This window comes from Prionailurus viverrinus, chromosome F2 (assembly GCF_022837055.1).
Source record: "Prionailurus viverrinus isolate Anna chromosome F2, UM_Priviv_1.0, whole genome shotgun sequence".
Classification (NCBI taxonomy): domain Eukaryota; kingdom Metazoa; phylum Chordata; class Mammalia; order Carnivora; family Felidae; genus Prionailurus; species Prionailurus viverrinus.
Window position 1 is genome coordinate 11,092,767 of NC_062578.1, and position 72,089 is coordinate 11,164,855.

General features: G+C 37.9%; 1 long non-coding RNA gene across 1 annotated transcript; it reads right to left on the reverse strand.

Annotated features, from left to right (window-relative positions):
• Nucleotides 1-22,457: 22,457 nt before the first annotated feature.
• LOC125156469 (uncharacterized) lies at nt 22,458-44,011 on the reverse strand. The gene is made up of 3 exons (XR_007148622.1): nt 43,932-44,011; nt 33,647-33,708; nt 22,458-24,678 (listed from the first exon to the last, which is right to left on the reverse strand). It is a non-coding gene; the product is annotated as an uncharacterized LOC125156469 (long non-coding RNA).
• Between the last annotated feature and the right edge of the window lie 28,078 nt (nt 44,012-72,089).

Sequence of the window (72,089 nt, forward strand, 5' to 3'; positions counted from 1 at the left end):
ACAGTTCTGGCAAAATCCCCAGATCAAAGAGAGTCATTCCATGCTCCATGGCTACATGCCAGGTTGCTCTGCTGAGCGATTCCCTAGCTATCTATGGATGGGCCAGATTTCTGGTGCATCAAATGAAAATTTGAAAGGATTTCTTTTAGTCTTGCTTCTTGGGGTGAGCCCCATTTCAGGTCCAAAAAAAGCAGGTATTGAGGGCTGTCCAAATGTAATTTATGTTCAAGAGAGCTGCATTGTGATAAACATCTTTTTCATGCTGGAAATCTAGCTATTAGACTGATCCTTGTATTTGTTCCTCAGAGAACAGTATACAAAAAAGCAATGTATAAAGGCAGATATGGTATCATGAGTGAGTTCAGGTCTGGGAGTTACCTGGAGTAGTCAAGTCCTCTGAAAGTACAGCACTACTTTAAAAAGCGTGAGTTTAATGTAGAATGAGTTAGGGATTCTAAGAATACTAAAAGAGTGCTTTAAACACATTATGTCCTCCCCCCATCAATCGCCCAAAATTATACTCCAAGAAAGTTAAAGACCCAGGATTTCAACCCACTTGTCTAAATTGTAAGATTACTTTTAAGAAACATTTTCTTTGTATCAGGTTGTATCTTTTGAATTAGTTTATAAAATTAATTAATCCTGTGAAATATCAAAATTCCAAATGGGTTCTTAACAAGAAAAATAGTTGATGCAAACAGTTTAAAAGTCAACGTGACAGCTATTGTCATAAGACAAAAAGTAGATAAAAACTCAGTTGCTTCTGAATGCCTAGGAAGATCTGAGGATCGGAATCAAGACCAGAATTTTCTTAGTGATTATAAAATGAGCAAATCCATGTAAAAGATACATGCGGAGTGTCAGCTTAAAAGGCAGTCTTATTAAATTTTGAGTTAGTTCCTGTGTTTTTTAAACTTCAGAGTTTGCGAACCATAAGAGGAGAAAATAGATAGAAGTCTGAACATGAAAACAGTTAGCAAAATGTTCTGGATTTTGCAACCAAAAGAAATGCTCTGAATTAAGCTGTAGGCATAATGAATACAGATATTTGATTCCTGTTACTGAGAAATGTGTACTGGAAACACAGCACCTTCCAAAACTCAGAAAATATTACTGTAACTTTTCTGAGAGTCAAGAATTCAGGACACAGAGAATATTATCTTGACTTGGAGATGTTTGCCAAACCCAAAGAGCAACTGTCTATCAATACTCCGGGGGAAAAAATTATTTGGTAATGTCCTGTGTAGCAACTACTGATTGAATTAGCAAAGCAAAAATGGGATTCCATTTGAGACCTCTATAAACTGTATTTGGAATACATTGTCACTTTATTTCAGCGTACAAAAATAATTTGCTATGTTTAGCTGCTTTGAGGTGACATCAGTTTGGAATCATCTGACCTCTTGGGTTGTATTTTACTTTTCTGTCGTGGAAGTTACAAAGAGAATTTACTGTCTTTTATTATTAAAACTTCAGTTCTGGTTCTGGTCATTGTATTCCCTAATTATGATGGGAGGATGGCTTCTTATCAAGGTAGTTCACTTATGAATAATGTTCTTTGTGTGGCTTCTGTGGCGGACTAGTGAGATTGCTTCTGACATCAGCCAGCAGTAAATTAGCTTCCAATTTGGCTGTGTTCTAGAAGACTGAAAGATTTACTTTGTCAACATCCTTGCATTCAGATGAAAATCATTTCCTGTAGGTTTGATTTGCTTTTTACCTGAGGCACAGCACCCTTTCTAGAGTTCCTTCCTAACCTTCTTCCACTTGTCACTTAAGACAGACTCGACTTTTCTTTACCCCAGGTTGTGAAATTTGTTTTGTTTTGTTTGTTTGTTTGTTTGTTTGTTTAAAATCTATTCAAATGGATACTGGCTACTCGTCTTCTTTTAACGAAAGTTACACTTGGCTTCGGGGGTCTGAGCATGACCAAGTGCACAAGATTTCCACAAAAGTAAATTCTTCTAGAGAATGACGAAGGGCTAAATCAAAAGCATTGGGTTCTAAGTAGATACTAAAAGTTGAAAGATGAACACTATGGTGGTAGAAAGAAAAATAATCATTTCCTTAAGGATACTACAACTCAGGAGAAATAATTTTGGTGAAGTGTGATTTCTGCTGGTTTGAAACTTACTAGGAGATTTTCATGTCAGGACTGCAATTTTTTTTAAAGCATATATGCTAGAATTAAAATTCCCTACGTGGCATATGGATATTTTAGGTCTTATTTTAAATTGAGTTTTTTAACTTCCTACCGATTAACTAGAACACATAACATGTTTATTTGAAGTACATCAGTAATGGAAGGTGAATTTTTTAAGGTGGGAAAATCATTCAGAAGAATTATTACTATCAGTAGCATTTTTGATTTTTACTAGATTAGTTGTTTGTGTAATCAGTTGAAAAATTATGAGTATGAGATGTTACGATAAATTGGTTTCTGTGGTTTTTATCAAGGAGATCATGGCAAACATTGTTAATGAGTCCAGAAGAATTTCAGCTAATGTAAGGGAGGAGAAAGCAGCAACTACTAAAACCTTGACTCATTTTAAATAACACTGAAATTGTGTTGTCTTTGTTTACAGGTACATCCCTTCCATTTCATGCATTCGTGTTCTTCAACAGTTAGCTTGCTTTAAATTTCTCAGGACTTCTCTTTGGTTGCAAATTCAGCACATGGTTATTTAGCGGAACACAATGGCTCAAGGTGAAACAAAGTTATCTATGTGTTTCCCAAAGAATGTCTTAAAAGCCATAATATATACATGGCAAAAAATAATGAATTCAAATGCATTAGAGTGGAGAACATGTTCTCTCAGTTTAAAAGATGGCATTCTGCCAAACTGGATGATTTGTTTTCATTAATGCAGCAGCTAAACAATCTGTCTCAGTGGATTTCCACCCTTGTTTTTGTGTGTGTTCTGTCACCATCGACACTAGCTCCCGGCACAGAGTTAAGAGTTCATTGCCGGGCAGTGCAAGCCAGCAGCAAGCTGGAGGAGAACCAGCTTGACAAGAAGGAATGTAGCTTAGCTCAGGAGTGCTGGACCATGTAGAATCTGCAGTAACAGTTGCAAAAGAAGGCCCTGAGTTGGAAATAAAGTCGAAAGAATAGTGGGGATCCAGGGAGGTCTCATCTGGAAGAGAATTCTGGGATACAGCTCCCACAATGTAGAGTAGATTTAAAGGGAGTATGGGGAGTGGGCCAGAATGGCCAAGGAATCCATCCAGTGGATGGGAAGGTAGGGGGAATGGAGACAGTGCCCGACAGCTGAGAAATGAGCCGGCAAGTGACAAGTCACAGTCAATGAGCTGAAATGTCAAGCATGTTTCTTCCCTGAACTTCACTGAGCAACATTTTCTCATTCTTGGGCAAATAATGAGTAAAAGACAGGTGAATCAAGAATCTCTGGGTATTCAAAGTACTTAGAATAAAGGGTCCATGAGAAATACAAAGGCAAGGGAGGGAAGTTCAGCTCAATGATGTAATAATAAGAAATGCTTTTTTATTATCTATTGGTGTTAGATGGTGTGCTAAGCCATCTACACATCTTCTCATTTAGTCTTTTTTTTTTTGCTTTAGAAATTCCATCATCCCCAGTTTATGATTGAATAAACCCAAATTCTGAGAAGTTAAAGAATTTACTCTTGATCATACAGCTAAGGAGCAGGGTCAAGATTGAACCCAGATTTACTGACTGCTTGCTCTTGCCTAGCCCCTGTGCAATTGAGCAGAGGATATTAAGGTATTTTATATATTGGAAGACTGGCAAAATTGACCAATCGCTCTTGACCTGTTGTTGGTGGTGCACAGAATGGAGGAAAGGAGGGAGTTGGAAAGGGCTATGGCAGGTACAGCAGGAACATGAGGCCATAAACAGAATCTTAGAGGAAGCAGCATGGATAAAATTTGGAGTTCTGGCAGTTTCTCAGAACTGAGGAGACTGAGGATGACTTAAACATGGGAATACGGTAAGGGTTATGCCATTTTTTATTGTGAAGAATGAGCCGAGGTAGTAGGTTTTGAAGTTGTGAGATTAGACTAAGGAAGAATTCCAATGGGCAAGACCTGAATTCAGTCCCAGAAAGAGGCCAGTGACCCTAGTAGTGATGGAACGGACTAGCTGGAATGGGAATCTGAGTTCTCACTGGGTGCTCAGAAAATGTAGGGAGACAAAGAAGTCTGAGAGAGGTTGGAATAGGGGGAGACAGAGACGGACAAACATAATTCTACAATAACTCTTCTAAAAATGTGATACTTATAACCAGATACATAATGATCTCACAGGTTGGAAACATAAAATGAGATAGTATAGATAAAATATAACTTGATAGTGCCCGGAGTATGATATGTGTCTAATAAATAGTAATTCTCTGATCTAGAAGTCAGTACACCTAAGCAAATAGTTGTTTAGTAATAGACTCAGAGTTTATTAGAATCGTAGTTTTGTACTCTAAAGTATATTGTCTTGTTAGAAATTGTTTCACGTATTTGTGTCAATAAAATAATGATAAATAAGAGGGCAGGGACTATGTATTATCTATATAGTTATATGTTGCACTATACCTATCTTTTATGTATAACTCACACACAGAGAACAGTGTTTATCCTGCCCTACCTACACACACACACACACACACACACACACACACACACTTCTTGTTTGGATCAATATACTAATTCTATCTGAGATATTCCCAAGCTTTATTTTAGAGTCTTAAACACGGTCTGTTCAAAACCTTAAAAAGCACGCTTTCATTTCAGTTTGGCTTTTCTCAAAAGTGTCATCTAATTTCCACAAGTACAGCCAGAAAGGTACAATGTACTTAATCCTACACTTAATTTTAAAAGCCTCCATCATGTTTTGAACAAATCTTTTAGAACTAAGGACTATCCTTATTCAGTTTTTGTCTGCGTTCTAAGAGCACAGGAATGGTAATAGTATAGAATCATCGAATTAGGATGTAGACAAGAAATTCTACCAAAATGGACTATTATTTTCCCTTAAGTTGGCTATCATAAGAGAAGGAAAGGATTTTGTGGCTTATTATCAAAATACAGATATTATTTCCTCAAACAACATGAAACTTTTTCTAACACATTTTCCTTCTTTTTAAAGACTTCAGCAGAGGGTAAAATAGTGCCTATAATAAAGTTCTGCGTTTGATAGAACGTTTTAGAGTGTGGCCAGCATTAATGTACCTATAAATCTCTTGGTAAACATAGACACATTCAATTTTTGAAGCTGGATTTTTTTTTTCAACGTTTATTTATTTTGGGGACAGAGAGAGACAGAGCATGAACGGGGGAGGGGCAGAGAGAGAGGGAGACACAGAATCGGAAACAGGCTCCAGGCTCTGAGCCATCAGCCCAGAGCCCGACGCGGGGCTCGAACTCCCGGACCGCGAGATCGTGACCTGGCTGAAGTCGGACGCTTAACCGACTGTGCCACCCAGGTGCCCCATGGATTTTTTATATAAATATAAATATTTTTATACTCTAGAGAAAGTTTGGGTTTCTTAAGAACTGCCTATTTTCTGATTTTCTTTTTCCTCCAGGTTAACTCTGATATCTTAACTTTTCAGGGAAGGCCTTGGTTATCACTGCTTCCTTTCCTACTTGCGTTCATTCCCTTGGGGAACCCTTCTTGACAGTGCTTTCATGACCGATGGAATATAGCTGACTCCAAATTTTACCTAGCTGGGGCCAACGTCTCACTCTGATTACTGGGCCATCTGGCCCATAGGCTGCTTTACGGCCTACCAACTCTTCAGACCCACGGTGTGGTGTTCTCTCATCCCTCGCGTAGACAGCGCCGGAAGAGCTGATCTCATCTTCTTAATTTCCATAGCGAATGTCCTCACATAAGCTAACACCGTCTCCTATCTTAACTACTCCAACACTCAGACAAAATTGGAATGTACCCAGCACATTACTCTTAAAATAGTTTTTGCTTCAATTCTTATTTCTTCATACTATTGAATTGCTCCAGGAGTCCGCCCTTTGGTTGTTACAGGTAACGTATAACTTGCATGTGTTGTATTCGTTGTTCTTGATACATAGATGGTCCCCCCTTGTGTTCCATTGCCCTCGCACTCCCTCTGTGCTCGTGCCTACCATGGTTTATCATAACTGCTGGTCGTGGTAGGTACAATAATGCCCTTGCCCCAAGATGACCGTGTCCTCATTGCCAAAATCTGTGAAAATGTTACTTTACATATCAAAAGGGATTTTGTGGAAGTAAGTTAAAGATCTTCAGATGAAAAGGGTATCCCTGATTATTCAGGTGGGTTCCATATAATCACAAGTGTCCTTACAAGTGGGAGACAAAAGCGTCAGAGTCAGGGAAAGAGATCTGACGATGGAAATGGGGGATGGGGAAAGAGAGAAAGAGCAATTTGAAGATACTAATGCTGTTCGTCTTGCGGATAGAGGAAGGGGCTCTGAGTCAGGAGTGCAGGCACACTGGAGAAGGTGGAAAAAGCAAGGAATGGGTTCTCCTCTTCTGGAGACTCCAAAAGAAACACAGCTTTTGTGGACATCTTGGTTTCAGCCCCATAAGGACCATTTTGGACTTTGAACTCCACAGAATTCAGTTGTGTCAATGTATAGTAATTCATTACAGCAGCTATAGAAAACCAATACATTTGTTCATTGGTCTCTTACTTTTACTAAACTCTAGGCTCCTAGAGGGCAAGGCCATGTAGATCTTATTATTACACCCATAATCCCTAGGAAGAACCTAACATGCTAAAGCATGGAATAAATGTGATGAAGAAGTAAATGTTTAATATTCCAAATGGGAATTAATAATCCCCATGCCTGTGTTGTTATTTTTATTGTGTCTCCTTGCCCATACAATTCCAAACCTCCTCCCTAGCAATACATTCCCAGCACTTCTTTCAATGTCTGGATCAAAAATCTATATCCTCCAGTAAGGTTTACCAGGCAAGCCATTTTCCAATTTGATTATTTTTATTGGCTCTTTTTACACTTTATTTGTTTATTTACAGAGTACATTTCTTCTGGTTGTTTCCTGTTACGTTGATCTCCTCGCGTAGATTATAATTTTTTCAAACCCCTTATTATCTGCTTCGTTAAGCCACCTAGTATGCTTTTCGTTGTAACTCAGATTCCCAATAAAGGTTTGTTTTATTTTTAAGGAATTGTTGAAGAAATGTTGAATTTCATTTTTGCTGTTATTTCTTTGTTGTTTTGACAGAATCTGTCCCTCGTCTTTCAGCGTGGCTCTCACATCTTGGGTTAGGTTCGTGACGTCATCTGGAGCATTTTCCTCTCCTTTTCCTCTCTAAATTTTACACGGTGGGTACACAAACTGCCAGATTCCACTTAAAAATATTTTAACAGCCACATTAGCGAAGTGACAGATTTTTGGTAATTGTTTTGTTAAAATATTTGGTGGCTTTATATTAGATCCCCTTTGTGACTGCGCGGAAACTAGAATTATTTTAGTGTGACTTTAACAATTACTACAGTTCATAAAACACTTGGGGTTGGGGAAAGATACCAGGTAACTAGCCAAGCATAAAGCATCGAGTCTGCTGTAAATATCAAAGGTGAATTTGTCATAAATCACTGGATTTAGAACATAAAATATCCTTGGGCATGAAGTATACATAAACTACCACGTTCTTGTAATACACATACACCATAGCAGTGCAGTAGCAAACTACTTTTAGAAAAGCCGGCCAGATTTCCCCCCCCAGTTATCAAGAACCAAATGTCCATTTTTAACTATTGCGTCAAACCCTATAAGGAGAGAATAACATCCTAAATACAGATTCAGCTTTATGACGATCATATGAAGGAAACCACATATATGGAGTCGCAATTACAGAGTGTCTTCTGGGATATGTGGAATATAGAAGCCCACATTTATGCTGTCCACTGATTTATTATATCATCTTTATCCAATAACCTGAGAAATCAATTGGTAGTTTTGAACAAAAGATAGCAAAAAAAAAAAAAAAAAAAACACCTGGAAATTACTTAGGTTTCAATTAAGAGTTCTATTTTTATTGGAGCGTTGCAATAGGTCCAGGAAGAAATTTGTGAATTTATAGAATATAGTTTTGTTATGTGTGGAAAGACGCCAGTTAAAAAATTAGAAACCATTGTATAAAATCATCAACATTAAACAAAGAGCCAGATAGGATTTGCTTTCAGAGAGAAATTAAATTCTCTACCAAAAAATAGAGTATGAGTTTGCAATTGTCTATAAAGACACTATTTATCAAATACCAAACAGAAAGAACACCTTGTTCAATATTGTTTAACTGCAAAGCATGTTTATAAAATTCCACCAAAAATATTGGGGGGGGGGGTAACTAATATATTATTAGAGCTCTAAAGCTGCAAATCTAATGATTAGACAGTCTCCAGAAATGAATATGAATCAAACACTTGTTGTTTCCTAAGCGTGCGAATGACCTGAGGTGGACATTTGTGTCATAGGAGAATCTGAAAACTTAAAGCATCGAGTCCAAGTAAGTATTTGTTTATTTGTTTGTTTATTACAAGGGCAGAAGTAGAGTTGAAGGTATAAGAACGTGAGACTCCCATTTCATATTAGTGTTCCTTTGGTTTAGCCAGTTGGAAGTATTTTGAGTGCATTCTAACAGAGGAAAAGGGGAAGAAAAAAGCAAAAATTGGGAGATGTAGCCACATGAAGACACAGAAGTGAGTATGTCTTCTGTATGGTGCACACTTGTATCCATTACTTACTAGCTAAAATGACTGAATTGAGGAGTGCCTGGGTGGCTCAGTCGGTTGAGCATTGGACTCTTGATTTCAGCTCAGGGCATGATCCCAGGATCATGGGACCAAGCCTCACATCAGTCTCCATGCTGAGCATGGAGCCTGCTTAAAGATTCTGTCTGTCTCTCCCTCTGCCCCTCTCCTCTGCTCACTCTCTCTCTCTCTCTCTCTCTCTCTCTCAAATAAAAATATAACGATAATGAAATGACTGAATTGAAAGGAAAATACACATACCTCTTCAAGCTCAGCTTTAATGGATTCTCTTTAGATGCAATTAAACAAATAAAAGGATAAAAAAATACATGTGTAGGCTCTCTAATATGGTCATGTAAAAATCAGATAGGTATAATTTAGTTTGGTACCATTATATTTCATCTCTATTGTGGCTTCATGCTTGACCAAGAAAGTTGTTACTTTCTTAAGAAAATTAAAATTTCTTATGTGGATCATTTGTGCCTTGGCATCTAGTGCTTAGGATACCCACTCCTTAGACAGAATATTCTAGAATCAACTTGACTTTCTAGCTCATTAATTGCTATTACGAACACAACTTTGGAAGTACTAAGAGCTATATTTTCTGGATGAAAGATAATCAGGTTTATATAACTTTATTACAGCTCTTTCATAGTGTCGTACAATAGTTTTTAGATATGAATCCACATTGCCACAGAGAAAAGATGGAAAATGAATTTTTGTCTTCTGGCATTAAAGTGGTCTGGTGATAAAATAAATAGAAAAAGAATACTCACATCATTTCAAGCTATTTTATTTAAATGTCTAAATATTCTCACTAAATTTTCCTTAACTTAAAGGAACTGAACATTCAGTCTGCTCATAGGTATAATATAAGTTTGAAAATCATGGGGAACGTAGACATTTAACTTCTTTTTTGGCATTATTATTTGTCACAAATATCTTCATCTTTATTATCCAATATCAATATATGATTGAAGAATATTATGGCTGCCTTTGGCTCAGATTATTTCATTGCCATTTGAAAAGTAAAATGTTTCTCATAATACTTGCTCAGAAATCTCAGCATCCATACATGCCAGCCTCTTTTAAAGCAACTATTCCCATACGTTGTGCAAAGGCCGATAAATAAAATCAATCTTATCCTACCTTTGTTATAACTAAATCTCTTTTTTTGAAGTTGGGACAACAAATGTGAGAATGGACTTTCCTTATTCACCACCGAGCAGTTAAGGTATTTTTCAATCTCTGTTCATGATTTCCCATTTTCTTTATATGAGACTATGGATGTCCATCACAGGAAACAAAAAAAGAAAATGAAGCGATTGAACAGAACAAAATTCTTTCCATTCCCAAAACTGTAATAAGAAATTTCTTGAAGTAGAAGATGGCTTGAAACTAATTACTGAAAGAGTTTCCCGTATTCCCTAGAAAAACCAACACAATGGCGGCAACCGGCAGCCTCCAAAATGTCTCCCAGTGATTCCCATTTCCTAGTATTCAGGCGCTAGTGTGTTCACCTCCTGAGTGAGGGCTGTATCCAGTGAGTCACGTCCCATGGGTAGAATACTCCTCCCCAAGATTAGGTAATAAAAAAAAATATGATTTCTACCTTTCTCTATCTCTGTTTCTCTGCTTCTTTTTGTCTCTCTTTCTCCATACTCAACCTTTCTGTGGGGGAAGCAAGCTGTCATATGATACATCGTCCTATGTGGAGGCTTATTTCTGCAAGAACCAGTGTCTTCAACCAGTAGCCAGTGAGGAACTGAGACCTGCCAATAACCACGTGAATGAGCTGGATTTGGGGTCTTTGGAAGTCCACTGATGTATGAGTGCCTGGTAAGTGGATTCTCCCTAGTCGAACACTGGGATGACTGCATCCCCAGAAACACCTAGGTTGCAGCCTTATAAATGCTCCTGAGTCAGAGGAATTCCTCAAGCTGGACTTGGGTTACTGGCTCATAAAAACTGTGAGACAATAAATGCTTGTTGCTTTAAGCTGCTAAGGAAAGCTAGCTAATATAATGAGTATCGCTAAAACATAGGCTAGTAAAATTATTGAGCATCAGAAAAAACACGCCAAATGACTTAGGGAAATAAAAAATCAAATTGCCATGGATTTTTAACAGCAATACCTTAGGATGATTAAGAAAAGGAAATATGACCAATGAATTTTATATCTAAGACATCAGGGAGTATTTTTCTTATGATCCTTTTCTGAGGAGACTTTTAGTGAATTAATTATCTTCAGACAACCAAAGTGATGAGCAAAGTGCTGACATAAGAATTCATGCTGAAGGTTCACAGTTTACGGCATAAAAATGTGCTGCTCTGATCTGGCTTTTCTAGAAGGGGTTCTTATCCATTCCCATATTGTAATACAGAACCTCTATCCAGATGATGATCTCATGAGGACCTTCACACAGTATGTTGATAGCTTTGCCTTACACAAGTAGATTTGAGTTTGTTACTCAGTTTTCAAAAGTATGAGGTAAAATATAAAGAAAAGCAAGTGAACACAAATTTTAAAAATTGAGATGTGATTTTCTATCCAAAGTGGAAAAATCTTCTGATTTATGGGGTATTGAGAAGAACCCTCAGGAGGATCTTACCTCACTGGTAAGAAATACTATTCCAAACTGAGACTGTTTATTCCTACCCAACAAATCTTTTTTTTTTTTAAATTTTTTTTCAACGTTTATTTATTTTTGGGACAGAGAGAGACAGAGCATGAACGGGGGAGGGGCAGAGAGAGAGGGAGACACAGAATCGGAAACAGGCTCCAGGCTCTGAGCCATCAGCCCAGAGCCCGACGCGGGGCTCGAACTCCTGGACCGCGAGATCGTGACCTGGCTGAAGTCGGACTCTTAACCGACTACGCCACCCAGGCGCCCCTACCCAACAAATCTTAATGTTAAGACTTCATAAGATCAAATTGTTTTCAAGTAACTTAACAGTGTCCCAAAACAAAGCTCGAGGACACTTAACAGGTATACAAAAATGTTCAGCATCCAGTAAGGTAAAAGTCACAAATTTTGTCACTCAATCAAAGATTACCAGGCATGGGGCCCCTGGGTGGCTCAGTCGGTTGAGCGTCCGACTTCGGCTCAGGTCATGATCTCACAGTCTGTGAGTACGAGCCGCATCGGGCTCTGTGCTGACAGCTCAGAGCCTGGAGCCTGCTTCGGATTCTGTGCCTCCCTCTCTCTCTGCCCATACCCTGCTCATGCTCCATCTCTCTCTCTCTCTCTCTCTCTCTCTGTCAAAAATAAATAAATATTAAAAAAATTTTAATGAAAAAAATAAAAAATAAAAAACATAAATAAATAGATAAATAAATAAATAAATAAATATTACCAGGCATGAAGAGAATCGTGGAAAAAAAAAAAAAAACAACCCACACTGAGAAGCCAATCAACTGAAACTGACTCAGGACTGACCTAGGTGTTAGAATTTACAGGTGAGGACATTAAAACAGTTATTGAAATAATTAATTAGAAATCAATTAGAAATTAATTAGAAATTAATTAGAAACATGGAAGACATTTATAAAGCTAGACTTTAAACCTCCAGGGAAGGAAACTACAGTGTATGAGATGGAAATACACTGATCAATATTAAGGTCCAATTAGACACTGCAGAACAAAAAAAAATTAATGAACTTGAAGACATTGGAAAGGATTTCCAAAATGAAGCACAGAGAGAAAAGAAAATTGAGAAAATGAACAGAGCATCAGTGATCTGTTGGATACCTTCAAGCATGCTAATATATGTGTAACTGGAGTCCCTACATTGTTTTTGAAAAAAACAATGGCAAAAATTTCCAAATTTGATGACATCTATAAACCCAACCTTGGAAAAGACTAATGAACCCCTAAGCACAAGACATGAAGAAAATTACACCAAGTTACATCAGGACAAAAATACTCAAAAGAAATGATAAAGAGAAAATCTTACAAGCAGGTGGACAAAAACTGCATTCCACATAAAAAATAAAAATGAGAACAGACTTATTGGACACAATGCAAGTTAAAAGATACTGAAGAAACAACATTAGGGTATTAAAAGAAGAAAGAAAAATATCCACACTGTCAACCTAGAATTCTACACCCAGCAAAAAATACCTTTCAAAAACGAAGGTAAAATAATGAAAGAATTTATCATTGGAAGACCAGCACTATAGAAATTCTGAAGAACTCCCATGACAGAAATAAGATAATATCCGATGGCAATACCGACCAAGACAAAGGAATAGAGAGCATTAAAAATGGTAACTGCCTAACATTATTTGCTTGTCATTTAAAACTCTTTAGGGGCGCCTGGGTGACTCAGGCAGTTGAGCATCTAACTTCAACTCGGGTCGTGGTCTCGCAGTTTGTGGGTTCGGGCTCTGCATCGGGCTCTGTGCTGACAGCTCGGAGCCTGGAGCCTGCTTCGGATTCTGTGTCTCCCTCTCTCTCTGCCCTCGCCCGCTCTCACTTTGTCTCTCTCTCTCTCTCTCAAAAATAAATAATAAGCATTAAACAAATTAAAAATAAACTCTTTAAAGTGAATTGATTCACTTATTGTGAATCCTAAAGCAATCACTAAACTAAAAAGAAAGACTTGTTACTGATAAGCCAACAAAAGAATTAAAATAGAGTCTTCAGTGGTTAACTGTATGTGTCAGTATGGCTAGGCCCTGGAACCTAATATTTGGCTAAATATTATTCTATAGATCTTCCTTTACTCATGATGGGATTACATCATGAAAACCCATCATATACTAAAAATACTGGAAGCCAAAAATGCACTTAATATACCTAACTCACCAAACATTATCGCTTCACCTTGCCTACCTTGAATGTGCTCACAGCATTTATGTTTAGCATATGGTTGGGGAGAATGGTCTAACGCAGTCTGTTTTATAATAAGGTGTTGAATGACCTATGGAATTTATTGACTCTTGTACTGAAAGTGAAAAACAGAATAGTTGTATGGGTACAGAATGGTTGCAGGTGTATCAGTCGTTTACTCTTGGGGGCAATCATGTGACTGGGGTTTTCTACATTCATATGTAAAATCTATGCATTCTTATATATCACTGAATCTATTACATAATTATATTTGCATATCATTATATAATATAGAATATGTAGAATATGTAATTAATTACATATTAATCCCCAAAGAAAGTGCAAAGAAGAAATGAGAAACAAAAAATATGTGGGAAAAACAGAAAGCAAAGTGCAAAATGATACATTAACCATACCATTAACCCACTAATGCAAATAGTTTCAATTCTCCCATTATAAGACAGAATTCTTAGATTAAAAAAAAAAAAGTAAGACTTAATGTTATGCTCCCTACAAGAAACACACTTTAATAATAAATTCACAAATAGGTTAAAAATAAAAGCACGGAAAAGATGTGTGAGGTGCTAAAATTAATTAAAAGAATAATGGAATGACTGTATTTAACAGACAGTGGACTTCAGAGCAAAGAATGTTAGCAAGGATAAAGAAGTTTGTATCATAAAGAAAAATGTGTCATTTGTGTACTGAATCACAGCGATTAAAAATATAGAAGCATGGGGCACCTGGGTGGCTCAGTTGGTTAAGCCTCTGACTTCGGCTCAGGTCATGATCTCACGGTCCAGGGGTTGGAGCTCCGTGTTGGGCTTTGTGCTGACAGCTCAGAGCCTGGAGCCTGCTTCCGATTCTGTGTCTCCCTCTCTCTCTGCCCCTCCCCCACTCACACTCCATCCCTCTTTCTCTCAAAAACAAACATTAAAAATTTTAAATATATATATATATATATATATATATAAACGAACATAAGCATGTATGTATGTAAACAAAAGCTAATAGAAATGTAAACAGAAATAGATAAATTAATAATTATAGCAGAAATATCTCTGGAACTTTCCCAAATATATGGACCCAAGATAACACAGTTCCACACAATACATGCATTGAAGGGAAATATCAAAACATATATGAAATATATTTTGATTTGAATGAAAATGAAAACACAGGATAAATTTAAAGGAGTATTTTTGGGAAGATTTATCACATGAAATGCCTATATAAGAGAAATAAAAGGTCTCAAAACATTGATTTAAACTTCCTTCCACCTTATGCAACTAAGAAAAGAAAAGTAAATTAAACCCAGTACACAGAACAAAGAAATAATAAAAATCACAGCCACGGTCAGTAAGATAGAAAACAGAAAAAGAGCAGAGAAAACCAAAGACATTCAAGGCTGCTTACTCGAGAATATCTATAAAATTGGTAAACTTCTAGTCGGGAGGAAAAGAAAAAAAGAAACAAGACACAACTTATAAACATCAGGAATGAGACAAGGATCATCCCTACAGTTTTTAGAGAGAGTAAAAGGATAGCAAGGAAATACTACAAAGAATTCTATACCAATAAATTCAATCACAGATGAAATGGACAAATGCCTTGAAAGACATAAACTACTGAAGAAGAAATGGGTGAACTGAGTCACGTAGGGAATCCCTTGGGGTAGGTTTCTGGAGAGAGATGTTTCTCCTACAAAGAAAACAGACTTTGGAGGCTCCGTCAGGAAGCAATGCTGACGCAGGGTTCCGTGTGGGGCTGGGGGTGATTTGGGGGTGGGAATGCGGTGGGGATACTGCACTTATGGATTCAAGCACTTGAGACTGTAGGGTGGGAGGGGGTAGCTCAACAAGGCTGAATAGGGAACCCTCCACATGAGACAGAGAATAAGAAAGGAGCAGTCTCTTTCAAGGAAGAGCTCGTGAGGAAGAGTTTCAGAGAACATTTATATAACCAACTTAACCGCAAGACGAACCCAAGTCAACGCAAAACTCTTCTCTGTAACAGAAGTGTAAACGTAAATATAAATCCCTGTGTCTGGGATATTTACAATAATGTAACTAATATTTCTGAGTGGTTATTCTTCACCGGGTGTCTAGTTAAGTGCTCTGGAGGCCTGGGATTTGATCATTCCTTCTGTTTGGAGGTAAGGAAAGGGACGTTTACTTAGCATAAATCAACTGTATGTTAACGAACTCAAATTTAAATTAAAAAAGGAAAGGGAAGGAAAGTTCAGAGTGTCGGTAAATTTTCCTAAATCAGGAAGGGCCTGGATTCTAACAACTCAATCATGAAGATGATGATGGTAACAGTAACAAACAAACGAACAAAAAATCAATTTCAAATGTGCCAGAACTTTGTGTTCATTATCATGGTTAATCTTCACGCGACCTTATGAGAGAAGGTACTATTTTTCATCTTCATGTTACAGATAAGAAAACGGAAATACAGTATTTAAGAAAATTTCCCATATCATAAATATTTGTCTATGATTTTCACTCTAGGGAGACTTGAAGAATGATCTGTTTGAACTAATGTTTTGCACTAGCTTGAGGATAAAGTATTTTTATCGTCAAGAGTGAAGTATTTAAATTATATACGTGTTTGTAGAAATTTTATACAAGTGATTTTCAAACAAATTCCCCAGACATAAAAAAAAAAAATCAATGTGGTCCAATTAAACAGCAAGTTTGTTATTTATTTACATAGTCTTAGACTGAGGATTTCTACTGGAACCATTTGGGAAAGACACAGTACCACATGGACAGAAGGGCTACTTCGTTATTTGGAGTGACTTTGTTTTTTTACAAGAACAAAGAAGAAGACAGTATGCAGCATCTTTGGGAACATACAATATGGGAGGTACTTTAGGTACGTCATCAAGTCCAATAGTAAACTTTCAAGTGGTGCTATCATCCCAATGTTACAAATAAAGAAACTGAAGTTCAGGCAGATGCACTTTCTGACTGAGGTATACAGAAGCAGTGGGTAGAATCAGGATTGCATTCGGGTTGGTCTGACACCATTGTTAGGTTTGAACGACACCATCGTTAGGTTTGAACGAAACCACCGTGCTTTCCAGACGAACGTTTTGCTCCGTAATGTAGGGTTTTCCTTCAAAAGGAATAATCCATTGAAGCAAGTTTAAGAAGGGATGGGTTACTTTAAAAGCAAAGAAAGAAGCGTACCATGGTCACGGAGGGCTTTATAATTCTTAATCAATCATGAAGAAAAGCATTCCTAAGGGCATATGAACACTGAGAGTTTGTCCCACAAAACCCTGAGAGATTGGTTTGAACCAATGGATCAAAATCAAATAAAGAAGCATGAGCAGAGTACTCTTAATGTTTTATACATTTGCTCTATAGTTGAGGTTGTTTGAGTTATTTATTTATGCTTGAATAAATGAAATATATTTATATAACATGAAAATAAAAAAGTAATAAGTAACACTTTATTCATTGCTGAAGGAATATCCTAAATCATGTGGGTATGACTGTGGGATCAGAATTGTGCATGGTTTTTATCCTTAGTTTTTTCCATCCGTGGCCATACATCCAAGCTGCTAAAATTTGGAAAAAGCACGCAGTCACCAAGTAGCAGCAAATTGGAAAAATGAGAGTCTGGGAAAAAGTTGTAAGTCCCACACAGACTTGCCACAATTTCAGTGATGGAAATAGGGCTGTGGTCATATGGCAGAAATCCAGGTGCTGTTAAACATGGGTCAAGATAAGAAAATGGAATGTCTTCAGATTTCAGGGTTATAGAGACAAAATTTGTAACATTTCACTTGTTCATTTTCTATGCGTCCCACAAACCTTCACTTAAGCAGGAAAATTCCATCTATTTATTCTCACATTCATTTTAAAAGTAGCCAGGTGTATTATTCACCTCTTTCAGTTAAAATAGCATAAATACATCTATTTAATTAGTAATTCAATAGTTTCAGATGAAGGCATTTGACACACATTTCCACCAAAGATAACTTAGAGCGTAAGCTCAGGATGATAAAGAAAATATGAAATAAGGAAGGGCCCTTACTTATCTTCTGTGTTTTTTTTTAATTTTTAAAAAATGTTTATTTATTTTTGAGAGAGAGAGACAGAGAGCAAGCGAGGGAGGGGCAGAGAGAGAGAGGGAGACACAGAATCGGAAACAGGTTCCAGGCTCTGCAATGTCAGAGCAGAGCCGACATGGGGCTCGAACTCATGAACCACAGGATCATGAGCTGAGCCAAAGTCGGACACCCAACCGACTGAGCCACCCAGGCGCCCCTCTTATCTTCTGCTTTTGATGCACGGGTCAAATTGTTTTGCTCCTCTACCAGTTAAAAATACAATACAGAAGAAGGGGAAAAAACTGTAAAATGTTCATTAGCAAAAATACTTTGGAAGATAATAAAAATTAATTACTAATTTAAGAAAAACAAATGTAGATTTTAGTAAGCAGTTTTACTTTTGACTAGTGCAAACTAAACATATTCCAAACGTGCAAACTAAACATATTCCAAACATCTTCTGATATTTAAAAAAAATGTATACATCTGTATGCTTGTGGTCAGTTTTCAAGATAACACCTTAAGATGATATTGTAGCATCACCATACATAAGCATTAATGTTATCTGTAATGGCGACTTAAATTGTTTTCCTCTGAGAATTCTTCAAAGAAACTTTATGTATCTTTACTTTTTTTTGCATTTTATTTCAAAAATCTTCACTGAGTTTTATACTTTCTTGGCGACTTCCAACACTTTATTTTTCTCCAGTGATTCTATAACTTCAGAAAGGACACAAGTTCCAATCTCTTACAAAATGGTCTTTGTTGTAAAAAATGTCTTCATTTCCTTCTGCAGAAAAGATACACTAAAAATAAACCTAGCTTTCTTGTTGCCTGGCCATTCTCTTTACTGTCTCTTTTCCTTTCTCCTGGTGATCGGTAGCCAGAGAAGCAGGTTCTTTCACTGTCTTTGAAAATTGTTTTCATTCTTTACAGGGCTGTACTTAGAGCTGACAGTTTTTCCATTTAAATATTAAATATTGCATTTTCAATGCTCAGAAGGTTTTTTTGCAAGCCCAGCCACTTGGCTATATTTGTCAAAGGATTGAACAATAAATTAATTGAAATAAGCTCAGAGTTCAAGGTTCACATTCTTAGCACTAAATTATAGTGGTTACTATTGAACGTGGCAAATACACTAGCTCACTCAGTAGCCATTACAACCCCCTTCTCCCCACCTTCCTCTGTGTTGGGAGCTGGAAAATGTCATACTGAAAGCCCAGCCTCCTTTGGAGGCACCGGGGATACGAAGTGAGTAAAGAAATTGTACACTTGAGAGGCAACCAGAGATTGGCCACTAAAGACAGCATGGTGAATGCCCTGGAGAAGGGTGTGCACAGAGATCCCCGGGGACACACAGGAGCATTTGCCGTGTACCACTCATTTCATGTCCACATGAAATCTCTAGAGGTAAAGCTGATAGGAGCACAGTAACTGATTGCCATGACCAAATACAAACCATGTCATGGCGGCCTGGGTTTAGGAGGAAGTAGAGAAACCGCTCCCATTTCCTATGATTGAACCTTTTATCTGGAGAGGCTGGTTCTAAGATGGGACCAGAACTCACTTTGAAACAAGATACCGAATTCATCACCTTTCTTCGATATTCGGCATTGTATTTCTATTTTTTCGGCTTCCTGGGCTTCCTGAGTCATTTCCTGTCTGATCTCTTGGATTCTAGTCTCTCCTTCTGGCCCCACCGCTATCTCACGTCGTTCCTACTTTTTCTAATGATCTTCTCGAATACCTGAAACGCTGTGCATTGCCTGTGGTAGAATGGATTATTGTTCCCTCTTCATCATTCCTCCGGTTTTCCCTGGAATTCTGTAGTGCCTTCCACTATGGACTTGGACTTGGCCATGTGACTCGTTTTACAAATGGAATGGGGCAGAAGCGAGAGCGTGCCAACAAGTTCCAAGCCAAAGCCTGCGAGGCATCCCACGTGTCCCCTTGAGGTCTTATGTGCCTGTCATCTGCCGGGAGAAATGCATGCCCCTGGTAGCCACTGCACCTTCAGGCCGAGCCCTAGAATGATGACAGGTCGAGCACACCAGATCCTGAGCTGGAAGCCTGGAGTCCAGCCTGACTCAGCCAACCCCCATCAAAGTCAGGGAAACACAGTTTACCCGCAGCCTTGTGTGCGTGAAAGTCAAGGTTTGCTTTTGCAAGGCCCTGAGATTCCGAGGTTGTTCACTACAGGAAAAATTGGTTAATATGTTGCTTGCAGAATAATGTATAAACTCTCAGATTTTGCCCTTCAAGCTCAAGAACCTTTTGCTTCTTGGTCTACCTTCTGGCTACCACATGAGTTGCCGGTTTGTTCACACTATCACAAGGGTGCATTTGCTGTGCTACTGTGGGGCCCAGTTCTTTGTCACACTATATTTCTTTCAAAGCTGAACTCTAACCCTTCCTCCACAAAGGCGTCTCACTGACCGGATATTGATGGTCTGAGCTTCGGGCTACATGTTCTGTCTATGACTCTCGAAGTCTCTACAAGTTATGCTGCATTTCTATTAGTCTCTTCTATTGCCATGGAACTTTCTATGTTAAAACGTGAAAGTGTGAGACGGAAGAGGGTTTCTGACGTGGTAGTGAGCGTGGGCATGGCCTGGTACAGCGTTTACCAGCCATGGGATCCTTTGCCAGTAAGGTATTTTTTTTGAACCTTTATTTATCGGCTTTAAATTGGGGATAGAAATCCCTACTGTGAAAACGGGTTGTAGAGAATAAATGTGATAATTTATATCAAACTTTAAGCACAATGTCAATCGTGTATGGGGAAGAGTATAAACTGCTAGTGAATATTATTATTTTTGTGATTACTGAAAGTCCTTAAAGGAAAGAACCATATTTATAACTGAAGAACCCTGCCACTTACTACAAAGTAAGTGAATATTCCCTACCCTACGAGATTTCTGCTATTCAGAAAGTTAATTTATTGCATGAACTAGGCATCAAAAATGTTTTTGGTGATGATAGTAATAATCTAAATACCTAATTCTGCCCATCCTTAAGTATATCCATCAAGAGTTGGTGGTAGCTTAGACTAGAGTGGCAATTGTAGACATTGTTAAAAGTGGCCAGATTGGATGGATTGGAATCAGTAAAGAAACAAGTCAGGCTTCCAGCCTTTTATGCTTTGCCACTCTATGAAATGATGGTACTATTTACTGGGAAAGAAAATAATGGGGGGGGGGAGGAAGCAATTTGGGGAGGGTTAAAATCAAAATATCCATTGTGACAGCATGAAATGTCTACAAGAAATACAAATAGAGTGTCAAATGTTTGCCATCAAGCATAAATACGGAATTCAGGGGCTGAAAATGATTAAATAGAAAGGGACATATGCAGAGGTGAATTGAGATGAAATACAGATGCAGGGTGGGGGATGATTAGGTAGCGGTAGAGAGGGTAAATTTATTGCTGGAGGAGAGAGAGGGATAATGGCAGGAGCAAAGTGCTTGAATAGATTAGGAGTCCCGTACATAAACGGAGGGATTACATTAGATACGTCCAGGACCTGTATACCCACTGAACTCAGAAGCAAGGCAGATGCAGAAACAATGGCAAATTTGGTATTACTTAGACCTCTTCTAATTACATATGTTTCCTCGGTTAAAAAGAGAAGATAATGACTATATGGAAGAAAGGGTGATGAGTATACACAGAGGGAGGAGATCTCAAGAAAGAGGCATGTGTCACAGGGGAGAGTCAGCTGATTAGGGAACAGTAGGTAAGAATGCAGAGACGTACTAAGGACTCGCTTGAACTCTGTAGTCACAAATTAAGATGAAACCGGGCAGCAGAGTTGTGTATTTTTCCCTAGCAACATTTTGGGAGAAGGAAAGGGGCACAGGAGTCGAGTGTAGTTTGAGGGAGACTGTGCAGCTGGAAGGGTAAAATTACCCTCAGGCAGGAACATGTCAAGGAACCCAAAGACTGGATTGTCAGGTGGGTTTTCTGCGATACGGAAGTCATCCTGAACGATGACTCCAGTAACAGTGGAGACAAAAACAGAGCCCGGTGGTGAAAGACTCAGTGCAGACAGGTTTGCTCCGTATCTTTTCTTTTTTTCCCCACCCTCCACTCTTCCCATTTGGTTTTGGTGAGGAATGGGTTTGGAATTTGCCACCTTTATGTTCTCAAGTCCATTCTTTTTTTTTTTTTTTTAAGTTTATTCACTTTTGAGAAAGAGAGAGACAGAGTGTGAGCGGGGGAGGGGCAGAGAGAGAGGGAGACACAGAATCCGAAGCAGGCTCCAGGGTCCAAGCTGTCAGCACACAGTCGGATGCGGGGCTTGAACTCAGGAACCACAAGATCGTGACCTGAGCCGAAGTCGGATGCTTAACTGACTGAGCCACCCAGGTGCCCCTCAAGTAAACTCTTAAAACTAAAACACTGCCTTATGAATACCTGAGACCAGCACTGGAGTGAGGCATTTCTCTGGTTTTGATTCTTTTTAATGTTTATTTATTTACAGAGTAGAGCACACACCTATGCACACAGGTGAGCAGGTAAGGTGCAGAAAGGGAGACAGAGGATCCCAAGCAGGCTCCATGCTGTCAGTGCAGAACCTGACATGGGGCTCGATCCCACAAACTGTGAGATCACGACCTGAGCTGAAACCAAGAATCTGTCGCTTAACCAACTGAGCCAGCCAGGCGCCCCTCGTTTTGATTTTTTTTAAAGCACTTTTGATATCAGAGTCAATCAAATTAACTATAAAACAATTTAATGGAAACACATCAACTCGCATACTATCAGAGTCATATCGATTTTATTATGAAAGCTTACGGCATCAAAAGGAGATTGCAATCAAACAGGCAAAAAGACAATAAATATTTTATGGAAATTATTTTGTCATGTGTGATCCTCAATATTTATTTTTCATGTGGATGTGCATATGTTGGATGCTCCACCCCAATTAGGACTTGGATTCCAGGATGACACAATTGCATATTGTACCTCTTTATCCTCAAAGATCGAGCACAGACTTTTAAAAAACCTTTTATTTCAAAATAATTTGGCACTTACAGAAAATGTACAAAAAGGCAAAAATATAAACAGAACGCAGAACTCCCATATACCTTTGACTCAAAGTCAACTTGTATCCAAAATATAATTAGCAACTTACTCCTTTTGCTGCATCGTGTATGTGTTTTATTTTCTGAGTCAATTGAAAATAAGTTGCATATGCTTTAAAGGCTTCAATGCTTTAAGTCTGAGAATAGAGAGATTCTGTTAGCTGACCCTAGGAGAATGGTTAATTTGATAGGACATTTCTGTATACTCTACTGTTTGTACCCCAATTTTGCCAGTTGCCCCAACAATGTGCATAATGGTATATTTTTTCCCTCTTTACACACAGTCCACTTTAAGATTAGTTATTGCATTTAGTTACTGTGTTTCTTCAGGGCCCTTTAATCTGGAATATTTCCACTGTGCCTCTTTTTTTTTTTCTTCAACATTAACATTTTTGAAGAATAAACTTGCTTTTCTTTTAAACAAACCATTTTTCGTTTTGATTTTGTCAACGTTGTCTTACGATCATGCCTGGTATGATGCCTAAGTGATGTTGTGCCTGTCTCAGCATTATCACATCTGGAGGCACATGATGTCCATCTGTCTCTCATTGGCGATGTTAATTTTGATCACTCAGCCAATATGTTGTCCAATCTCTGCACCATATTATTACCAATCAGCAATCTGTGGGGAGATTCTTTATGACTATGTAAATATCCTGCTCCTCATATAAATTTCCTCTTACATTGATTATCCCTTGCTAATTCTTGCTTGATCCAATTTTTACTATGATGGATACAAAATCATGATCTTTTAAGTTTACCCTTCCTTCCACATTTAGCTTTTGACTCTCCCTCCTATCAATATTTGTCTATCATCTATCTACCTATCTATCTATCATCATCTATCATCTATCATCCATCCATCATCTATTCATCAATAATCTGGTACTGGTATGAACTGATAGCTTCTTCTTTCTTCCAATGGTTTAACATTCTTTATTGTTCTTAATTATTTTGGTGTTCAAATTTTCCTGTATTTGGGCAGTGGGACCCCCTCACCCTGGCTCCTATGTCTTTGTCATATCCCCCTACCCTTTTTTAAGCACTTCTTTACTTTCTGACATCAAAAGATGTCTCTTGCCCAGCCTTGGGATTACCCATGGATTTGCAGAGCCTAGTTCCTTTTAGTGGGGACCGTATTAGACACCATGGTCTGCATGCTTGATATAACACATGCCTTTGTATATATAAAACATCATTTCTTTTAGTGATAATGATATTAATTACAATTCCTATTTAAATATGTGCTTACATATCAGTTTATTTGAAGATATTCTGCATACACCTTTTCTTTTTTGCATGAGATTAGATACCAATTTTCATATGGTCCAAGTTAGAAAATGTATTTGAAAGAAGTATGACTCCTATGAATCTATTTTGTCCCAAATCATAACCACGAGCTGCCTTGGTGATAATCTCTTTACAAATGGGTCTTTTGTGGCTCAGGCTTTGCTGTCTGCTGTGAGATTTCTTTCAAAGTGAACTCTTTGCTTGGTTTGGCTGATGTGGACACTAAAGCCTGAAGGAGAGGAAAATGGGCTAATTTTTTAAGCTTATTCTCACTTAAGAGGAATGAGTCATCCTGGATCTGAATTACACAGGGCCATAGAAAACAGACAGCCTCTCCTCTTTGCTGCATTGAAATAGCCATCTTAGGGATCTTTTTTCCCTTATTTCTTGGCAAAATCACAAAACACTAGAAGTCTGGCTGGAGTAAGATCTCGTGGGTAGACATTCTGAGGCAGGTTCCAATACAGGTACAGCCGTCCTTTCTCCGGCAGCTGGGGTACAGACAGGACTGGAATATGCTTTCTACAACCATGGATGAATAACATCACACATAAAATACAGGTCGCTTTGTACAAATTCTCTCTTTTGATGAGAAGTGTGTTTATTTTCATTTTCAAGCCGCTTTTCTCAGTGGTGTTATGACCTTGTCTGAAAATAAGGGGAAAAATTCTTGGTGTTATTAATGCTTTCAACAAAATTGTTTGCCTCAAGTTTTATAGAAACTTTCCTTTTTCTTTATCAGTTAAAATAGTCATGTCTCCATTTTCATCAAGATTTTCAAAACCATGATCGAGTTCAAGTATTAAGAGTTTAATGAAAGTTACTTGTATCATATAGTTCCGGAAGTGAAAAGTTTTATTTTTAAATATTACTTTAATAAGCACCTCTGTTGCCTGAATGTTATAGGCACATTCATTATTTACTTTTTTGCATAATTAATAATTGGTTTAGCAGCTACCTTTTATTTTATAGCATCCAAATGGTTAAACTTTAAAAAAAAATTAACACTTGAGTGCTCACGATATAACTTCTTATTTGAAGTGTTTATAAAATCACAACCAGGTAGGAATGACTAAACATAGAGTATACACCAATAAAATATATTATAATGATACAATGTGTATGACAATAAAATGACTGTTGAACACATAGTTTTCTCTAGATTTACTGATGCTTATATATTAAAATTTTTGGTAGAAATCTTCAAATCTTAAAATAGTAAAATTAGAATATAACTTAAGGGTCATTCAGTCCCAACCTCTAATTACTGTCTGATAACTCTCTTTGTTTTTGCAGAAATTTATCATCTAACCTCTGCTTAAGCTGTTTCCACAATGTTGAGGAATATACCGATTTGAAGAGCAGACATTTCTAGACAGAAGTAATTACTAGGAATTCTTACCTGAATTGGTGACATAAAATCATCCTCCCTCAACATTGCATCCATTGATTCAATTTATATTTTCTAAGACACCAATGTTTCTAACCTCTCTGTTTTACAAAAGAAGATCTCAAACTATTTAGGACTAAACATGGGACTATTACTTATTCTTCCCATTCTATGTACATTATTGTAGACAAGGATTGTTCTATTGATACATATTAATCCTAAAGCTTTTTATGTAGTTCAATTAAATAAAAATGTTACTTTTCTATAATTTTCCAGCTGGCTTTTTGGACCCAAGTATAAGATTTTGTATTTAATAATATTTAAATTTTTTTAGTGTTTATTCATTTTTGCGAGAGAGAGACAGAGCGCAAGAAGGGGAGAGGCAGAGAGAGAGAGGGAGACACAGAATCCGAAGCAGGCTCCAGGCTCTGAGCTGTCAGCACAGAGCTCGACATGGGGCTCAAACCCATGAACTGTGAGATCATGACCTGAGCTGAAGTCGGACACATAACTGATTAAGCCACACAGGTCCCCCTGGGTTTTGCATTTAATAATATTTAAATTCCTTCTTATTGGATTTGTTGTATCACTCTGGCTGCTTGAAATATTTACTTTCTCACGTTTATTCATTCAGTGTATTGGCAAATCCATCTTTTACAACAGTTAACAAGTTTCTCAAAGTGAAGATATTTTCAGCTGGTTTCCATGACACTCTTCTGGTTTTTCTCTTTACTCTCTGACTTCTCTTCCTTGGTTATCTGATAAATTTCTTACTCTCTGCCTATGATTCCTCATGATCCCATGATAAGACTTCTTCCATTTCAATGGACACATACCTTTTAAGTGATCCGATCAATTCCCTTAACAAGGGTTCTTAATCTAGAATCCAAAGGGCCTTAGAGGGCTCATAAACATTGCTGTGCATATGTTTGTTTTGCACCATACCATTAATGAGGTTCTTAAAGGCAAGGATGACAAAATAATAATAATAATAATAATAAATCAATATACTATTGAATCTCATATAATTATCTTTTTTTATCCAAGTACAAGTAACCTACAGCATTATTTTAGTTTCAGGTGTACAATATAGTGATTCAACAATTCTACACATTTCTCCGTGCTCATCACAGTAAGTGTTCTCTTAATCCCCTTCATCTGTTTCTCCCATCTCCCCCGCCACCTCCCCTCTAGAAACCACCAGTTTGTTCTCTGTATTTAAGACTCTGGGGTTTTTTGTTTGTCACTTTTTTTCTTTGTTTGTTCATTTGTTTTGTTTCTTAAATACCACATATGAGTAAAATCACATAGTATTTGTCTTTCTCTGACTTAGTTCACTTAGCATCACACCCTCCAGATACATCCATGTTGTTGCAAATGGTGAGATTTTTCGATGGCTGAATAATATTCCATTGTGAATATATACCATGCCTTTTTTTATCCATTCATCTATTGGTGGACACTTAGTTTACTTCCATATCTTGGCCATTGCAAATAATGCTGCAATACATACATTGTTATCTTTATTGTAGTCTCTCTTCTGCTAAGTATCTACCACACTGAATCCTCATCTTCCCTTCCAATTCCAAGCATTCTGTTCCACCTGTGTCCTAACTCAATAAAAGCCACAGCCCAAGCTGACAACAATGCAATTTAATATGACTCCTCCCCTTTTTCCTTTACCCCATGCAACCCATGCAATAGATCCCTCATTTCTATCAATGTTACCATGTCACTACCTCATGATTCCTTGGCTCTCCCATTTCCCCAGGAAAGCCAGCAATATCTCTTGGTCCTATAAGAGCTTTCTAAGTGGACTACCTGCCTCCAGATGTAGCATCTCCAATCTGTTCTCCATCCCAAGGAACTTCCTCAAAACACACTGAATATGTTATATTCTAGTGTTAAAAACCTACATTTGCTTGCATTACTCAAAGGATAAATATAGGCTGTACCTTTGCAAACAAGGCTATTCTCTGTGGCTCCTCATGTTGTACTCCCTCATTCTCAGTCTGTGTTCTAATCATACTACATTTCTGAATATCCTAAGATGTCATGATCCTGCTTCTGTCACTTGGCAGGTATATTGCTCTTTCTGTCTGCAACATTTGTCTTTTTCTCCACCTATTCCTTCACTTATCTTCATGATTCAGACACAGCATCACTTCCACTAAAGTAGATCATATACCTGATGGATAGGGATTAGGTGATTCCACCACTATGTAACCCCATAGCCCTCTGTACTTTCTCTGTCAAAGCACTGTCTAGAAGCTTCATCCTCAACTCACATTCTCATAGTCTTCCAGAATATTCTTCACCCCAAACATGCTCAAATTAATGTAGAGTTAAGTAAAACCAGTCCTGACTGAGCAGATACAGCTTCAAGATGAGCCTCGTAGGCACACCTTCCACCAGATTGCCAACGTTAAACTCATCCTATAGAAAAATTCTGGAGTTTCCTCTGACAACTCTTGTATTTTACTTCAATGTATTTATATGTTTCTTCTCTTATGCTACAAATGCTCCAATGGCAGGGACTCAGCACGCCCTGCCTACGGTTTTATCCCTGATACAAAACTAGCACTTCTCAATCAGTATTATATGAATCATAAATTTTCTGTGTCTATGACATCTACATCTCCAAACAGAGCTGAGCTGAAGATAAGGGTTTACACTGAGTACATACAGATCTCCCTCAAGTTAATATCTACTCACCAATGCCCCTTGCATAGTGGGTTTTAACAAGCTACAAATATTAATTGTAGATATTTTCTCCACTGTGACCAAATATCCATAATTAGAAATTTTGTCAAATGGCTTGATGAAACCCACATGTCCTCTGCCTACAGCAGATACTTCTCCTAAGCTTCCAAAAAAAAAAAAAAAATGAATAGGATTTTAAAAGCTCGGAGTCTAAAATAGAACATCATCCATATCCTGAGGAACTCACAGTATATTTAGGGAAACATGTATGTAAGCAAATACTTCACAACATCGCATGGGCCATAATAGAGATATGAAAAAAGTAATTTGCAGGAACAAAAAAAAGCAAAAGATCAACTCTGCAGTTGGCCCGTCATGATTCTTTATTTGTTCTTTGTGTGTACCCAGTCTGGTTTCCAGCGATTACGAATTTCCTTTCCACAAGCTCTTATCTCAAATAATTAACTATTTGCTCCAGAGACGGGCCTTCATTCTCCACAAACATAACAAGTTTGAGAAATCAAGAGTAAAAGGAAAAAGGTGACACTTCTATGGTTTGTTGAAGGCACCTTCCAAAGCTTTTTAAAACCAGGATGGGCTTTATTCTTCTCTACTATCTCCTTAATGATTACTGATAGTAGCCAAGGGCTCTCTGTGGCAAGTTCTGTCAGTACCGTAGAACCATTCATCTGGGTCCAGAAAAGTGGATTTATTTTGAGAAGCTGAATGCTCTTTTACAATCTGTTCACTTATCTTTCAGTTTCAATTCCCCCCACCCAATAGCTTTTCCTCCGTTTCCAGGTTGAAGATCATTCTCCTTGACAGGGAGGACAGAAATAAAATAGGGGATCCCTATTTCCTTTCTCTCTTTTGCTAAGTTTATACCATCTGTCCCTAATCAAGAAAATTATTTCTTAGCTGTTTTCCTTGCTTAGGACCAACCTAACGCAATTGTCATCCTCAGCTCTTCTGAACTTTAGTCTTTGTGACACGTGAGACTAAGTTTTTGATTAGATACTGAACGTTCACGTATTTATATTTCCTCAGTTGTCACTTTTTTCCTAAGTGGAGAGAAACTTCTCAAATGATACAGCATGGATTATGTGTTCATTTGTAGCGGTCTTATTGTTCATTTAGTGGTCTCACTGCACCTATTTTAAAGATGTCTAGTCGAGGGGTGCCTGGGTGGCTCAATCAGTTAAGCATCCAACTTCAGCTCAGGTCATGATCTCATGGTCCGTGAGTCCGAGCCCCACGTGGGGCTCTGTGCTGTTAGTTCAGAGCCTGGAAGCCTGCTTCGGATTCTGTGTCTCCCTAGCTCTCTGCCCCTCCCCCACTCATTCTCTGTCTCTATCAAAAAATGAATAAACTGTAAAAAAAAAGAAAAGATGTCTAGTCAAGGCACTGTATGGCTAAACGATTTTCTTCCAGGGCACATGCTAATTAAGTGGACAGGGACTGCTACTCAAACTTTTCTCCTGGTTCTAAGGGCATTGCTCTTTCCAGAAGTCTCTCTCACACCTTTCCGTTGACAACACAGTTACTTTTCCCACAGAAAACACTGCAACCAGCTTGTCTCTCTATCCTTAAATATATTTTATACATATGCAAGCAAATTCATATGTACGTGTATATATATGCGATTTTTACACAAATGGTAGTGTATCTGTCTGCCCAGGTTGCCATAAGAAAACACCATAGACTGGGTGGCTTAAGCAACAGACATGTAAACAACAGTTCTACAAGCCACAAGTCTAAGATCAGAGTGTTGGCAGATCTGGTTTCTTCTGAATCCTGTCTCTTTGGTGGTTGCCTTCACACTGTGTTCTCACACGGTTGCTCCCAGGTCTGTATGTTTTGTCCTGTGTTCTAATTTCTTCTTATAAGGGTAGCAGCCATATTGGATTAGGGCCCCCATAGGACTTCATTTTACTTGAATTACCTTTTAAAAGACCCTATGGCCAAATACAGTCACCTTCTGAGGTATTGGAGTTTAGAACTCCAAAATATGAATTTTGAGGGATCGCAATTCAGCCCCAAAAAGGTAGTTTTCCAAAAACACAATTCTCATCTTATTGTTTCTCTTAAAAATATACCTTAGATATTTTTGATCTCTTGACATATGTCAACTTCTAATTCTTTTAGATAACATGCTTTATTAAAAAGTGACATAGTAATCTTAACCATTCCTTTAATGATGAAAACAGATTTCATTCAAAATTTTTGCAATATTAGAAAGTATTCAGTGAGTAACTACGCATAAGTTGTTTTAAACACATGTGGATACAAATGTAAGATAAATCCCCAGTAGCAGAATACGAATAAGGGCAATGCATAATCAGAAAACATTTTTCTAATTAGTGTTAAATTGCCTTCCATATAGTTGTACCTGTTTATACTTCTAGCAAGAAGTATGAGACTTCATTTGTGTTATCAAATTGTTTAATAGTTGTCAATATGTATAAGTGAAAACTGTATCTTGAAATTATAATTTTATATTTTCCTTATTATAAACATATTATAAATATGTTTAGGAGTCAAATATTTGCATTTCATTTTCTGTAATCTGGTATTTCATATGCTTTGCAAATTGTCAACTGTTTTGGAAGAGCTTCTCATTAATTGGTAGAAATGTTTACAAGTTAGGAAATTAATAATTTGTGATATAAGTTGCAATTTTTTCTTTTGTCACTTATCTTTTGATTTTGTTTATTTTTCTTCACACAGAAATATTGTATTTTATATAGTTGAATTTACCAATATGTTAGTTCAAGGCTTCTAAAATTTCGTGCAATAGTTAAGAGGCCTTCACCATTCTGAGACTGTAAAAGAATTCTATGTTTCAGTTTTTTTCCATTAATAGCTTATGATTAATTTTTCATTTATAATTCTTTGATCCATCTAGAGTTTATTGTGTGTGAAGCAGGAATCCAAATTTATGTATTTTTTTTCCAAAATGGCTTACTCTTGACTCAGTTTAATTTACTTAGGAACATGTATATATATATATATATATTTTTTTTTAATTGAAGTGCTCTCTTTATCAAATGAAAAAAATGCCTATGGATTTAGATGGATTTTGTATTCTGTTTTATCAGTATTAGCAGGTACCACTCTATTTTCATATAGTTAGCTTTGTAATGTGGCTTAATAATTTACAAAGGCAATCCAAATCATTACATTTTTCTAGAATTTTCATGTATATTTGGCCAACTAATCAATAAGATTAATATTAGGAGATCTGACTGCATTATGTTGTTTTTTCCTACTCAAGAACATAGCCAGAATTTCTATTTGTTTATATGAAAATCTTCTTTTGTGTCTCAGTATTTTAAAATTTTCTTCTTATGGCTGATGATGTCCATTACTTGTTAAGCTTAAGCTTGTCTTCAGTACTTTAGCTGTTCTGTTGCTACTATCAAAGGTTTTTTTCTCCCATTATGTCTTATAACTGGTTGTCACTTGCATTAACTGAACTTTAAAGTAGTACTCCATATATTTTAGTATGGTCATTACAGCCGTGTCGTATTTTCTGTAATATGTGTGCATTTATATACACATATATTCACACATAGATAGACTCCGTTTCACTTTTTTTGCTATAGCACTTAGCATACTGTTGTGTCTATGCATTCATTTATAACTGATATTTACAACGATTTTCTACCCAGTTATGCTTCATCAACTGAAATTTTATAATAAAGATAATGGCTGTATAATAAAAATACCTGTTACTTTTTATAAAGCATCTACCATTTCAATCCCATGTTCTTATTGCAATTTTTTTTCTAAAAGCATGTCATGGAGATGTTATGATTCCTGGCAAAATCATAAATAAAAATGAAAATGAAAGTGTGTAACCTTAAAAATGATTAAGAACTTAACATAATTGAGTACTTTGATCTCTTTGGCCAAAACAATGAAACTGAATATCACCACAAGAAATTGTCCAGTTTCCTTGTGAAAAGTGTCAGGAACAGACTCATTTCATATTTACAAAAATACAAATAATTCTATTAGCAAGTGTTCTAATGTGTTCTTGGCTGGAGAATGGAACCTCATAAAAAGAGAGTTTGTTCTTAGAGTTTATTCATTGACTAGAATATTCTCTGTGCGGACGTGCATGTTCAGTATCTCATTCTGGGACTTGTAACGGAGATTATGATGGATTCTGGGAACAAACACGTTGCATAAATTAGCTCTTGTCCTCCAAGGATATCATAGAATCTCTGAAACCAACTAATCTTCGTAGAAATTTTGGTTGCAAATAACCAAATAACTTTATCACAATAATGGCTCAATATCTAACACCTCATTAGACGTTGCCCCTGTGGATCTTTTTTATATTGTTACTCCTTTACACTTACTATCAATGTGACTTAATCCACATTTACTTGTTCAGTGATTTCTTATACTTGCTAGTCTTTTCTGAAAAGCTTGCTTATAAACGTCCTGGTAATAAGGACTATTTATTATAGATCTTATTTTTTTTCTTACTACTACCTTCCCTAGCCGTAGCTCTTAGTGCTTATAATAGCTCTGAAGGGCACCTGGGTGGTTCAGTTTTTTAAGCAGCTAAGGTAGGCTCAGCTCATGATCTTGCTGTTCATAAGTTCAAGACAGACACAGGGTTCTGTGCTTAGAATTCAGAGCCTGGAGCCTGCTTCAGATTCTGTGTCTCCGTCTCTTTCTGTCCCTCCCCAGCTCGTGCAATCTCTCTCTCTCCCTCTCTCTTTCAAAAATAAATAAACATTAAAAAAAAACTTTAAAAGAATAAGTCTGAGCACAGAGGAACAAATAACTAATATATGTTTTAAATCTTTACCTCTCACTGAGATAATTAATTAAATTGTTAATTAATTGATTAGAAGAGATAATCACCTGGGGTGTTTTGGTAATTTCGGAGGACATAAAAAAGATAGTGGTATTTATACTCATAAGTTGCTGAGGTCTATACACATTTTCCTCGTATTATTTCTACCTTCATAAAAAATACGGCAGGAGCACCTGGGTGGAACAGGTGGTTAGGTGTCTGACTTCAGTTCAGGACATGATCTCATGGTTTCAAAGTTCTAGCCCCATGTCGGGCTCTGTGCAGACAGCTCAGAGCCTGGAGCCTGCTTCCGATTCTATATCTCCCTCTCTCTCTGCCCCTCCCCTTCTCTCTCAAAAATAAACATTAAAAATTAAAAATATCGATATGGCATGTACTCGTAAAGTATTAATAATTATGAGGAACCAAAATCTCCAGAGACTCTCAGTGAAAAATGTCTCCACGTTTACTTCTGGTGTCATTCACTAAGACCATACAATAAATGAGAATTTCCACCTTACCACAATAATCTGGCTTCTGGCTATGAGAGAATAGCTTGATTTAAACCAATGATCCCACCAAAGGCATAATAAATAAAAACTGGATAAAACAAGAAAAGAGCTATTTTAGGAGTAAGAAAACAATGTTAGCCAAGGCTTTAAGGGACCAAGCTTCTGGAAAAAAGAGAAATGCTTTAAAGTGAGCCCTACCTTCTCTGCTTCTCTTCCCCTTTCTGCCACCTTCTGATTCCTAAACAGCATCAAGTGAGAAACTGGAAAGACAGGAAGACACCGTCAGTTAAGAAATTTCAGCCGAGTTTCCAACAGTTTCAGTAATCAGATGAAGAGGAAAGAAAAATGGAGATTCAAGGCCCATTAGGAAGGAAAATACCCCAGGATTCCTGCCGAGCCTTGCGAAAGGCGAATCAAAGCAGAGGGTCTAGGGCAGCTGTGACACAGACAGAAACCTTGAAGGAGATCAGCGTTTATTCTAACTGCTTATCAGAAGAGAAACAAATCCTCTCTGGAGGAAGATAGCATAATCCAGAACTTCACACGATGTCAGAACCAAATGAATGAAAACAAAGAGGAAACACGTACAGAACCAGATTGACACATAGGCCCAACATTGGAGGTAGAAACAGATTGGAGCATAGCAGTTTAATAGGCTAAAAGTTCTCTGGCAAAATTCTTCGGGTCAATATCCGAATTTCAACCGAAAACTGTAATTAATAAAAAAAAAAACAATCAAATGCACGTGTTGTTCATGAAAACTACACTCCTTGAAATTGAGAATGTAATAAATGGTTGAAACCACACCAATAAATGTTGAAACAGCAATAAATGGTGGAAACTCCATTCATGTACCACCAGTACAGCCCCGAATACATTTAAGTCCCCAAACTGTGTGACCTGATCATTAATACATATTTTTTTACCTTCCTCCCTTCCCCACTTGATCACTTTCCTTCTGGGATCCATTTCCAAATAAGCTCTGAGCTCTAACTTTTGTCCTAAGATCTGTTTTGGGGGGAGAGGGGAAAGCCAAACGAAGGCATATAGGTGAAATAAATGACATGAAAACAATAGCACAAAAGGGTAAATGGATTTAAAATATTCAGATCTTTCAGCATCTGGGATGTTGTAAAAGTACTAATTTTATTAACCTTCAATAAGTCCAGAATGAATGTTCTGATTTCTATGGTAACAGCTTAAGGGGTGGGGGGGGGGGGCAGAGAACATCTAACCAACATGTAATACAGGAGAACGTTGGGACAAAAATGCTTGATTTTTTGTTTTTAAAGAAGGCACAAAATAGGGGGAAAGAGACCCAAAAGGAGATAGAAAACTAGAAACCAAGTAGGATGATGTAGGTTTCAACACAAATATTTCCGTCAATGCGTCAGATGTAAATGTAATTCATTTTCCAATCAAAATATAGGTACTGTCAGAGTGGTTTAAAAAAATCCAAGTATATGCTGTTACTAGAAACACGCCTTAAAATTAAGAACACAGAAAAGTTGAAGGGGAAAGAATGGGAAAAGTCATAGAAGCTAACACTGAACTAATACAGCTATCCTAAGCATTCGCAGTGGTTGGTTAGGTTCTCATCATTGCTAAAGGTGAAGAGAGACATTGCATAATGATAAAATACCAATCCACCAGAACAATTTTTAGTTCACAGACAGCTAATACAAGTACTGACGTCGTCTGCTCAATTTCTAGTTTACCAAGCAGGAACGTTAGGAGAGAAAAAATTACAGATTAGAAAAACAAACTTTGTTACAAATCCATCAGTATTGTGCATTCCACTCTACCAATACTTCTTCATCAAAACTATTAGCTTATTAAACTATTTATGTTTTGCAATATAAGCTATCTCATTCTTAGACACGCTGTGTCAATAGTGAATCTGCCTTTTCCAGTTTTGTGTATACTTTTGATTTCTAAAGGGAAAGCTTCTTAACCTCTTCGCTAGGATGCTTGAAATGTTTTGGTTTGTTTGTTTTAGATCTAGAAGTCAAGAAAAGCAATTTTACCGATTCCTGGCTTTCAGACATAAACCCCTGCCTCATCGTGGTTGAGGGCAGCCATTATTTCCCTGTGGTCTTTCTCCTCCTTTCCCAACACTAAACGCCAGTGCTTTCCAAAGGTTTCAGAGTTTGATATATTTCCTTAGCATTTATATATCTATGTGTGTGTAAAATTTAAACGTTTTGTCAAATGCATCCGCGTCTTTCTATGTAAACGACATCACACTGGGATCACTCCATTTGAAATAATTGAACTAGCTTCTCTCTGAGAGACTTTTAAATGGAGACGAAATTGACGATTACCTGTTTGTTTTCCCTTTAATAAGCTGTCTTTCTAAGGAGTCTCTTAGATGTTGCTTATGATGTGTCTAAACTTCTGTTTTTAACCACCAAACACACCGTAGGATAGATTCCAAAGCCCTTTCTAAATCAGAAACTAGTCTTCTCTGAAGAGGGAGGCACATTCCAGATACGACATCTTTCTAAAAAGTATAAACTGCCCACCTAACTGTATTACTTAAGCAGGAGTACCGCCATCCGTCTTCATCACGAAAAAATGTTTTCATGATTACTCTAGTTACTTGTCATTCAACTGCCTACCCTTAATAAACTTGCCTGAAAAATAAAGTGCTTCATTCTGTGATTTGTGATATGGTTTAAAGTCCCTGTAGTCTCATGAGTGGTGTTTAAACAATCCAAATTAAAATGTAAGCACTTGAGAACTAGATCAAATTATGTATCACCAGTCTCTCTTCTTCAAAGTTCCAAACTCATGTTGTCTTTGAAATTGAGAATTAAATTGCCCCTGGTGGCGCTGAGCTTTTCTTATCTTTTATAAATTTATATTGTTATCCAGTAAGTTAAAAAGAAAATCACACTTACCAAATTCATTTTCTGAGAAGTGCCAGAGATTTGCTCTGAATAGAGAGCGAGCTTTCTTTTTCTCTTCCTAAATAAGGGCTCTGTTTTGACGTGAGGGAAGTGAACTTGAACCCTGGCCACCATGTGTGAGCACAATGCCAGTCTATTTGCATACCTTTATTTTATTTAATTCTCTAAAAATACGTATGAGGCAGGTATTTTCCCAGGTTGTATAGACGAGGGAAGTGAACTCAGAGAACAAAGTAATTTTCTTCAGATCCCTCAAAGCCTAGCTTGATCCCAACATGTTTTACATAGGCTGTGGGAGGTTGAAGAATGAGGCGGACAGGCATCATGGGATCTTTTGGTTCCCCATTTTGTACAATGTAGGCTTAGCCTCCTGTCATTATTATGTTATCCATCCATCTGTGCCCACGTCTCTCTGGGTCCTCTGTGCTGCTGTCCTCAGCAAGTCTGTGAATGCTTTCTATTTGTACTAATGGGGTTAGACAGAATCAAGTATTGCAGAACCCAAGAATGAAGGCACAGAGGGTTTTTAGACTCTTAGAATGTTCAGGGTCTAGCAAGAATGATGTTGGCCTTAACAGACACATGAAAAGGTGCTCAACATCACTCATCATCAGAGAAGTACAAATCAAAACCACACTGAGATACCACCTCACACTGGTCAGAGTGGCTAAAATAACAACTCAGGAAACTACAGATGCTGGCGAGGATGTGGAGAAACGGGAACCCCCTTACACTGTTGGTGGGAGTGCAAACTGGTGCAGCCGCTCTGGAAAACAGTGTGGAGGTTCCTCAAAAAATTAAAAACAGAATCACCCTACAACCCAGCAATATCACTACTAGGAATTTATCGAAAGGATCCAGGAGTGCTGATGCATAGGGGCACTTGTACCTCAACGTTTATAGCAGCACTTCAGACAAGAGCCAAACTATGGAAAGAGCCTAAATGCCCATCAACTGACGAATGGATAAAGAAGATGTGGTTTATATATACAATGGAATACTACTTGGCAACGAGGAAGGATGAAATTCTGCCATTTGCAGCAACGTGGATGGAACTGGAGGGTATTATTCTAAGTGAAATAAGTCAGTCAGAGAAAGACAGATATCATATGTTTTCATGCATATGTGGAACTTGAGAAACGTAACAGAAGACCATGGGGGAAAGGAAGGGGAAAAATAGTTACAAACAGAGAGCGAGGGAGGCAAACCATAAGAGACTCTTAAATACAGAGAACAAACTGAGGGTTGATGGGAGGAAGGGGGAAATGGGTGAGGGGCATTGAGGAGGGCACTTGTTGGGATGAGCGCTGGGTGTTGTATGTAAGTGATGAACCACGGGAATCTACCCCCAAAACCAAGAGCACGCTGTACACACTGTATGTTAACCAATTTGACAATAAATTATATTTTTAAAAAACGATGATAGACAGGTGGATAAATAGATTTGTATTCATCTCCCTGTATTAGATAGGCACATAATAGAATTGAAATACTTATAACCTCATAATTAAAATGATAGACTGCTGAAATTTTTAAAAAAACATAAAAAATAAAAGTATTGAAAGGAAAAAAACTAATAATGTTGGCCTTGGCAATGAGCTCGGGATGCAGTCAAGATGCTGTTGACAAGGGCAGACCACCTCCTCTGGCTTGTACGTCCACCAGCTTGTTTATTCTTTCATGTATGGATACCAGTTTCCTGGACACTCTGGACACTGAATTAAGCTATAGTCTCTCTCCTTGCCCAAGCACCCCTGCAGACCAATAACTCCCTGAAATTATATAATAGATAATACCAATTTAACAAATATTATGCCTTCAAAAGTCTCCTATCCCTTCTTAACGTGTTTCTTTGGCGGCAACTGCTAAGCCCTTTGCACTTCATTGACTTTCCACTCAAAAAATACTGTTTGTCAAGGGCGACTGGGTAGCTCAGTCGGTTAAGCGTCTGACTTCGGCTCAGGTCATGAGCTCACGATTCGTGAGTTCGAGCCCCGTGTCGGGTTCTGTGCTGACAGCTGAGAGCCTGGAGCCTGCTTTTGGATTCTGTGTCTCATTCTCTCTCTCCCCCTCTCCCACTCGTGCTGTGTCTCTCAATACTAAATAAATGTAAAAATTAAAAAAAATAGAGAAAATACTGTTTGTCTTGCGTATTTTTATTCTCTTCCCATTCTGATCTTTTGTCGACATCCTGATGAATATTATTTTGGGTCGCCTGAAGTTTGTTTGTTTGTTTGTTTGTTTGTTTTTTAATGGTTTATTTTCTCCCATGGAAACTTCACATTCCTTGCCAGGTCATGGAAATGATCATCAATAGTTGTTGTCCACCCACCATATGCAGGGAACTCAATCTATACCCACAAGAAATTCCAAGGGAAATTTCACATGTGTTAGGGGAGAAGAGTAGGTTCACTTCTATCACGTTTATCATATCAATATTTTTTTACCTGTTTCTTTGTCCTTAAGGATTGTACCATGGATATGGCTACGGCCATTCTTGGATCAAAGACTCCCACCAATGTCATCCTTTCTGCAGTGACTGAGTGGCCCTCCACCCACCCCCCCCACCCCAACTTTAGTTTCATATGATGGATTCAATGGTTGTTCTAAGACAGTGTTTAGCTCCTTTAAGGGTCTGTGCTACGTATGGCACTTATTAGGATGGGGTTACCTTGGGAGTTTTATCCCAGAGGAAGGATGTAGTTGAAGGTCTGCTTGTTCTCAATGTGTTTACTGGGACAGAGCCGTCATAAAGAGCGAAGGGAAACCTTGTCTGGCCCAAAAAGTCTATTCAAGGAGTCTGGAGCAGAGTCCAGAAAGAGCACTCTCAGACCTGAGAGCGACCCCACTGTTTTGCACCCAAAGGTGAATATCCTCCTTTGAACACGGCCCTGGAATGGGACAGAACAGCCTCCTGATCCTGCAATAAACGTCGTCACTTCCAATGTTGAGTGATTTCTAGCTCTCTCCCCTGTGGTGTCAGTAAAGAGAGTGTTTGACGATATTGAGGAAGATTGAATTACAGTACTGGGATTTTCTTGTAATGCAGCCATTCAGTGACTCAATTTTTGACTTAACCACATATAAATTTGGAAAGGCTTGGTAAAAACTCTCTCTTTTTTTCTCAACCAAAAAAAAAAAAATCAAGAGACTGACATTTGAGAAGATTGCTATGTGTTTTAAGGCAATTTTCTTGTTCTTCTCTTTTTTCACCATCTATCTTTCTTTTTTGTAAGGGATTCACTTTTACACCAATTTCTTTCCTTGGCCAGTATGAATATATAAGGTGTGGGATGACATTCCTCAAGATTCCGGATTTCAGGCGAATGTGGCGAAATATCAGAGACCCTTTTTTAAAGAAGTAGATAAGCTCAAGGACCAAATCTTTGCAAACATTTGAAAATCATATAGGATATTTATTTTTTAAACCTCTGCTGAAAGCATTTTGTATTTAACCTTTCCTTCCTTCTGCCCTACTCCCCCCTTCCCTTTTCTTTGCTTCCTTTTTCCTTCTCCCCACTCTCCAACCACAAACACATGCTCTTTCAGGCATTGGGACATTTAGTTCTACTGAGCCGTTGTTTTTTTCATCATTCATTTGGTTTCTGTATTTTTCCACGTACGAGGTACTTTCACTTTTTTCAAAATTGGGAAAAAAACAATGTTGTCAGTATCAATAAATCTGCATCCAGAGAGAGTCACTTCCTATCAGGGTTTCAAAAGTGCTTCATGGTTTTCCGATCTCCTGTCTGTGCTAATCAACGCTGATGCTTCACATACGCAGGACGCGCAGTGCCAACTTCTAAACCAGCTCTGTGCTGCGTTCCATTTTAGGAATGAGAACCTGGATTATTTATTTATAACTGTATAAAGTCCTGTTGTTAAGCTGCTCTCGGTGAAAAGCAGAGAGTGGTTTGAGCCAGATGGGGAGAGGCTGGCAGGATGATGGCTTGATTCTGTGGGAAAGGAGAGAGGAATTTTATTCCCTACTATAAATTAAATAGCCTAATTTGACCCTCCACCAGTAACGTGATAACCAATTAATACATTAATGGGTAGGGATTATGCTGTCTGGTTTTAGAAAATGGAAACTGGGAGTCAATTCCATTTAAATACTCTTTGGGGCCTTTTTTTTTTCTTCCTGTATAGCCCAAACCAATGAGAATTATGAAAGAAAGACAGTGAAACTAAATTGTTTAATGTTTATAACGTTTCTCTTTTTTTCTGGCTATTAATTCTGGCTCAGCCTTTTATTATCTGTAATGCAATGGGAAAATCTTTGTTCCTTGTTTCGGTTTTATGGAGAAACACTTGACATTCATCACTGTGTAAGTTGAAGGGATACAGCATGATGGTTTGATTTACATATATTGTGAAATGATTATCACAATAGATTCGGCTAACATCCATCTTCTCATATACATACAATTAAAAAAAAAGGAAAACATTTTCTCCTTGTGATGAGTACCCTCGGAATTTACCTCTTAACAACCTTCCTACATATCAAATGGCTCTCTTAGCTATAGTCATCGTGTGGTACATTACATCCCTTTTGATGTAATTTATGCCTTTTGATCACCTTCCTCCAATCCCCCCTTCCCCATCCTCTCTCTCTGCTAACCACAAGCCTGATGTCTTTTTCTATGACCTTGGGGTGTTTTTTTTTTCATTTTGTTTTGTTTTTAGACTCCACATAAAATTGAAATCATATAATATTTGTCTTTTCTATCTGACGTATCTCTCTTAGCATGATGTCTTCCAAGTTCTATCCATGTTGTTGCAAATGGTAAGGTTTCCTCATTTTGTATGGCTGAATAGTATTCCAGTGTGTGTGTGTGTGTGTGTGTGTGTGTGTATGCCATAACTTTATCTGTTCATCCATTAGTGGATATTTAGGTTGTTTCCACGTCTTGGAATTATGAACAATGTTGCTAGGAACACGGGGATGCAGATATCTTTTCCACTTAGTGGGTCCATTGCTTTTGGATATACTCCCAGAAGTGGAATTGCGGGATCATATGGTATTCCTATTTTCAGGTTTTTGAGGATCCCCCATACTGTTTTCCATAGTGACTGCACAATTTAAATCCCCACCAACAGTGCACGAGGGTCCCCTTTTTTTCCACATCCTCACCAACATTTGATAGTTCTTGTCTTTTTGTTGATGGCCATGCCTGTTACGGCATGACGTGACGCCTTCTTGTGGTTTCAATTTGTATTCCCCGGGTGACTACTGATGTTGGGCATCAGTTCATGTGTCTGTTGGTCTTTTGTACATCTTTTTTGGAAACATGTCTATTCAAGGTCCTTTGCTCATTTTTTTTTCATTGGATGATTTATGTTTTGCTGTTGTTTGTATGAATTCTGTATATATTTTGGATATTAACCCCTAATCAGGTATATGTTTTGCAAATCTTTTTCCCATCTCTTAGGTTGTCTTATCATTTCGTTGAGGTTTCTTTTGTTGTGCGGGAGCTTGTTAGTTTGATGTAGTCTCAGTTGTTTATTTTCTATTTTGCTGCTTGTGCTTTACTTATCATGAGCAAATATTTACTAACAAGACCCATGTCAAGGGCCTTTTATTCCTTATCTTTTCTTCCAGGAGTTTCATGGTTTCTCGTCTTTAGTTTAAGTCTTTAATCCATTTGGAGTAAGTTTTTGTAAGTGGTGCAAGCTATGGGTCCAGTTTTATTCTTTTGCATGTGAATTTCTAGCACCATTTTCTGAAGAGATGCTCTCTTCTCCATTGAGTATTTCTGGCTGCCTTATCAAATATTAGTTGAACTTGGGTTTATTTCTGGGCTCTCAATTCTGTTCTGTTGGTCTATTTCTCTCCTTTTTTATGCCAATACCGTACTGTTTTGATAACTCTAACTTTATGGTATAGCCTGAAGTCAATACAGCATGAAGACATAACAATTGCAAATATTTATGGGCCCAACATTGGAGCACTTACCTTATGAAGCCAAAACCTAAGAGAGCTAAAAAGAAAAATAGCCAATAATACAATAATAGTTGTGGGACTTCAATACCTCACCCTCAACAATGGATAGATCATCCAGACAGAGAATCAATAAGGCAACAGTGAATATGAAAAACATTATGAGCCACATGGACCTAACAAGTATACAGAATATCCTATCCAACAAGAGCAGTGTACACATCCCTCTCAAGTGCTCATGTAATGTTTCTTTAACTCTTAGACAAGAAGGGTTATACAAGTACAAATTATCTGACATAATAGTTACGTAAAATAATAAAAAAGCAGTGATTATCCCCTTTTCTGTAAATTTTATTTCTCCCAGTTTAAACTTAGCAGCATTTTATGTTCTATTCTTGAAAGCTGATCTATGTGGCTTGGTTTATTTTATCTATACCACATTGCCATTCATTCACACAGCAGATGACACGTGTTGTGGTCTCTCCTCCAGCCTTTTAAAAAACATTTTTAGCCCAAATGACATACGTTATTTCTAACTAATAATATATAATTTACCAAATCCCAGCTTTTAGAACACTTTAAAATCAAAGAGAAAGCCACACATATTTAGTAACTAACGTATACAGATGTGATCATGATAATCTTACCACTTAATAGTGATTATTGAATTGGAATTCATCTTCAGCATTCACACTGCAAGGGCTTTGGAATGACCAAACGTGGAAATAAGAATTGCACTTGTATAAAGTAGGAAAAGAAATGAGATTGCTCCTTGAGCATAAAGCAAACTCTAGGACCCAAATATTTGGGGGAAGAAAATGAGCTTAATACTTTGGAGACAATGGACATGATTGAATATGATTAAGTATGATTTTTTAATTCTTACAAATGTGGACCCTGATGAAGACTGGCTTCTATTGAGTCCCACTGATTTAATTTGGGCATACTGTAATTTACTGAGCTGGAGTAGAAACAGTAATTCGGTGAGGCCATCATAAGCTCATTAGAAACACACTGAGAACGCTTAATGGTGTACAACCCACAGCTTTTTGCATCCATTTTACAGTGATCCCCTCTTGCCATGCCTGCTGCTTTCTACTCCATGCTGTTGATAGCATGGTCGTTTTCAAACACCCCAGAAAATGAGAGGTATTTTAAAAACAAGATTGAAGTCACCAAGAAACAGAGAAAGCCAACATTTCAGGGGTGTGCAGCACACTGTTAAGATAAAAAAAAAAAACTTCTCATGTATTGTTAATCGTGGCAACATTGGTTAGCTGTTAAGTACTGTATATTGCAACTAATCAAAAGCTCAAACATCCTACACAATGGAACAGAAATAATTACTCTCCCCGAGCTTCTATTGTTTCCTGCCTCAGCCTTCCCTGAACTAATAAAAGGTTTAATTTTAAATTGTGTGAAGGAAATGTCAGCATTACAAAGCCGTACAACATTCAGCTGCCTTGCTCACAATCAGGTAAAACACATAATGAATTAGACCTTAATGGACTTAAGCTAAGTGAAATCTAAACAAACCTGAATGGCCCACCCCCTCCTCACCATGCGCTTTTTCTCTTTACCCCTAATTGATTTGACCACGTACAAAAAGGCAGGGTCCCAGCATCCTCACCTTTCAGATGAGAATGTTCTGATAAGGTGTGAGAGCTCTGTTTATGAGGTCTATGTATCCGTGCTCATGATATCAGCTACGCGCAGTGGGCGATTTGGTTCAAACGAGGGATGTTTATTCTGATGCTTCACAGGAAGAATGGGGGGAAGGGAGGGCAGGGGAGAGAAAGGTGCTTAAAGGCTTCCTGCATTCAAATGTGTGTGGTTTTTTTTTTTTCACTTTTACTATCTTCAAAAAAAACTAAGATAAGTTTTCAATCGAAAACTTGTGTTTGAAGTTTCAGTTTACTAAGAAAAAGTCCTACTATATGAATATATGGAGAAGGACAATTTCTCTGCAGTCTTCTGAATTGTGGGTTTTGCAACATAATTGGACTCTGATTTCAAATGGAAACAGCAAAGAGAAAAAAGCTATTAGAAGAGTGTACGCCTTAGTTAATACTTACTGTTGAAAATAAACGAAACAACATGGCAGTTTGGGGAGATTTGTTTATTCTTTTAGGCATCTACAAATCGATGTTAATTGCTCGCTGCTGCCTAATATTAAATGTTAGGGTGGCTTCAAACGCAATAAATAACATACCTAAAAGAATTATCTATTTGTTTGAACTTGCACACAGTACTGTGAAATAGCAGAAAACAATTCTGTTCCGTAGCTTATAAAGAGGCTGGATTGGACAAGTCACTTAGCCCCTGCAGGCCACTAACAGGAAGGTGATAACACCTGCCTGGCTCCTTGTGAGAATGACAGAGGATGGAGAATGTATCTGAAGGACTCAGACACAATCCCAGGCACACAGCCAGTGCTTAACAAACTGTAGCTCTGATAATCCAAGTACTTACCGGGATAATACAGGTCTTCTACTCCTATGTCTGTGTATTTTCTATCCTCTTCCAGCCATTTGTCACACTGACACCGGGATTTTTTCTAAACTACCGGTTCTGTCTGTTCACGCGATGTTCCTACTCAAAGCCTGTCGACAGCCACGGTTGTCAACTATTTCTTAATAGAAAATCCGCCCCCCCCAAAAAGACGTCCGCATATGAAATGAGTAAAAAAAAGTACTGCTTTAGTAGTATAGACCTTACAAATTCAACTTCGTAATTTGTACTATATTATGAATCAAGAACATAAGAACAGTGAAACTGTTTTAAAGAATATTAACAATTTTAATATATTTTTGATAATATTAAATTGACAGGAAGGAATGATAGTGAAGTGTGGTATCAGGTCAGCGTGGAAAGAAGTTATTTCGGACAGAATAGAAAAAATATTGAGTCACAAAGATAAGTAGTCATGAATGATAATAGCCCTTTTTACATAGCAGTCTAGAATCTTGAAGTTTAAATAATTCAACTGATCTGGAAACTTGAAAGGAAGAGTAGTAAATTCTGTTCATTTTTCAACCGCTCAGGTTGCTTCTGCATTTTGGTAGGAGTCAGCGACTGAATCTCTTAGATAATTTTAAACTTCATTTTTAGCAAAGAACTTTACAGCTTGCAAACACATGGTCACAATTTATTTTGATAGAAGTTTTCACATGATTCTTTGCCCACTCCTGTTTTATAGATATTATTATTACCTTTAGAGATTTTTTTATTATTTGGGTGTAGTATTTTGAATTCTCCCTCCACTGCCTCTCCCTTCTCCCTTGGGGTGGGGGGGAACAATTGTGATGAATGATGGGCTTCTGGAACTTGAAATATATGAGTGTGGCCTTACTTCTTCCTTCCTTATTTATAAAAGCTTGGCTATACACAATACTACAAGGACACTGTCCTTTTTCTCAAGCCCTGTCTTCCACTGTCCAGTGTTGCAGAGGAGAAATCTGATGACAAGCTATTATCTTCCTTTGTTAGTCCTCATCTTTCAAGAAACTTTACATGATTTCTGTTTTTGGAGTTCAGCACGTTGCTGGTTTCTGTTTCAGTCTGTCTGTCTTTTTGCCGTAATTTGAACTGATGCTTAGTAAGCCTTTTCTACTTGAAAATTCAAATTGGCCATTAATGGCACTGTGTTCCTTGACATTTCCCATCCTTGGTTTCTTGGTTTTTGGTTTTTGGTTTTTTTCCATGTTGTTTTGTTTTGTATTGCCTTTTAGCACTTACTTTCTTACTTTCTGGCATGGCAAGAGGCTCCAGTTTCATCTATATATTCACTGTCCAAGCGCTACAATCATTTTTCCAAAGAGTTCCAGTTCCTTTATTTGGAAATATATTAAAAGACAAGGTCTGAGGGGCGCCTGGGTGGCGCAGTCGGTTAAGCGTCCGACTTCAGCCAGGTCACGATCTCGCGGTCCATGGGTTCGAGCCCCGCGTCAGGCTCTGGGCTGATGGCTCAGAGCCTGGAGCCTGTTTCCGATTCTGTGTCTCCCTCTCTCTCTGCCCCTCCCCCGTTCATGCTCTGTCTCTCTCTGTCCCAAAAATAAATAAACGTTGAAAAAAAAATTAAAAAAAAAAAAAGACAAGGTCTGAGCACTGGGTGAGCGCACTGTAGGAACGTAATTGCTTCAAGGACTTAGTGAACAGAGCCAGGAAATGTATACAAATCGTTCTTCTTTTTTCTGTATCCATCTAGCTGTATCTGAAATAAACTATACACAAGCTCACCCTAATGTCTCTGATTCTTTTTCTTTTAATTTTTTAAGCTTTATTTATTTTTAAGAGAGAGAGAGAGAGACAGAGAGACAGAGTGTGAGTAGGGGAGGAACAGAGAGAGAGGGAGACACAGAATCGGAAGCAGGCTCCAGGCTCTGAGTCGTCAACACAGAGCCCAACGTGGGGCTCGAACTCACAGACTGCGGGATCATGACCGGAGCCGAAGTCGACTGCTCAACTAACTGAGCCACCCAGGAACCCCCTAATGTCTCTGATTCTAATGCAGGACCTCATGGTTCATTCTTGCATTTGCCTCTTGCTTTTATGTAACTTTTTCCCCCTGACAATGAGAAATCTGACTCTTACCTTCCATTGTCCATTGATTTGTTTAATCCCAGTATACCTAAGGAATAATTTCAAAGTTTTTAACCCATAACCCTAGAAAACAATTTTTCAAGCGTCACTGCAATTTTTTAAATGTGTTTTTATTTATTTATTTTTTTAACATTTATTTATTTTTGAGATAGAGAGAGACAGAGCATGAACGGGGGAGGGGCAGAGAGAGAGGGAGACACAGAATCCGAAACAGGCTCCAGGCTCTGAGCTGTCAGCACGGAGCCGGACGCGGGGCTCGAACCCACGGACCGTGAGATCATGACCTGAGCCGAAGTCGGACGCTCAACCGACCGAGCCACCCAGGCGCCCCTTAAATGTGTTTTTAAAAAATAATTTTAGAAAAATTTTATTGGTAGGATGTTTCAGTCGTTAAGCTTACAGACAATTATCTGTTCTATTTAATGGAAGAGTATTTCGGTTTTAGGAAATAAAGGGTAGCTACTTTTGGTGGCCCTTGAAATATTATCAGCATTTTAACTCAAGACAACCAATAAGAGTGTATAGAAATCCTGTAAGTTACTGAAATTACTACAAATAATTGAGAGATCTGCAGTTTAAAGACGGTGCCTTAACAAGACGGACAGCTTGTGTGTCATTAATCAATGCTATTTCGAAAAATAACATCTTAATTATTATTACTACCTACTGAAAGTAGAAGAACCACTTGGACACATTTAGGAAACAACAGTTTTTCCATTCTTCCACTTTTCTGTTGTATCACCTGTGTTATGAATTGAGCAGGAAGTTGTATCAGAGATGACCCTATAGATGCCAGGGTGACCTTCTGGTGTTATGGACTGAATGTTTGCATCTCTGAAAAATTCTTATGTTGAAACCCTAAGCCCAGTGTGACAGTATTTGGACATAGAGCTTTTGGGAGGTAATCAGGTTTAGATTATGTTATGAGGGTGGGACCCTCATGATGGAATTAGTGCCCTAATAAGAAGAGGAAGAGAGAGGGAGCTCTCTCTGTCTCTCTCCACAAGCATGCATGAGGATAGGCCATGGGCACACGCGGGGAGACGGTCATCTGCAGTCCAGAAAGTGAATCTACCGCTACCTTGATCTTGTCTTTTCCAGCCTCCAGAACTGTGACAAATAAATATCTGTTATTTAAGCACCCACAGTCTATGGTATCTTAGTATAGCAGCATGAACTGCCCGAGGCACTTGGTAATTCATGAGTTGTAGTTAGTTTGGTCACTTATAAATTTTGGAGGTTAACAGTTGCTTTATATTATTCAGTTGCAACTACATATGTAAAATAGATTTTCTTTATACTAAAATATCATCCCATTTCACTTTGTTCTTTGGAAATTAAGATATTTAAACTCTGAAAATATCATTAACTTTAACAGGCTAGATCTGAGTAATTCCAAGTACAGTCCCACATTATGGATTTTCCCCCCAGTTGTACGTGTGTCAAGCATCCCACAAAATAATAAGTCCATATGAAAATCTCACACCAAGCAAGAACAATGGATGTTTTCGTCTTGATTGAGTTAGCTGATTGCATTTTCTAGGAGGCGATTCACATGACATTTGTGCATGTCAGTAACAAAGTTGAATAAGCTCTGTCCTGGTAACTTAGCTTTTCCAACACATGCGACACATGAAGGTATTTGAATATCATCAAATTTAAGTTTAAGTCATGTTTCTAAAAATAACATGAAGTTATGTATTTTTGCAGACAGAAGTGTAAAGCTTTATTTTCACGCACGCTATGTTGTTTACAGAATGACATTATTACTTAGTGAGAATCACAGAAACTCTTTTGGAAAACTCACTGCATAGAACTCGGTGGAGCATGGGGCTATCTTATTGCAACTGAAGATAAACACCAGCACCAAATAAATAGGATCAGAGTATTTTTGCCCGTGAGTGATTTTGTGTAAAAGCAGAACAAATTGATTTTATTTTGTATTGTCACGATGACCAACACTGGTTAAATGATCAGGTGACAGCACAGTTGATTGGTCATTTTTCCTTGAAACTGGCCTTCAATTATTTTACATTTTCTAGTTTTAGGCAGAAACCCAAAATTATTTGACCTCACAAAACATAAAAAGGTAGCATTTATAAATATAAGACTTGTACCAAATAAAAACACCTCTTACCATAGGTTCTAAAACTAGCTTTAACATGCCTTAGCATTCCCTAATATCAATTAACTAGAAACGCTTGGGACAACTCAGCAAACTTCCTAATCAATCGTTTTCATCAGAAGTTATAATAATTGCACAGAAAGACTAAAATATATACCCCATAATGAGATAACTTGGTTGTAGTTATTATATTGATAATCCTCAGGGGGTTAAGTTTTAGAATATATTATTTTTGGTCACATGTTTTAAGAACTGTTTAAAAATGCAATTTAAAGGGTATCGAATGAAGTGTTTGCAGAACCTCAAAAACCCCACAGAGCTTCAGAAATTCATGGTACATACCTTGAATACTACTCGTAGGATTCACTCCAGATTCCTAATCCATTTTTCAAATTCATTCGCATGCTGACCCCCTCCCTCCCCACCCCCAACCGTTGGTTTCATCTTACCCTGCAAATACAGCCCTTTTTAGCCATGGCATCTTCTTGGACCTCCATATTCTTTTCCACTTGGGTAGCTTTGCTCCTATCCTTCCTTTTGCTGGAAATACGTTTTTCTTCTCTCGTCTTCTCGATAAACATTTATGCTTATTTCTTAAATTTATTAAGTTTACATCAAGTCTTAGTTCAAAAGACTGCTCTTTGGGGACGTGTCTGATTTTCCTGGTCAGAGTCAGGTGGTTTTACATTCAGTGCGCCTTTGGGGTTGTGCGTCTGACTCCACCGCTGGAGAGAACCCATATTCTCTTTCCTCCCACTCTGGGAAGGGAGAAAACCTCTGCTCCTTTCAACATACACAGAATCAATAGGACATGTACAGTGTTTCCAGCCCGTTCCCAAAGAGAAGGTCTGGTTGGTCAGCTTGGTCAAAGTCTGACACTGAGCTGCCTCCCAACGGTAAACACATTGGGAAGTGACGCATGTTCACTGTTCAACCTCAATTCCTCAAGCCTCACGTCTATGAAGCAGGCCTACAGTGTTTGTAGATGTGGATAACCGAGGCCAGTCATATAATCTGCCAGGCAGGCTTCATACTGTGATGGACAAAATCTATGTGAAGGATGTCTCAGGCTTTGGCTGCTTATGGCAACACAGTTTACAAACATCCCTACATCTTTAGGGTTATGAAGTGCTTGCCTGGATTAATAAAATGGTGTCTCTTTTTCATTTCCCTTGCCATTCTTTCATGTATACGCCATGAGTCAAAAATCTAAAGGAAATAGACTAATGGGATTCAGGCATATCAAATGTGTAACATGCATGCTACCATTCATCAAGATGTCAGTCTCTTCCACTAAGCTATGAGTTTCTGGAAGACTCAGAAGGTATCTTGAGCCTTTAGTGACTTGTACAGGCACAAGCAGAAATACAAGGGTGTGTTTAATAAATCCATGGTCCAAATGTCCCCGATAGAGATTAACCTGGTATAGTATAGGAAGTGGACTGGATGAGGGGTGGGGGGAGGTGAGAAGGGAAAGGAAGGCTGGAATTACAACAAGTAGTAGTTAAGGGTAAAGGCTCTAGCTAGACCAGCCAGGTTGAAGCCTGATTCTGATACTTCACTAGCTGTGGTATCTTGACAAAGTTACTTTCTATACTCAGTATCTTCATCAGTAACATGGGGATAATAACGGTATTCTCTTGCAGAGGATTAAATAAGTTAGTACTTGTAAAACAATTAGAACAGTGTGTGGCCCATATTAAGACTTGTATAAATGTTCACTCAATCAATCAATTGATCACATATAGGATAGTTAGGGGATGTTGCAACGATACTGATGCCTTGAGCCTAGATAGTGACACGAGAATGGGAGATTGGAGAAAGGTTATCAAATGGGGAAGAAAGGATGTTACAGAGCCATCTTTAGAATTAAAGAACTCCAGCTTATAATCAATGAAGCTGATATGGTTATATGAGTTTCTGTAAACTCATATTTCTGACCTTCCAAATGTCAGGTTGTGGCCTTATTTATTCTTTATGACACTCAGAAAGGGGGAGAGCAGTTGAGGGGGTGTCTGTCCATTTTGGTCCTCCTTTGGACTCGTTTTCTTATAATGTTGTAGAAAATGTAACCTTTGTACCAAATCACTCAAAAAGAAATTTTTGAGCCAATCATCTTGGAATATTTCAGGAAGGGTCACAAATATCTTCATGTCTGAAAGAAAATAATTTTAATGATATAGATATAAAACTATATAGTTCCCATGTTTCTAGTACAGACAACAGATACATCTGGTAACTATGATTTCTTGATTAATAAGGTTAAAAAAATTAAGTTAGCAAGCAATTTTTGTTGCCCTAAACCAGTGCCCATGTGACACTTTTATAAATCGCAAAATGGCGCCCTATCTGGGGAGATGGGTTACGAGAAAGCAGTTCTTTCTCCTGGCTGACACTGTTTCCTAAGCCAACCTCTCGTTCACTGTGATATGGGGGGACATGTGTGTAAGGCACAAAATATGAACCACATACTAAGACGTGGCTAAGCCTTTATCAAAGAAGATGTGAAACTGTGACTAATATTGCCTAGCTTGCAGTTAGGTTTCAGTATAATTTGAATCTGTTAATTAGGTAATTTGTGACATTATTTTGATTTATTATGAAAAAAATACAGAAATTGTAAGGCGAAAGTAGGTTAAAAATCCATTCTTGGGATATTCTCAATGTCCCTGGCCCTGAGGGAAGCATCTGAATTTGAAATGGAAAAGAGTAGGGGTGCCAGGGTGGCTCAGTCAGTTAAGGGTACAACTCTTGGTTTTGGCTCAGGTCATGATCCCACGGTTCATGGGTTCCAGCCCTGCACTGGGCTCCATACTTACGTGTGAAGCCTGCTTGAGATTCTCTTCCTCTCTCTCTCTGCTCCTCCCCTGCTCATCCTCTTTCTCTCTCTCAAAAATAAATAAATAAACTTAAAAAAAAAAAGAAAGAAATGGCAAAGGGTAAATCAGAGCTCAAACATTTATTTCCTAGTTTAAAAAAAGTTACTAAAAAACCTATTCCCTGTTATCTTAAATAATAACTGTAAAGATTAAATAAGGTAATATAGGTAAAAACCATGTAAATCCTAAAGTGGTTTCAAAAACATGTTAATTCTCTATTTGTAATAATTTAGAAATTATTTTCAATACGTATAAATAATAATAGCGATATTAACAAAAATAATAAATTATGCTTTACAAGGAAAGTTCAATGTCACGTTTGCTTTGAAAAATGATGCAAAATAATTCAAAATAATTCAAGCCTAATTATTTTATTCTCTTTCAAAAACCATGGTTCTTTAGATCAGATTAACAATTCTAATTTTTTTAATGTGACTGTATTTTTGTAATATATTTTTTAATGTTTATTTTTGAGAGAGGAGGGGCAGAGTGAGAGGGAGTCACAGAATCTGAAGCAACTCCAGGCTCTGAGCTATCAGCACAGAGCCCCATGCGGGGCTATAACCCGGGAACTGTGAGATCATAACCTGAGCCGAGGCTGGACGCTCAATTGACCGAGCCACCCAGATACCCCTAATGCGATTGTTTTAAAGCACAACTGAACACTTTGTTGTGTGCACTTAAGTTCTCTGGGGCTCCATTTTCTTTAGAGTAAAAAGGAAATGCTAATTCATCGTGTCCCTTCATCAACACAATAATCTGATACTTTGTATTTGCATGTACTTTCATCTTGAAAAGTCATATAAAAGTACTTTAAAAGTAAGTTGTAACAAACGTGATGATCGGTCTCTACATGCATATGAATATTGAGAAGATTTCTTCCCATATACCTACAGTGCAAAGATTCTCATAGTTACATCACAATGTTCTAATTCAGTCAACAGAAAATAGGGCTTAATTAATATTTAGTATCCTGATTTCTGGCTACTATATAAATTCAGCCCCAGCTAAAGAAAGTACATTGAATTCTGAATTGTGAGTAAACAATCCAAATACTTATTCATTTTGTGTGTTTGAGTGTTATTGGCGTAAATTATTTACTAAGTTCATTTTCTTCATTGAGTATTTTTTCATTCCCTCATTTTTATTTCATATTTACATGTGGCCCTTCCTATTTAGACCCAATGTAATCTATTCAGGCTGTGCCCATGAAGCCCCTTATTGTCCACTCCATATGCAACATATTTCAACAAATTTTTCACATCAGAACTGAATTGTAAGCATGTAAAATTTTTGTGAACTGGGCTGTAAAATATCAGAAACAATACGCTCTATCCAAGTTGACAGCTGATATCTGATCTGAAAATAGTGTATTTTCCTTCAAATGTCAGTATCCTGTCAGTTTGCATTGCATTGATATAAACAGCTATACAAGAGGAAAAATTTTGCTGTGAAAATCTTTGATAAATACAACAACCAAAAAACCAACCAAACAAACAAAAACCAAAGCTCTTCCCATGTTGTCAATATTTGAAATCCTGCCTCGCTGCAGGAGTGTGATAATTTGCTGCAAATGTTTATAAAAGGGTGTATTAGTCTCAGATGGCTCTAACAAATCATCACAAATTTAGTGACTTAAAACAATGCAAATTGGTCTGGAAGTCAGAAGTCCAAACTGGGTCCCAATGGACTAAAATCAAGGTGTGTTGGTAGAGCTGTGCTCCTTTTTGGAGGTTCTGGGGGCATGTGAGATAAAAAATATTTAGTCTTTGTTTCCGGTTCCTGGCACAGAGCTTTTAAAATGCTTGGATTCTGGAGTGATGACCGTCTTTGGTATGCTAACGAGATGACTGTCGGCGGGCGGGACATTCCTACGCAGCTTCTGGATGGAGGCTGGTCAGCACAAAGTCCAAACCCTGGCTATAGCCTTGGGAGTTTTGACTTCACCCCACCACTGACCTCCCAGGAGGAGAGAAGGGCTGGAGATTGAGTTCAATTGCTGTTGGCCCGTGATTTAATCAAGCATGCCTACGTAAGAAAGTTCCATTAAAAGCCCCTAAACAATGGACTTTGGAGAGTTCCTGGGTTGGCGAACAGATCAAGGTTTGGGGAGGAAGAAAGCTCTGCATGTACCCCTACCCCATCCCCAGCCCTTACCCTTTGCGTCTCCTTCATTCACGTCTCTTTCATTTGGCCATTCTTGAGTTGTATCCTTTATGGTAAGGCTATGGTAAGTAAACTGTTTTCCCGAGCTTCCTGAGTAGGTCTAGCAAGTTACTGAACCTGAGGAGGAGTTGTGGGAACCCGTGCATTTACAGGCAGAAATGTGAGTACCCTGGACACCGCATTTGTGGCTGGTGTCTGAAGTGGGGGCAGCCCGGTGGGACTGAGCCCTTAATCTGGGGGGCTAACCCTGGGGCTTAGTGTCAGAATTTAATTGAAATGCCGGACACCCACTCAGTGTTGGAGAACTAGAGAATTGGTATTGGAGAAGATCCCAACTTTGGGCATCGGGAAACAAGCCCCTCAGGGAGAATCCGTTTTCTTGCCTTTTCTAGTATTTGAAGGCGGAGGCCTTCCTTGCCTCATGGCCCCTTCCATCTTCAAAGCAAGCAATGGCTGATTTGCTCTGCCATCACATCACATCACATTGACACAGCCTTTTCTGACACTTCGTCCACATTTCAAGGACCTTTGTGATTCCCTTGGCTTCACCAGATAATCCAGAGCAATCTTATTTTAAGATCAGTTGTTTGGAAACCATCATTCCATCTGCTACTTCTCTCTTACCAGGGGATGTAGCACATTCACCAGCTTGGAGGAATAGGATGCGAATATCTTGATGGGGGGGGGGGGGTGGGGTGGAGTGAGGGGGCACCGTTCTATTTGTTACGAATGACGATCTCAGGCAGATGTTCTTCCACAGGAGAAATCGCCCAATAACCCCAAAATGGAATACATTATGTAAATGCTAGGAGGTTATCCAAATTAGTTTGTGATGCTGGAGTTTGGATATATCAAATGAGTACTTGAGTATGTGAAAAAGAAAGAATATCAGTTAAAAGAAGACTTGGCTTTAGGGCTTGTCCTGCTGTCCTCGGGGGACCTTGGGCAAATCAGGTCAACACGCAGGGTGCCCTCATCCGAGGGAGTAATAATACCAGTCATCAACTCAAAAAACCATTTAGCGAATACAATGAAATAATGTATGTGAAAGTAAACAGAAAATTATACAGTGCTACTCATACATTCTGTTAGATAAATACGCCATTGGCTTGGGTTTAGCAAACTTGGAAAAAAAACGATTATTGTTTATTACAACACTCCTTCCTATTTATAATATTGGTTAAACCTGCAGGACCAGTAACAGTGAGCATATACTCCTCAAAACAAAATGTCCCCCGTAACTGGTGAATATCTTCTGCCCTCTACCTAGGCTCTACCCTCTCACATCCCTCCTGCCCCAGTCAAGTTGAAGAGAAACATAACAAAAAGAGAAAATTTTGGAGAACACAGGAAGTATGAAAATCAGGGAAAGTCTTGGAGCTGCTATTTTTTTCTCCCCATTGGGAGGGGGAAAAGATAATGAGAACTTAGGAAGAATCTTTAAAGATTGGAAGCCTTGAAGCACAGAGAATGGAGACAACATAAGACACAAGCGTGAGGACAAGAAATTTCGTTTGGGCCACAAAAATAACTTCCGAAACGGAAAGTCAAGACCAGTTCAAATGGGATGCTAAAAGAAGTTTTGTATTTTCCTCTTTAAAGGCCTTTTGGAGAAAGAAATTGAAAGTATCCTCACATTCTGTGAGCTGTAAAGGACCTGAAGTGGTTGTGACTTCATTTTAAGGTAACAAAAGTGGTTCCTCACAGAAGTAACGTTTTTAGTACCAAAAGGTGTTTGTTCTTTTTCAGAATGATTTTGGCTACACTTAAAATTTTGTATATTCTTTTATTGTTTATTAGAGAGAGAAAGAGAGAGCATGATCAGGGGAGGGGCAGAGAGGGAGGGAGAGAGAAAGAATCAGCACAGAGCCAACTCTGGGCTTGAACTCACGCATGAGGTCCTCATGACCTGAGCCAAAGTCAAGGGTCAGATGCTTAACCAACTGAGCCACCGAGGCGACCCCAAATTTCATTTTTATAAATAAACTTCAGAACCTGTTTGTCAACCCCCCTGGCAAAGCCTCTTGAGATTGTGGTTAGAATTACTCTGCATTTAAAGGTTATGTGTGGGACAAGTAAACTTTTTCTGCATTGCGTGTTGTAGTCTGTTAACTGGTGTTCTTCCCTCACTGAAGGACATTAAAGAGAAGCCAAGTTTATATTCGGCTCCATAAATTCATGTATGACTTCAGAGTTATTCCTCAATGACATGTCTTTTTAACTGGCATTGTGAATATGTTGTTTCTTCATTCTCATAAAATATAACATACACTATCAACAGTAAATAAAACACATGGGCAAAGTAACAGGATAGATGAGCAAACTACAATGAACCAGACATAGGACACAGCTCACACTCAAGAAAATGTCCTCATGTCCCTCCTCTAAAATAACTTCTACTGTGTTTCAAACAACCCCCTCTGGGTCTAAATGTAGCCACCATATTAACTTTCATGGTAATCAGCTCCCAGCTTTTCTTTATAATTTTCCCATACAATTATGTACCTGTAAACAACAGAAATTTAGATTTGTCTGCTTTGGAATTTTGTGTTAATAGAATAACATGGTCTCTTTGATGTCCTGTTTCTTTACTCAAAATTACGCCAGCGAGATCCATGCTGTGTGACTATGTCACAGTTTATTACTTATTTGGCTACACTCAGTTCTGTTGACAGGGATGCTATGGACGTTCATGGATATGTGTTCACGTACAAGTTCATGTGCAAGTCTCCCTGAACTCATGTCTAGAAGCAAATTCTCTGGGTTATATATATATATATATGAATAGTTTTCAATTTTGGTAGGTGACACACACTATTTTCTAAAACGCTGTGCCAACGTGCATTGCCACAGTAGTGGAGGAAAGCTTGATTGCTCCGTATTCAACGCCAAATTTTGGTTTGATAAGTAGTATACATTAGCTTATCATGATTTTAATTTGCAATTATATGAGCCATAATATTAAGCTTTTTTAAATATTCTTTTTTAACAAATGTTTATTTATTTATTGTGAGAGAGAGAGTGTGTGCATGCGAGTGGGGGGGGGGGAGGGACAGAGAAAGAGAGCGAGAGAGAATCCCAAGCAGGCTCCGTGCTGTCAGAACGGAGCCCAACGCAGGGCTCGATCTCAGGAACCACGAGATCATGACCTGAGCCAGTTGGATGCTCAACCGACGGAGCCACCCTGGTGCCCCAGCTATTTTTCATATTCTTACTGCCAACTCGGAAGTCAACATTTACGAAAGTCTTTTTCTTCTTTAAAAGGGCCTTGTCAATTGTTTTCTTTTTTTTATTTGAAGGAGTCTTATTGTATTTATTCTAAGCCTTTATTTAAATGTCGTGTATACTGTCACTTGCTTTTGCAGTCCTCCTTTGCTCTCTTTGATTAAATGACAATTTGCCATACCTAGATTTATAAGTTTTCCCTTAATTTGTGTCTCGTTTAGGAAATCATTTACTACCTTGCAGTCTTGAATGTATAATTCATCTTTTATGTTTGTTTAACTTTTTTTTTTTAAGTTTATTTTTGAGAGAGAGAGAGACAGAGACTGAGACACAGCACGAGTGGGGGAGGGACAGAGAGAGAGGGAGACGCAGAATCCAAAACAGAGCCAGATGTGGGGGCTCAAACTTATGAACCTTGAGATCATGACCTGAGCCGAAGTCAGATGCTTAACCGACTGAGCCACCCAGGCAACCTTAAGTATGTAATTCTATAATGTCTTCTAAAATCTTCATACTTTTTTCCATAATTAAACTTTATGCAGTATACACTTTTTTTTGTAATGTTTGAAACAGGAAACCAGTTTAATTCTGTTCCAATGGCACTCAATTACTAGGTGCCGTTTTTGGAATATTCACATTCTCCATTCATCTACCTTGTCCCTTGGTCATATATCGAAGTTCCTCATGTGTGTGTCTTTTTCTTGCTCCTTTATGCTTTTGTGCACTATTTTCTATTCCTGCATCAGTTACATGAGCTCTCAATGATTAGAGCTTTATAATAAATATGTCAGAATGCCTTGAGACTCAGTCTTCCCAGCTTCAAAAATGTTACTATTATTTTTCCATTTTTACTTAGAACTTAGTGTCTCAAGTTCCACAAGAGGAAAAAAAATGATGTCATTGAATATTGAAATAAATTTGACACAGATTTAGTATATTTATAATATTTTAGTCTTATCTCCATGAATGTGGCATACTTTCCACTTACGTGTTTCTTAATGAAGTTTTATGTTTTTCAATAGAGTTCTCATCTTTTGTTAGATTTATTTCTATATAATTGATGGCTTAAATGCTGTTATAAATAATATGGGTTTTGTTTTACTTTCTAAATGTAAATTGTGATATAGAGAAATACAGTCGAATTCTGCCTCACTGTGTCGTTAGCCCTAACACTGTATGTTTTTGATTTTGTACTTTCTTTCCAAGTTTCTGAAACAGCAATGAAGAAGCATGTGAATATAATGTAAATTTCTCCTTATAACTGTCAAAATTTGTCAAGTTCAAATCAATTCATTTATGACATATTTTTAGCAATTTCTTTAAAATCTATCTTATTTCTGTTGGAACAATTACAATTCAACGGTTATTCTTTTGTCACTTACAATTGAAGAATTATATGTAATACAATTGTTTATACGTTTTTTTCTGTTTATTTATTTTTGAGAGAGAGAGAGAGAGACAGAGCATGAGCAGGGGAGGGACAGAGAGAGAGAGAGAGAGAGACACAGAATCTGAAGCAGGCTCCAGGCTCCGAGCTGTCAGTGCAGAGCCCAACGCTCTGTGGGAACCCACAACTGTGAGATCACGAGCTGAGCTGAAGTCAGAAGCTCAACCCAGTGAGCCACGCAGGGGCCCCTTTTATACATTTTTTTTTAAAGAATGCCGTATCACTATCCTCCTCCTGAATAAGACACATCAGTCCACTTAATTCTCTAGACTAGAATCACATCTTTAATTTACCAAACACAGTCTGTACAGAAGTGTTCCTAAGCTGCGATGGGAGAAATAAACAAGCAGCCAGAATTGCCATACCTTTTTGAGGAGTTCCCAACCATCCAGGCGTGCGTGAACTCTAACGCAGTTAAGCCACATTTTCCGGAAGCAGCCAATGAATGTGACGCGGGGGATCAGGAGACTTTGTTATGTGGACAGTTCTAAGGCTTCGTATCTCTGCTGCATGGGGAAAAGGGAAAGTTGAAAGAATGCATGCACCAAATCCTGCATCTTAAGGAAAACTGCCAGCGTGGGACGCAGCCATAGACCCTTTCCCCAGAAACTCCTATAAATAGGTGGTTCAGAAATAACTCTTCTCCTTCCAAGATGGGGAATCAAAAATAAAGCAGCACAGGACACGTTCCAGTGAACGGAGAAAAATACCAGAAAAAAAAAAAAAGAACATGTTACGAAGAAGAAATTTGTGACCTAACATTTCTCAGTGAATGAAAACACCACCACAAAACTCTTAGTGAGTCAATGGCCTCTATGAAGTAAAAGCATAAAAAATTTTTACAAGAGCTCAAAGAGGAGAGAGTGGAACCAAACAATTGGTAGAGAAAAATGCTAGCTGGAAGAGGTCAGGAAATACATTGAAGGGTTGGGGGGGGGGGGTGGTGGTGGAAATTTAAGCGTAAAGAAACATGGACGATCAACCGAAAGAATGCAAGGGAGGGAAACCACCTCTTTAGGGGAACAATTTCTAGCCATCAATAATTTTTAAATACTTTTTAATGTTTATTTTTGAAGGAGAGAGAGCTAGAGCGTGAGCAGGGGCAGGGCAGAAAGAGAGAGAGAATGACACAGAATCCCAAACAGGCTCCAGGCTCTGAGCTGTCAGCCCAGAGCCTGATGCGGGGCTCGAACTCATGAGCCGTGAGATCGTGACCTGAGCCGAAGTCGCATGCGTAATCGACTGAGCCACCCAGGCACTCGTAGCCACCAAAAATTTTAAGTGAGTCATATAAGCATTTAGGCAAAAGGAATAAGTCACTTATAAGGGAAAAAAACTGTACAGACTTTCAAAGAAATATATTGGAACAAAATAGGTACAATCCTCAGGAAAAGCATGATATTTGTAATACAAATATAAAAGCTTAGAGTTATGACCATCCACCTAAAACAAATGTGTTCCCTGATCCCCTTTTGAGGGATCTAATAGAGGGTAACCTCCAACCGAACTAAAGACGACTGAACAATTAAATTTTTTTTTATTTTTTTTTAATGTTTTTTATTTATTTTTGAGACAGAGACAGAGCATGAACGGGGGAGGGGCAGAGAGAGAGAGGGAGACACAGAATCGGAAGCAGGCTCCAGGCTCTGAGCCATCAGCCCAGAGCCTGACGGGGGGCTCGAACTCACAGACCGCGAGATCGTGACCTGAGTCGAAGTTGGCCGCTTAACCCACTGAGCCACCCAGGCGCCCCAAGACGACTGAACAATTAAAGAGAGAGGCTTGGCAGTGAGCAATGAATCTACATAAATGTAGAAAAAAGACGAAAACGAAGGGAAAGATTATGGTGACAAAACAGGAAATAGGCATACTGTATTTTGACTTCCTAGGAGAGAGTCAATTAAAAACATGAAGAAAAATGGAAAAGAAGGTAAGAGGTGGTCCCAGCATAATAACGTCCTCACCTTCAGCAGTTGCACCGGTAAAAAGACGCCAGGTAAAATGGACAGATTAAGTACTGGGTGTAATTGCGTTTGACAAGACCACTGTGAAAACTGAGAAATATTAAAAAAAAAAAAAATCAACAGAAACCACATGGCTCCAGGTTTCTTACACGTACATGTCCAGCGGCGCAATTAGCAGTGAGACTTTGCAGTAACAGGCAACTGGCTCGGAGTTGGAGGTGCACTGAGGTCTGTGGGCTTGGGCCAACATCCAGTCTTCTGGAGAGCCCAGGTGCAGCGTTGGCCAGCGCGAGAGGCAGGTGAGTTTAAAGGTATGAGGGTGTGTGAGAGGTGCCTGATACTTTAAAAAAAAAAAAAAAAAAGATATAGCATACTATAGTAGAGTTATAATCAAATTTACCTGTCATGTAAATAAATGAAATCGCCCAAACTCGCCAGTTGAAAAATGTTTCGTGCTGCTCAGAGTATACACCTATGTGCTATACGTTTAAAAAGGAAAACACTTCTAAAAGAAAGTGATTCAGAATAACTGAAAGTTAAAGACGTGGCAATGATAAACCGGGTAAATTCAAATAATAAAGCCGGGAGTCACAATATCACTGTAAGACAAGGGAACACTGCATGAAATCATAAGGACATTTTATAGCAACAAAATGTGCAATCCATAATAAAGATATAATTATAAATTTTTACGCACCAAATAACTTAGTGGCAGTGTTCATAAAGCAGAAATTACAGGAGATCCGAGGATAAAGAGCAAAATAGTAAAACATACCATTTTAATTCACCTATCTCATGCTATGAGACATCAAGTGGACAAAAGTATGGCTAGGAATAGAAGATCTGCCTAGCATTATTAATAAGAGACCTATTTGAGGTGTATGTGTGATAAATGACAGGCTGAAAAAAGGCTCCAAGAAGATATTCATACCGCATACCTGCTAATGTTGCTTTATTTAGAAAAAGGATCTTTGCAGATGTAATTAAATTAAAGGTCTTGAGGTGAAGTCATCCTGGATCGTTCAGGTGGGCCCCAGATGCCATGACCAGTGTCCTTGCAAGACAAAGGTAGAGGGAGATTTGAGAAAGGCAGGAACAGAGAAGACCCGGGCACAGAGGATGAAGCCACGTGAAGATGAAGGCAGGGACTGGAGTTGGGAGCTGAGCAATGTCAGTGATTACTGGTAACCAGGACAGAATACATTTCTGTCTATTTCTTTTTGAGGGAGACAGTTCGAGCCGGAGAGGAGCAGAGAGAGAGGGAGACACGGAATCCGAAGCAGGCTCCAGGCTCCCAGCTGTCAGCACAGAGCTGGACTTGGGGGCTTGAACTCACGAACCAGATCATGACCCGAGCCCAAGTCGGATGCTTAACCGAGCCACCCAGGTGCTCCAGGACAGAATACATTTCTGTTGCTTTAAGCCACCCAGGGCGTGGACATTTGCTACAGCGACCTTAGAAAAATGTGTGTATGTGTGTATCCCTTTTATTTTCTCTATATCTAATCTACCCATTTTACGTGAAAATAGTTATTAAAGGATTTTTCCTAAGTAATCATGGATACTTTTATACAGATAGGATATTGTTTTGGCTACAAGGAAAATCTTGGCAGAGAATAGCCTCAGGAAAGTAAGTAGATATGGCCGTAAAGGTATTATAGGAAGCCAACCTCCTGCATAATAGAAGTCATACAAAATAAACCATGATGATACATTATTTCATATTTTCAGATTAACAGGAATGATGGCAATTGTAGTCTCTCCTCCATCCATTGCCTGCCATTTTCTATGGTGTTCCAAATCCTTGGAGCATGACCCCAACATGCATTACTCAGTCATCTTTTTCATAAGGCTTTAGTTGGAGTTAGCCACTAGCAGGAAATGACAGGAGATTAAAGGTCAAGAGAACAGAGTGGTTGAGACAATTTTTTACTTGTTTCTCCCTGCTTTGGCACATTGATTCTGTAGCAGTGGTACCTCTCTAAGATTAGGGCTCAGATGGTGATCCTTCCTGGATGGTTTCTACTTTCAATGGATTCCTAGAACCATATTTCCTTGGAAATAAATCTAACTTTAATAGAAATTATCTTTACTGAAATACAAAGAGATAAAGTGTGAAAAACCAGAATAGAGAACCCAAGAGCTGTGGGAAAATATAAAGTGGTCTAACACAGGTATAACCAAAATTCCAGAAAGAAAAGAGAAAGATATATTTGAAGAGAATATGGCTAAGAAATTTTCAAAATTAAGAAAGACAAACCACAGATTCAAGAATTTCAGAGAGGGGGGGTGCCTGGGTGGCTCAGTCAGTTAAGCCTCCAACTCTTGATTTCGGCTCAGGTCATGATCTCATGGTTTGTGAGTTCGAGCCCCTTGGGGGGCTCTGCATTGACAATGTGGAGCCTGCTTGGGATTCTCTATCTCCCTCTCTCTCTCTCTGCCTCTCTCTCTCTCTCTCTCTCTCTCTCTCTCTTAAAAATAAATAAATAAACATTATAGATAGATAGATAGATAGATAGATAAAGAATTTCAGAGAATTTCAAGCATGAATAAAATATAAAAGACATGGGGCACCTGGGTGTCTCCATCGGTTGAGCGTCCAACTTTGGCTCAGGTCGTGATCTTGTGGGTCATGAATTCAAGCCCCACGTTGGGATCTGTCTGACAGCTCACAGCCTGAAGCCTGCTTTGGATTCTGTGTCTCCCTCTCTCTCTCTGCCCCTCCCCACTCATACTCTGTGTCTCTCTCTGTCTCTCAAAAAATGAATAAATGTTAAAAAAAATTTAATGTAAAACACCAAATTTTTTAAAACACAGTGGATCAGCCAAAGATAGAAAGAAAAGCCGGGGACATAGTTTCTTTGGGAAATTAAGGCATTCATTCTCTGTGTATGCCACACACACACTTATACAGGGCAGGACACATTCTCAGAGAAGACCCAAGAAGACTATAAGCTTTCACTTCTGGCAGATCTCTTGGGTCAGTGCAAAAGGACTAAGTTGGAATTATAAATGTTCGGGCTAAGTGTCAAAACAGTGTTCTTGCTCAAAGCCAATCAGCAAAGACTGGGAGACTTTTTGTTTTTGTTTGCTCGTTTCTTTGCGTGAGCATGTGCACGCGTGTTTTAGCTGCTAGCATTTGAGGAAATCTGGGTCAGAACATTAGCTGAAAACACGCTAAAGGAAAAAAGAATACAGTGATCATGCGCAAGCTGGAGAAAAACCTGCAAAACTAGTTCCGAAAAGTAACAAAACAAAGAATAACTATAGCCTGCAACAAACAAGAACAACAAATCCTGGGAATGGGGAGAATCTGATTTCCAGAGTTATCCCATTATAATATTTAAATATCTAGTTGTCACTGAAAACTCATTAAGCATACCAAGAAACCAGAAAGTATGGTCCCCCCAAAGGTACAGTAATCAAAACAGTAAGGTTTTGAATAGGATAGTTAGATAGAACATTATAATAGATGGGAAGATCCACTAACGGACCTACAGAAGTATCATCAATTGATTTTTACAAAGATGCAATGGCTATTCAATATTAAAATGATAGTGTTTTCAACAAATGGGATGGAGTGATTGGATTTCTATTGGACTTTCACGAGGACACATCGCCAAAGCAGTTTCATGAATAGCACATATACACATGAAAAGATGCTCAACATTGTTCATTAGTTATTTTTAAAATGTAGGGGCACCTGGGTGGCTCAGTCGGTTGAGCGTCCGACTTCAGCTCAGGTCATGGTCTCGCGGTCCGTGAGTTCGAGCCCCGCTTCGGGCTCTGTGCCGACAGCTCGGAGCCTGGAGCCTGCTTCGGATTCTGTGTCTCCTTCTCTCTCTGACCCTCCCCCATTCATGCTCTGTCTTTCTCTGTCTCAAAAATAAAAATAAGCGTTAAAGAAATGTAAATTATAAACACAATCACATATTCCTAATCATCCATTGCAATGGCTAAAAGTGAAAAAAAAAAAAAAAAGCCTGACAATCCAAGTCCTAATGAATATGCAGAGCAACCTGAAATCGGTTAGATTTCCGGGAGAAATGCAAAATACTGCAGCCATGTTTCTTACAAAGTTAATCATACACTTCCCACAGAGACCAGCAATCCCTCTTAGGTATTTAGTTAAGATCAATGAAAACCTATGTTTACACAAGATCAGTACATGACCAGCAGCTTTATAGGTGATAGTCAAAATCTGGGCCAAAATGTAAATGCCCTATAACCTGGGAATGGGTTTAAAAAATTGCGGTTTCCCCATACAATGGAATGCTACTCAGCAACGAATGACCTGAGATTCTAACACATACAACAATATGGATAATTCTTCAAAGCATTATACAGGTGAAAAAAGCCTGTCACAATAGGCTATACACTGTCTGACTCAATTTATATGACATTTTGGGAACCCAGGCTGTGGGAAGAGAAATTGGATTGGTTCCTGGGCTCAGGGGTGAGGGAAGAGACTGGACAGCAATTAGATATGAAGGAACTTTTTGGTGAGGTGGAAATGATGGTGGTGGTGGTTATGGATCAACTATGTGTTTCTAAAAGGTGGAATTTACTATGTAAATTAAACCTTAATAACCTGATAAGAAAAATTTTAAAGCGAAGATATATATATACACATAGCGATATATATGTCACTGCGCTAGAAAGAAAAAGTATTCTCCTTGAAATAAAAAAAAAGCATGATTGTAGAAATTTTTTTTAAAAAGTTGGAAATTGATGGAAATTGCATTTGTAATGAGATAGACTGGAAAACAAATTAATTCTCTTAAAAAACATAGGTAAACACAGAGATGACTATCATATGATAAAATCTAAGAATAAAAATAAAATATCAAAGACAAGTATAGTAGGAGTTTGGAGGGAAAAGAAGGAAGAAAAGGGAGAAGAATGGCGAATGCCTAAATTTTTCAAGGCAGAAGCAGGGATCTTGTTTATTTGGGGAAAGAATGTACATAATGTTTATCTGTGACTTCAGATAAATGTATGTTAAAATATATGCTATGAAATTAAAAATAATTAACTGGTAACATATCATTGGAATAAAAAGCGAGCAAAACCTGATCAATATTATAAGATAGGAAAAGTAAATGAAAGGGAATATAAGAAAGTATAATAAACACAAGATATTTAAGTGAAATGAAGTAAGACAAACACATCAGTGATCAACAGATATATTTGCTGAAGTTAAATTCCCCCATTATCAGATAAATAATTTTAAACTAGGTTTTCCATAGACAGATACCTAGTGAAATGGCATTTAGGGGAGACATGCTATTAAAAGACTGAATATTAAGGTAGAAATTTTCACACGTTTACTGTGACAAACTTATTGACATAAGTAAGAACATATAAAATGTATATAGAGGATTAGATAATGCAATATCACTTGGTTTATTTAAGCAAAAAAGGCATGTTATTTTCAAACAACTGTAGACTATTTTCAAAAAGAACCAGGCAGCAATACATTAATAAAGTTCAAATTACATAAAGAAAACTGATATTCTAGAGACTCCAATGTGACCACAATGCAGTGCAAACAACTAAAACACTTAATACAACCAAATAAAGGCCACAAAACTCTAACAAAAAGGAATTTTCCTTTATTCAATTCTTGGGTCAAAGAGTACACTGAGATTAAAATGTCAGCATTTAGCAATAGATTATCTCTAACGTGAAAATCTTGAAAACAACCTCCAAGGCCTAAACACTTTTGTTAATTAAAAAAAAAATTATTGAACATAAATGTTATGCAAATTATGTCTAAAATTATCCTCTTTTGAATATTCAAGGCTATGCTTTTCTGTTACTTTCTGGTTTGGAATTTTTTTATAGTCTTCATGCTGTTACCTTTTTCTGTTTGGATTAGTTTTCTTTGACTAAAAAGGAAGCTGGGCCTGAGGTTTTCTGAAAGACAAGACTTATGGATTATTCTGATTGGACTTCTGAAGACTAGACACAGAAGAGAAGTTGATGCCTATAACTCCAACTCAATTTCTTGTGTGTAGTTGACATTTATCCAGATTGGGTCTGGTGGACTTCATTGGATTCTTTGGCTCTGATGGTATGGTTCTTCCATTATTCTTGGGAGGTCGGATATAGAGTTCCCCACTATAGAAATATTGCACATAACTGATGTACAACTACAGGCCTGCACTCCTCACTAGGCCTGTCCCATCTCCAATTACGCACCTTATGCTTTTTCTTTTGAAATGTATTCAACCATGTTTTCTTCTGTATCTATTGTCTCTGAATAGGTTTGAAGGAAGAAATGAAAAGGCTTCAGTTCTTGCTAGTTCCCTACATAGATTCCATTCAAAAGAAGACAGGGGCCAAGTTTTCTGGTTAGCACAGACCCTGTGATCTGAATTACAGGCAGAGAGTGATCTGATGGGAAGAAGGTTTTTCACCTTCTTTACATCCTTTCATGCTTGTTTGGTTTTACTCAAGGAATATGCATGTTCAGGAGGTCTTATTTTTTGGTCTTGTTCTATAGAAAGCCTTTGGGGACACAATAAAGGCCATTTCCCGGGCATTTGAAAATGGCTGGAATTTGTAGGAAGATTTTATGTCATTGATATGTTGCTAACCTGGTAACTCATCATTTTCCCATTTTTTTTCCTAAGTGCTGGTGACAATCATTAATTTAATCATTGCTAAAATTTTACACATGGCTATAATCATCTCCCTAAGGTAAATCCCAAGAAAGAGAATTAATTGTTCAAAGATATGAGTATTTTTAAGACTCTGATCCACATGGCCATAATAACAGCAACTATCTATGTCAATTTCTGTTTGCTTCCAAAATATTTAGAATTGTGCATTTCAATAGCATATCTTAATTATTTTTTTAAAAAAAATGGACATCCCATTGCGCAAAATAGTATCTCATTATGTAGGTTCTGGTAATTTTTTAAGAAGAGTATACTCATTAACAAGGGATCTACCCAGTTTTCTAGGTCAGCAATTGCAAACTCCATAGCCTATTGCTGTAAGACAGATAACATAAATGAGCAAAACAGCTCAGGGAATTCTGGGTACTATAGTGAAATAGACCTTATGACTCTTGTAAAACAGGGATCGTTGCTACTCAACTCCACCTGATGGTGCCACACAGCAATGAGGTCTAGTTTTGTGAGAGCTTCCAAGGGAAACCAGCAATCCAGAAAAGGAAATGAAACCTGCTGAAGTTTAAATACTGGACTCTAAGTCAACTTTTAAAAAAATATCTTATAGACCAAGCCAAAAACATTTTGGACAGGATTTGGCCGCTAGCCCAGAAGATTAGAACCATCACAGATAGTATATGCCAAATATGTATTAAATTTATAATGAGAAGACTTGCACATATGAACCTTATTATCTTAACTACACAGAAATGTATTTGTTGGATTGCTTTTGGCTTTAGGCCATCAGATTTTACAGAGATTTGACATTTGCAAAGTGCATTTAAGAGATTCTTTACATCTTCTACTAATCTGCTTAGGACCTAACGGGAAAAGTACATGAATATATCGAGACATGTAGAAAACGTATCAGGCAAAATTAAACATCAATTCATGATACAAACTGTTAGCAAACTAGGAATGACAGGAGACATTCTCAGTGTGATAAAGACATCTATAAAAAATCTACAGGTAGCATTAGGCCATTTTGAAAAACTGAATTCTTCCCCCCATGAATCAGGAAAAACTCAAGAATGTCCACTTTTACCACTTCTATTCAAAACCTTACTATAAGTTTTAGCCAATGAAATAAAGCATGGAAAAGAAATAACTGTCATGCAAATTAGAAATGAAGAGATAAAGCAATTCCTATTTGCAAACAATGAGACTGTGTGTAATAAACACCATCAAATCTACAAAAAGAGAAGCTCTTTGAACTAATAAGGGAGTTTAGAAAAGTTGCAAGATACAAAGTCAAGTTACAAAAATCAGCTATATTTCTATAAACTAAAAACAAACAATTGTAAACCTAACCTTGAAAAAGTACCTTCCTTCAAAAAATAAACAAAAGAAACACATTTAAATCTAACAAAATATGTATGGGACTTACATAGTGTAAAACATTGGTGAAAAAAGTCAACTTCTTAGACCTAAATAAATAGAGAGACATATTGTGTTCATTGGGATAGTCAATATAGTAATATCTCCTCAATTTAAGTACAGATTTAATATATCCCAAATCAAAATTCTAGTAGGAATTTTATAGATATAGACCAGCTGACTTCATGATTTATAAGAAGAGTAAAAAAAGAAAAATACTGGAATACTCAAAACAAATTGAAAAAGAAAAAAACTGGAGGACTCTGACAACACCAATTTAAGAGTTACTATAAAGTTTTGGTGCTCAAGGAGGTTACCTTGATGACAAAATAGTCACATAGATCAATAGGGTAGAATAGAAATTATAAAAACAGACTTAGAAATATGGTCAACTGATTTTTTAACAAAGCTTCAAAGGCAAATCAGTAGAGATATGAAAGGTTTTTTCAGCAAAAGGTACAGTAACAGTTGGATATTCAAATGCAAAATTTTAAACATGGACTTCTACTTCACAGTGTATATAAAAATTTAATGATAGCTAGTGATTGACTTAAATGTAAGAGATATACAAAATTCATAGAACACATGAGAGAAAAATCTTTGGAAACTTAGGGTGGGCAAAAATTCATAAAAATAATACCTAATTCCATAAAAGAAAAAAACACAAATTGGACTGCATTAAAATTAAAGTAATTTTTCTTTGCTAGAAAAATTATGATTATGTTGTGAAAGCCAAAAACCAACCCTCCCACCAACTGGGAAAAAGTATTTGCAAAAATTAAATATTTGCCATAAGACTTATATCCATAATACGTTAAAAATGCTCTGAAAACCCAACAATAAAGAGGCAAAGAACCCACTTTATAAATGGGCAAAAGTCGGAACAGACTCTTTAGAAAAGAAACTATTCAGAAGGGAAAAGAAACACATAAAAGATGTTCAACACCTTTAGCCATTACAGAAATGCGAATCAAAACCACAAGAGGATACCTCTATACACTTATTAAAATGGGTAGGAAAAATAAAACGTGACAATACCACATGATGGCAAGGATGCAGGGCAGCAGAAACTCTCATTCTTTGCTAGTCAGTTTGCAAACTGCTGTCATCACTCTGCAAAATAGTTTGGCAGTTTCATAGGAAGTGAAATGTGCTACCATAGCATATAGCAATCTCATTCCTAGGTACTCTAGACAAATAGAAATTAATCTCCACGCTAACTATTGTGTGTGAATATCTATAGCATCTTATTCGTAATCGCTGAAAATAGAAACAACCAAAACGCACTTCAGTGGGCAAATCAATAACCATGTGGTACATCAATGCAATGAAATACTACTCAGCAATTAAAAAGAGTGACCCATTGATGCATGCAGCAACACGAGTGGATGTTAAATGCATATGCTAAGTGAAAAAATCCAGTCTTGGAAGTTCTCTTACTGTGGGATTCCATTTATATAACATTCTGGAAATGTCAATAGAAATAGAGAACACGTGAGTAGTTGCTAAGATTAGGGATGTAGGAGGATTTGACCACAAGAGGAAAGCACCATGAAGTTTTACGTGGTGATGGCATTATTCCAATCCCGTCTGTTGTGGCTGTTTCACAAATCTATGTCTGTATTGAAGATCATAGAACTCTACACCCAACTAGTGATTTTAGGTGGAAATGAAAATGAATCTAATTATCAAGCAGCTGACCAGAATAAAGTAGTAGTCTTCGCAAAGTTTTAAAAACCCAGATACTTTCCATGTGTTACTAAAGATTGTTACCCAAGGTCTAGATCAACAATCTAATAATTCCAAGCCATGAGGAAAAGTTATAAATATAGACTAAAAGGGGTGAAATTTAGTTTTAAAATCCTAAAATCAAAATGTTTTGGATAACAAAACAATGAACAAACACAGAAACGCATCCATAAATGGAGAGAATGCATTGGCGGTTGCCAGAGGGGAGGAAGGGGGAGTGATGGGCGCAATGGAGGGAGGTACAGGCTTCCAATTACGGAACGAGTCAGTCATGGTATACGGCCTAGAGAACACAGTCAATGGGACTGTAATCACGCTGTATGGTGACAGATGGTAGCTATGTGGCGAGCACAGCATAACACAGACTTGCCGAATCACTATGTTGTTCCCCCCAAACTAATGTAACACTGGGCGTCAACTGTAGGTCAGTTTTTTTAAAAAAGAGGAAAAAAAAATAACTCGGCTGAAGATCAGAGAGTAGAGTACACACATAGAGGTAGTTTGGGTGTTAGTTTGTTTGGCAGGAATATTTTGAAAAGACAGTCGCTGCTTCTCCTTGATACGGCAAGAGGACTTCAGAGATGTGTTTTTGACACTGACACTAACAGAAGCAGCAACGTTTTATTTTTGCTTGTGTCCTGCGCTTAATACCTATGCATCGTAATGGCGGTGGTAGGTCTGCAAAACAGATGAGATGGTAGATTTTTATCCAGCACGCCTTCACAAAGTATGTCATTTTTCCCCTACACGTGATCTCACGCCACGCATCTTTGATTTACAGTCGTGAGCCCTGTGACAGGCTGCATTAAAGCAACTCTGCTCACAATCTGTTCAGGTTGGAAACGTGTCAAGAAGGGAGCCTTGGTGGGTTACTGACAGTTTGCCAAAGTTGCTCAAAACTGACGAGCAATGGCTAGCTTCCTTAAAGGGTTCTTCTAGAGTCGTGCATGGTGCAATAGGGTTACGCCCACATACACTCATACTCTGATTTGGGTGATAGGACTCATTTGTGCAACTCAACCCTCGAAATGTGCTTTGTGTAAATCAGTAGCTAACAGCTCGTGATTTATGGACGACGACTGAAGGGGGAGGATGCCACAAAGTTACTGCAAAAGTCCTAAAAGTGTGTATGTTGACACCAAAGAGTGTCTGCCGACTTATTTTCAAACATATTTTGGCCAATGATGTAATGCGTGATCACAAATTACAAGAACATTAAATATTCATACGTTCGTAATAACTCCTTATTATATATTTTCTCTATAATGACTACTAAGATTATAATTGCGTTACCATGAGGGTGAATACAATTCTCTGATTTGCAAGGAGTTTGTCATACATCGGTTCAGAACAGCCAACGTACGCAGTGTTAATCATGGCAGGAGTCATTATCTTATTTCAAGTGTTGCTGTTTTGTGATCTAATGAGTGGTGAAACCTGAAACTTCTTTGAATAAAGTCAATGCTAGAACTGCTATACTTACTATCTTTTAAAACATCTATATTGATGGGCACCGGGGTGGCTCAGTCGGTTAAGCATCCGACTCCGCATCACTCAAGGATCTCCCGGTTGGT